Source organism: Rana temporaria, chromosome 7, assembly GCF_905171775.1.
Source record: "Rana temporaria chromosome 7, aRanTem1.1, whole genome shotgun sequence".
In the NCBI taxonomy this organism is placed as follows: Eukaryota; Metazoa; Chordata; class Amphibia; order Anura; family Ranidae; genus Rana; species Rana temporaria.
This window is the reverse complement of record NC_053495.1, coordinates 158,014,799-158,086,887: the sequence shown is the minus strand read 5'-3', so window position 1 is coordinate 158,086,887 and position 72,089 is coordinate 158,014,799. Positions and strand designations below refer to the sequence as shown.

The following is a 72,089-nucleotide window of genomic DNA, read 5'->3' as shown; positions in this document are numbered from 1 at the left end:
TTATACAATTTGCTGTTAAATGTACCAAAACCATATAATAGGAGGTCAAACCTAAACCCTTTCAATTTGGATGCAATCAGGCAGGCCCTTACACTACATAGTTGAAGGTAAATTTAAAGGTAATTGAAAAAGAAGATTGTATAATTTATGGCTAGCTAAAGACCCCTTTCACACTGAGGAGTTTTTCAGGCGGTACATCGCTAAAAATAGCACTGCTATACCGCCTGAAAAACTCCTGCCCTACATACTCAATGTGAAAGCCCGAGGGCTTTCACACTGAGGCGATGCGCTGGCGGGAGAGAAAAAAATCTCCTGCCAGCAGCATCTTTGGAGCGGTGAGTGGAGCGGCGTGTATGTCGCTCCTTCCCATTTAAAACAATGGGAAACCGCGGTAATACCGCCCGCAATGCGCCTCTGCAGAGGCGCATTGCGGGTGGTATTAACCCTTTATCGGCCGCTGGCGGGGGTTAATACCGCACCGCTAGTGACCGAATCCCGCGGGCAATTCCGACAGTATAGCGCCGCTATTTTTAGTGGCGCTATACCGCCACCGCGCCTCCCGCCCCATTGTGAAAAGGGGCCTTAGCTTCAGCCTTGCACAATTGTACTTCCTCCTCTCGTTACCGAAATTGCTAAAGCCGGCCATACTTGGATAGAACATCAACCATTTCAGCAGGGACCGGGCAAACTTTCTATCCCCCTCTTAAGAGAAAAAAAAAAAGGGGAAAAAAAGGAAGACATAAAAGGGAGTGTTATATACTTTACATACATATGTTGCTTTAAGAAGGCTTCCCACTCCAAGCCTATTTGTGTTAGGGTAAAAGAAAATAATAAAAAAAATAAAATAATGAATTCGTAGTGCTAATGAACAAATCTAACTTCTTGTGTCCAAAAAAAGGGGGAGTGGGGAGAAGAGGATATAAGACACCCCACTCCCTCCTTCTCCTATCCCCATAGGGATTCCTAATGCCAGTGTGCAATTCTAGTTCCTATTAATTAATATAAATTTATGTGAAAAAAAAAAAAAAGGGAGGGGAGGAAGAAAGGAGGGGAAGGAAAAGGAGGGAAAATATAATCCCTTTGGGGGGGGTTCATAGTGCGAATGTGCCTGTATGTGATTTCTAGTTCAAGGGCACGCACGCGCGCTGCCGACGACCCACTCCCGATGTGATTGGATGCCGCGTGAACCAATCAGCGGGTCTGGTGTACCCAACGTTCGCCAGCACCTCATGATCGTACCCCAGAGAGGCAGAATGAAGGTCTGGCTATGTAAACAAGGCAGATCGCCGTTGTGTGAGAGGGGAAGATTGAGATCGCGTTTCTGTTAAGCAGGAACACTGATTTCTGTCTTCCCCTAGTTAAAGCACCTCCCCTGCACAGTTAGCAAGCACTCCCAGGGAACACATTTAGCCCGTTGATCGTCCCTGATGTTAACCCCTTTCCTGCCAGTGTCATTAACCGTGCATATTTTTTAGAACTGATCACTGGAGTAATGTCACTGGTCCCCAAAAAGTGTCAGTTAGGTGTCCAGTTTGTCCGCCACCATATCGTATTCCCGCTAGAAGTCGCTGATCACCGCCATACTAGTAAAAGAAAATAAATAAAGAAAAAATAGAGAAAAATTTCCCATAGTTTGTAGACGCTATACATTTTGCACAAACCAACCAATAAACGCTTATTGGGATTTTTGTTTTTTACCAAATATATGTAGCAGAATACATATTGGCCTAAATGTATTTATCATATTCATTTTTTGCGTATATTACTTTATGGCACATTATTGAATAAGCGCACCATTACCATCTTTTTCTTCTAAATTTATGAAGAAATTCAATTTTTCATTTTTTTTATTGCATATGTTTTATAGCAGAAAGTAAAAAATATTGTTGTTTTTTTTCACAATTGTCAGTCTTTTTTTATTTATAGCGCAAAAAATAAAAACCACAGAGGTGATCAAATACCACTAAAAAAAATTATTTTATTATTTTGGAAAAAAAAGACATCAATTTTATTTGCATACAGCGTGACACGACCGCAAAATTGTCAGTTAAATTAACGCAGTGCCGTATCACAAAAAATGGCCTGGTCATGAAGGGGTTAAAACCTTCCGGGGCTGAAGAGGTTAACCAACTCCTGAAACTTTATTTATCGCTAGACTGTCAAACTGTTTTCTGAACTCCATATGGCTCTAACAGTCACTTTGAAAAATTCAAATGTTCAACTTTCTTGTTTGGCTTACACTCTTCCTTTGTATGTTACGGCAGGTGGACCTGGGTCATAAAACAAAGGATGGAGCTCTCTATCCCCTGCTTGTCCATAAACATGAATTTCTCCTTCAGCCGCTTAATGGTTCAATTTATATAACAGGCATATGCTTAGAAGCACCAAGATAAAGCTAACACTAAGGACATTGGGGCAACCATGTCCCATATGCAACAAATTATTATTTTTGTCGGGTCTGCCAAGAGATCTCATTTTCAAATTGAGGACATCAACAACGGAATAACTGTAAGTATCAAGGCTATGTTATCCCTCTTTTGGGACATAATTTGTCCTTTTTTTAAAGTTATCCCTTATTTTTGTAATCATGCCAGGTCCTCGTCTGCCCCCAGCAGCCAAATTGTTGTGGTGCTGAATTGCGGCCTTGGGGCGTTCCCGGTGACGGCTTAGTCTTATGGAGGCACCTGGGTAGGTAGTGGGCTGTTTACTGGAGGGGGTCGTTTCGGGTTGGGAAACATTATGAGCCATGTCGTGCTACCAGTTTGATATACTTAAATATGTAGATGATTAAATTTACAATGTATGTCCTTCAAGATTATTTAACATGTTGTATTTCTGTTTTTCTAGAGCCATTTATACAATACTGGTTACTATTATTTACCCTGAAGAAGCAAATGTTTGGCGAAACATGTAGGGATTATTGACTTGTAACCTTAGTAGGCCGTTAATACCTTGGCAGGCATTAAATAGTTTATTACTGCTCTGCTGTTTTTATGCACCGATGAATGTACTGTATGTCATAAATATTTTTGTAATAAAATAATATTAATTTTTAAGTACTACCGCATATACTCGAGTATAAGCCGAGTTTTTCAGCACATTTTTTTGTGCTGAAAATGCCCCCCTTGGCTTATATTTGAGTCTCTCCCGGGACTGTACCCATCTGCAGCTTAATCCCCCGACGCTGTAATACATCTTCAGTCTTGTATCTCCCAGCGCTGTGCCCATCTTCAGTCTTATTATCTCCCGGGGTTGTGCCCATCTTTAATCTTATTATGTCCCGGCACTGTGATACATTCAGTGTAAGCCGTGTAGTGTAACCAAGCGCCGCCTCCTCCTCCTTCTAGTCCGTGATAGGCTGACTCACTGCTGGAAAACCGAGTCAAGCCTCGTACACGCGATCAGTCCATCCGATGAGAACGGTCTGAAGGACCGTTGTCATCAGTTAACCGATGAAGCTGACTAATGGTCCGTCGCGCCCACACACCATCTGTTAAATAACCGATCGTGTCAGAACGCGGTGACGTAAAACACAACGACGTGCAGAAAAAAATGAAGTTCAATGCTTCCAAGCATGCGTCGACTTGATTCTGAGCATGCGTGGATTTTTAACCGATGGTCGTGCATACTAACGATCGGTTTTGACCTATCGGTTAGGAATCCATCAGTTAAATTTAAAGCAAGTTGGCTTTTTTTAACCGATGGTTAAATAACCTATGGGGCCCACACGATCGGTTTTGACCGATGAAAATGGTGCATCAGACCGTTGTCCTCGTGTGTACGAGGAGGCCTAAGTGTTCCGTCACGGAGGAGGAAGAGGGGGAGGCAGCACTTGGTTACACCTCACGGCTTACACTCAGGGCTGCTGATAGAAATCATGGGGCCCCGTACAGCCTACCTGACGGGGCCCCATGTAGCCCCACCCATGTTCCCGCCCCTGATCCCTCCTTCAGCCCCACCCCTGTTCCCGCCCCTGATCCCTCCTTCAGCCCCACCCCTATACCAAGGGGCTAAGGTATACCAAGAGGCTAGGTTATGTAGACAGGCTAGTGTATACAGGGAGCACCCCCCACCAATTTAATATAATTAGAGGATGATTTAATGAAATGGAATCAGTATACACAGGTTTACTTCTTCTGAGAGATATAAAAGTAACACTCTAACCACCATGACCACTTCAGTGATTTGAAGTGGTCAAGGTGGTAGGAGTCAGTATGTGGGATGGCATGAATATACTAAGGTGGTCTAATGATTGGCTTCTAACAGAGAGGGATACACAGAGATCAAAATTGGGACGATTCCTGCTAAATTGAAACTTGATGTGTGTGTGTACCCAACTTTACCTAATTCCCTGCTTCAGCTGGCTTCTTTCAGTGCTGACTGGTTCCCCACAGTGCCTGTGTATGTTTTACGCTGCTTACACACTGGAGTGGGCGGGTGTTGACAGTAAAATGCCACTAATTTTAGCGCCGCTTTACTGTCATTTTAGTGCTGCTATTTGGTCGCTAGCGGGGCACTTTTAACCCCACTAGCGGCCGATGAAGGGTTAAATGCACCGTGTAGCACTGCTGCCGGAGCGCTTTGCAGGTGCTTTGGCAGCGGTGTCCATTGATTTCAATGGGCGGGAGCGGTGTATACAGCGCTCCTTCACCTCTCCAATGATGCTGCTTGCAGGAGTTTTTTAACGTTGTGCCAGTGCATCACCTCAGTGTGAGAGTGCTCAGGCTCTCACCCTGAGGCTGCAGGGGAGACATTTTTCAGGCGCTTTACAGGTGCTATTTTTAGCCCAAATGCACCTGAAAAATGCCTCCAGTGTGAAAGCGGTCTAACTGACCATGCTCAGTTTCTCACACTCCAGCCCCCTTATACCATACAGGGTAAATGTTCCTGTATGGTATGTGATGAGGCTGAGGTTTTGGTGGAGGAAGAGAACACTGCAGCTGGTTGTAGTATTGAAACAGGTAAGTGAAAGAGTCTATTCTCCCCTCCCCCACACACTGCAACATTGGACTTTAATTTCCTGGAGATAGGCTGTATTCATATAATATATATATATATATATATATATATATATATATATATATACATACATATACACACACACACACACACACACACACACATTCTTTGCTGTTAATGAACTTTTATGAATATGTTAGAAATACACTGGGACTTTAATTTCCTGGAGATAGGCTGTATTCATATAATATATATATATACACACACATTCTTTGCTGTTAATGAACTTTTATGAATATGTTAGAAATACACTGGGACTTTTCAGGTACTACATAAATATATTCTACATACACATATATTAAAAATAATGATTTTGAGAAATATATTTGTGTGTAGTACCTGAAAAGTCCCATTATATATATTCCTTACATATTCAGGCATTTTACTTTCACTTTCACCAGACCTGTCCTGCTGAGGTACAGGACAAGTTTACAGCACACACTTGTACATAGACAGAACAATTGTGACTCACAGGAGAAGAATGCAATCTATCCTCTGTTATCTTGCCTTGAGGAGAGCTCCGTGTGTTGTCCTGCTTGCTCTGTCCTTCCTGAGGGGGGGGGGGGGGGGGGGGGCTCGGGTGCTGACAGGAATACAAGTCTGCTCTTCTCTTATCTGAGCAGTGGCGATGTCCATGCTCCTGGGTGACGCTCTCCTCCTCCCTCGGTCAGTCCTGTGCAGTCACAGACTTTTTTATTTATTCTGAACTCTGTTCAGATTGCCGGGCCCCCCTGCTGGCCGGGGCCCAGTACAACAGGGCTGCCTGTACTGGCTTATCAGCGGCCCTGCTTACACTGAATGTATCACAGCGCCGGGACATAATACGATTAAAGATGGGCACAATGGCGGGAGATAATAAGACTGAAGATGGGCACAGAGCTGGGACATAATAAGACTAAATATGTGCACATCGCCGGGAGATAATAAGACTGAAGATGGGCACAGTGCCAGGAGATAACGATCAATGTACCGTACTTGAGGCACAGTGAGGCATGGGCACAGTGAGGCACAGTGAGGCATGGGCACAGTGAGGTATGGGCACAGTGAGGCAAAGTGAGGCATGCACATGGACACAATGAGGCACGGTGAGGCATGCAGATGGATACCCTAGGCTTATACTCAAGTCAATACGTTTTCCCATTTTTCCCATTTTTTTGTGGTAAAATTAGGTGCCTCGGCTTATATTCGGGTGAGCTTATACTCAAGTATAAACGGTATTTGTAATTTCTATTGTTTAGGCACCGTTATAATCCCAATTCCCTATCCCCCTTCTTGTTCTAACAATTATTCGGGATGAGGTCTATTGAGGACACCCGAGCCACATACCATTACATGACATAGGCAAATGTCAGCAGGCACAATTTTTACTACTATATATATTTGCACATATTTACAGCATTGACATCAAAAGTATACTGCATTTTTGGCTGAAGATCATGTCCCCCATTAAAACAAATTAGAGACAAATGTCCTATTGTGGCCATACAGAAACCTCTGGCAAGCGTCTGAATCTCATTTCTTTATACTACAATCCCAGTGGCAGCGCATATGCACTGGTCGCTGTTCCAAGCTCACAGCTGGTGAAATACAATTACTAGATGCAGATCTGTAGGAAACAAAAAATAAATTACAAGGTAATCATCCGCTTTAGGATGTGTCAAACCAACAAAAAGAGACATCACTCTGCTCTGCAGCATTCATTTGGTAAATAACTTTTTTTTCCACAAAAGAGTTTTGTACATGTCGGATATGAGCGCATAATTTGCACATGTGTACCATTAATTTCATTATTTTGTGTCAATTGATTATTAACAGTCATGCCATCTTTAATCAACTCTATTCAAGAACTGTAGCTAGGGGCCAATTAGTGCGTAGATTGCACTGCCAAGTATTAAAGCTGTGTTGGTACAGTCATCTGGTTAGAGTCATCTATGACCTAAGCATGATATGATATTGTCAGTGATGCAGCTTTATCAAGCAAGTGACAGCAACTATAGATGGTATGATCCTCTTACCCTACACATGGTTCTGGTGTCAGAATGGATGGTTGATAGCTGGGTATTCCTCCCAACAAAATTCAAACTTGGGGCATACAGTATTTTAAACATACATGGAACTGGGTTTGGGACTTTGAATGGGGCATGTGGATGACACATGCCTCCATCCCTGAAAATTGAAAAAAAGAAAGGGTTGGGACTTTAAATGAGATGCGTGTTGATGCAAACAGTATGTATAAGTAAATAAATAAAGTAGTATAGCGTAATAACCAGGCTCAAACTTACCAACCAAATTGCAAGCCAAATTCAACTGTCTAACTTAGTATGTTAAAAGCAGAGTATTTTAAACATACGAACGCAATCACTAAAATCCCATATAATCTTTAACATATTATTGCCATTTGAAAAGTCACTTTAACCACTTCAGCCCCAGAGGATTTGGCTGCCAAATGACCGACCACATTTTGCGAATCGGCACTTTGTCGTACGACGTGGCTCTCAAACGAAAGTGACGTCCTTTTTTCCCCACAAATAGAGCTTTCTTTTGGTGGTATTTAATAACCTCTGCGGTTTCTATTTTTTACGCTATAAGCAAAAATAGAGCAACAATCTTGAAAAAAAAGCAACATTTTTTACTTTTTGCTATAATAAATATCCCCCAAAAATATATAAAAAAAAAAAATTTTCCTCAGTTTAGGCTGATATGTATTATTTTACATATTTTTGGTAAAAAAAAATGCAATAAGCGTTTATTAATTGGTTTGCGCAAAAGTTATAGCGTCTACAAAATATAAGGGATAGTTTTATGCCATTTTTATGATTAATTTTTTTAAATTATTAATGGCGGCGATCAGCGATTTTTATAATGATTGCAACATTATGGCGGACACATCGGACACTTGACGCTATATTAGGACCATTGTCATTTATATAGCGATCAGTGCTATAAAAATGCACTGATTACTGTGTAAATGAACACTAGCAGTGAAGGGGTTAACCAGTAGGGGGCGGGGAAGGGGTTAAGTGTGTCCTAGGGAGTGATTCTAACTGTGTGGGGGCTGGGCTTACTGTGACACGACACTGATCGCTGTTCCCGATGAGAGGGAGCAGACAATCAGTGTCATGTTACAAGGCAAAACAGGGGGATGCCTTGTTTACAATGGCATCCCCCCATTCTGCTGCTCCGTGACACGATCGCGGGCACCTGGCGGATAGAAGTGGCAATTTCAACACACATTATGCAAATATGCTGTACTACTATCCCCATCCAAAGAAATGCCATTTAGCCATAGCTGAAGCACTTGCATGTAGACAGGATCTAATGCCGCGGTACACACGGTCGTTTTTCGGCATGAAAAAAAAATACGTTTTTAAAAACATCATTTAAAATCATCGTGTGTGGGCTTCACATCGTTTTTCGGCTTCTGAAAAATGACAAAAAAAAAATTTGAACATGCTGCATTTTTTAACGTTGTTTTTTAAAATGACGTTTTTCGGGTTGTAAAAAATGATCGTGTGTGGGCTAAAACGACGTTTAAACCCACGCATGCCCAGAAGCGAGTTATGAGACGGGAGCGCTCGTTCTGGTAAAACTACCATTCATAATAGAGTAAGCACATTCATCACGCTGTAGCAGACAAAAAAGCGCAAATCATCTGTTACTAACAAGGAATCAGCTAAAAGCAGCCCAAAGGCAAATAGAACTTCCCCTTCAGAGTGCCGTTGTACGTGTTGTACGTCACCGCGCTTTGTTCATCATTTTTTTTAAAATGATGGTGTGTGGGCAACGTCGTTTTTAATGATGAAGTTGGAAAAACTTCGTTTTTTGGACATGCTGAAAAACGACCGTGTGTACGCGGCATAACTTCAAGAGGCTGCAGGAGATCAACAGAACTGAAATATAAGAAAGAATGAAAAAACAGGTTAAACAATTGCTTTATTTATTTATACAATGACAATTGCTTATAATATACATGGTTTTAGCAAGCTGTTGTCATTCAGGGGGTATATATACAGTTCACACATAATCCCTACTCTAATTCACCAAAACATTTATATATTTTTATGTAGCAAGGGCCCGACCCCTAGAGGCCTAATGGTGACCTCCAGAGTCAGGGACAGCTGACATCATTCTGTGTAGAGTGGGTTACAAGGCATGGTGGGTGTAATACAAGCTGAAGTGATGGGCGCCAGACACTTTTTGAATGCAAAAAGATTTATTGTCTCTTGAAAAAGACACCCTTAAGTAGATGCAATGACAATTGGCAGACTCTGAGACTTCTATAGGTAGACAGCTATACAATGGAAGGCCTCCAGCTGGACACCACTTCTGTATAGGTAGGACCGCTGTCTCCTATGGCAACAAATCTTGTAACAGTCACTAACGGTAGTTGTACTTAACTATTGGTAACACAATAGTTCTCCTCGCACTGTCGGTCTTCACTCACCGATCTCCCAGTCTCTCACTGGATAACAAGCCCCTCTTAGGCTAGCCATATATGCAGGCTGAACGAGAGAAATCAGTTGATTTCATCATCCATGCAGTGGATGGAGGTATCTCCACTACCAGTTATTGTATTCAGACAGTACAGTAGTGACACCCACAGCTGCCTGAATACCTGAGCATTGACTTCATCCACAGTCACTGTTTGGCTGATAATTCTTCATCTGGCTCAGTCAATTTTTAAATCAACCTTTATTAAACCAGGTTGTGCTGTTAGAGCCACCAACCAGGGCTGTCTTAATGAGAGGGCACACCTGGGCACTGCCCAGGGGCCCTAGCTGTATGGGGGGGGCCCTGCACTTTCCCCAAAGCAGCTGGTCCTTGAGCCCACGCTTCCTCAAAATTGGGGGCCCCATGACGGCACTGAGTGATAGATGCAAAGGGGAGACAGTCTGTCTCCCACCTACTTAAAGAGGGGGTTCACCCTATAAAAATAAAAAAAATTCTAGCATTAAATTAAAGCGGGGGTTCACCCTTAGAGGGCACTTTTCCCCCTTAGATTCCTGCTCGTTATTACTAGGGGAATCGGCTATTTATTTTAAAATATGTGCAGTACTTACCCGTTTACGAGACGCATCCTCTCCGTCGCTTCCGGGTATGGGCTTCGGGAATGGGCGTTCCTTCTTGATTGACAGGTTTCCGAGAGGCTTCCGACGGTCGCATCCATCGCGTCACGATTTTCCGAAAGAAGCCGAACGTCGGTGCGCAGGCGCAGTATAGAGCCGCACCGACGTTCGGCTTCTTTCGGCTACAAGTGACGCGATGGATGCGACCGTCGGAAGCCTCTCGGAAGAATGTCAATCAAGAAGGAACGCCCGCTCCCGAAGACCCATACCCGGAAGCGACGGAAGAAGATGCATCTCGAAAACGGTAAGTACTGCTCATATTTTAATATAAATAGCCGATTCCCCTAGACCGAACGAGCAGGAAGCTAAGGGGAGATTTTTTTTTTTTTTTTAAATGGGTGAACTCCCGCTTTAAGCATAGTAGCGCAAGCTACAGTATGCCTTTATTTATTTTTTTTGCCCCGTACTCACTGTTTAATCCTATAGTGAAGATTCCGACTCCCCACGGTGAATGGGCGTTCCTATCCAGAGGGAAGATGATTGACGGCCGGCTCTGGCGCGTCACGCTTCTCCGGAAATAGCCGAAATAGGACTTGGCTCTTCACGGCGCCTGCGCATAGTCTGTGCGCAGGCGCCGTATAGCGCCGTGAAGAGCCGAGACCTACTCCGGCTATCTTCGGGGAGCGTGACGTGCCATAGCCGGCCGTCAATCATCTTCCCTCTGGATAGGAACGCCCATTCCCCGCGGGGAGTCGGAATCTTCCCTGTAGGATTAAACAGCGCGCTACTATGCTTAATTTAATGCTAGAATGTTGTTATTGAGGGTGAACCACCGCTTTAATGTCTGTTTACCTGCACTGTCATCATTGTATGGGCCCCAGAGCATTACTTTGCCCAGGGGCCCATGATGCTATTAAGGCTGCCCTGCCACCAATGGCTCATAATTTGAGTATGGCTAGCTTAACTCAAGTACACATTGCTAGTTTTATTTCGTTCAACCCAGCGGGCTGAACGAAAAAAACCTGACAGCTCAGGCCGGAGCTGCTGTACTAACAAGTACTGCAGCTCCGACCTGAGCTGTCAGTTTTTTTAGTTCAATGTTAAAGGGGTGTTCCAGCCAATATTTATGTTTAATAAAAGTCAGCAGCTACAAAAAGTGTAGCTGCTGGCTTTTAATAAACAGACACTTACCTGCTCCAGCGTTCCAGTGACGCGCCGGCCGGGGGCTCCGCTCCTCTCCCCCCCTCCCCGGCCGGTGTCTTCATTGTCACTGTGGGCACCCGGCCGTGACAGCTTTCGGCTTCACGGCCGAGCACCCACTGCTCATGCGCGAGCGGCACTGCGCATGCGTGCGCGGCGCGGCCCGGCGCTGTGCTGTTTGATTGGACAGGCGATCGCCTAGGACCTGTCACGTGTCCTAGGTGATCGCCTACAGGGAGGGGCTGCCAAAAGGCGATTAAGCTTAATCGCCTTTGCAGCCCCTCGGCAGAAGGAGGAAGTGGGACAGGAAGTCCCCTTCTCCTGAAGCCCCCACTCCCCCCCAAAAAAAAATTACATGCCAAATGTGGCATGTAAGGGGGTGAGGAGTGGGATAAGCGGAAGTTCCATTTTTGGGTGGAACTCCGCTTTAATACAATGATCTCCACTGCTGTTCTATTGTGTTCTGACAGAGGGACGCCCCCCCCCCCCCCCCACACACACACACACACATGAACACTCCACTCAGCGCTCACAGCTGTTGGCTGAGAACGCTGATCGGGAGCCGGTCAGCCGACCTTTTTCGATTATGCCTTCTCAACAGAAGCTAGCCAAATGGCTGGCTTCTGTTAGATCGGCTGCAGTACATAGCAGAACGGCCAAATGTTGGCTGGTTCCAATTGAACCCGGCAAATGCTGCACAACATTCGGCCTGTGTGTACGGGGCTTTATCCTGTGGTGCAACATCTGTACATGAGCTCAGGTTAAGAGATTTCCAATGGGTGGTCTCAAAAGAGGCCCAATTTGAGCAAGAGTGCTCAGATTAAGGCCCCTTTCACACTTGCGGACCATGGCCCGGATTCAGATACAATGGTGTATCTGTCGGCGGGCGTAACGTATCTCAGATACGTTGCGCCGCCATAAATTAGGGCGCAAGTTCCGTATTCAGAAAGAACTTGCGCCCTAAGTTACGGCGGCGTAACGTATGTGGTCCGGCGTAAGCCCGCCTAATTCAAATGTGGATGATGTGGGCGTGTTTTATTAAAATTAATGGTGACCCCGCGTATTTCAATTTTTTTACGAATGGCGCATGCGCCATTCGTGAAAGAATCCCAGTGCGCATGCTCGCAATTACACTGCAAATCGTCAATGCTTTAGACGTGAACGTAACTTACATACAGCCCTATTCGCGAACGACTTACGCAAACAACGTAAAATTTTCAAAATTCTATGCGGGAACGACATCCATACTTAACATAGGATACACCTCATATAGCGGGGGTAACGTTATGCCGGAAAAAGCCTAACATAAACAACGTAAAAAAATGCGCCGGGCGGACGTACGTTTCTGAATCGGTGTATCTACCTAATTTACATATTCCTTGCGTAAATCTACGGAAGCGCCACCTAGCGGCCAGCGTAAATATGCAGCCTAAGATACGATGGTGTAAGACACTTACGCCGGTCGGATCTTAGGGAAATCTATGCGTAACTGATTCTATGAATCAGTTGCATAGATACGACCCCGCAACTCAAAGTTACGACGGCGTATCCGGAGATTCGCCGTCGTAACTGCTCTCTGAATCCGGGCCCGTATGTCCGCTTTTTTATCCGTCCGCTTGCGGATGAAAAAGGGACATACATTGGTCCCTATGAGATCGCGGGTGTGAGCGGATGAACATCCGCTAACACCTGATCTCGCCCGCCTCTTCATTCCACCGATTCTGCAGACGGAGGAAAACCCAATTTTTCCTTCCGTCTGCGGATCGATCCGCCCTGTCATCCGCCGGCTCAGCGGGGATCAACGGAGCGATCCCCGCTGAACAAACAGAGGTTCACGGGGCGGATCATTACTGATCTGCCCCGTGTGAAAGGGCCCTTATCCTATCTTTTTCTGTACATGGATATGGCCAATTTGGCTTAGTCATGTTCCACATCTCTGCCATACATTCAAACTGTTTAAGGAAAAAACATCGATCCTTGCTGATTTAGTTAAAGTGCAACTAATATTCACCTTCTATCCAGTGCTGGGGTCTCCTGGAGCTCCCTGCTGGCTGCTGCCATCTTTGGCCAGATCTGTTTCCGGGAATCGATCTTCAGCCATTTTCACTGGCACAATCAAGATGATGTCAGGGCATACAGGCAGGTAATGGAATTTTAATGCAGGGTGACGGCGTGTCTTTTCTGATTTAAGATCCTACGTGTTTGCCAAATAGTCTTTTCTTACATAAAGTTCCACTTTAAAATACCATCAGATTTATCATGCAAATGATGGAGCACTGTGTCAGTTTTTAAGCCTTTACATGACTTTGGATTTCTAAATGTAGCACCCTGATATTTAGGCAGGGTTGCTAATAAATTCAGTTTACCAAGCAGTAGTTGCCCTGGTTAATTGTTAGTAGATCCACTGCAAATATTAAAGCTGGACATACACTTAAAGGGGTGGTTCCCCTAAAAATAAACTTTTAACATTGCATTTCCCACATCAATGACAATTAGAATCGGCTGGTTTTATAAAAAAAAAACGTCCGTACGTACCGTTTGCTATATACGTTCTCACCGCCACTTCCGGGTACGATGGTGGGGCAGGGCGTTCCTAATTGATGGACAGGCATCCGACCGACGCATTTTCATTAATGTGGGAAATGCAATGTTAAAAGTTTATTTTTAGGGGAACCACCCCTTTAAGCCCTGTACACGCGATCGGTTTGTCTGATGAAAACGGACAGTTTTCATCGGACAAACCGATCGCGTGTGGGCCCCATCGGTTTGTTATCCATCGGTGAAAAAAAATAGAACATGTTTTAAAATTTTCCAATGGATAAAAAACCGATAGAAAAAAACGTTCGTCTGTGTAGAAGACCATCGGTCAAAAATCCACGCATGCTCAGAATCAAGTTGACGCATGCTCGGAAGCATTGAACTTCATTTTTCTCAGCACGTCGTAGCGTTTTACGTCACCGCATTTGGACACAGTCGGATTTTTGACCGATGGTGTGTAGGCAAGACTGATGAAAGTCAGCTTCATCGGATATCTGACGAAAAAATCCATCGGATTAGATTCCATCAGATATCTGATCGTGCGTACAGGGCTTTAGATTTCTTTATCCACACAGCACTGAACTGTCATTCCTACTGGCACTTCCATATTTGCCTGGTCTTCCTTCTGGGTTAGTGACCTCTGGATGCTTGAATGGCCAGGCCAGAGTGATGTCAATCCCACACATGCATACAGGACTCACCATCACGTCACGCCGCTCTCTGAAGTCCAGGCACAGTGCCATGAATTTCCGATTGAACTGCATGTACACAAGTGATGTCATCAGCCGGAGCCAACAGGAATATCTCCAAAATTGTGCAGATATCAAATCATTCAAAGGTAGTCACAAGTCATACATTTTATAAGCTTTAATTAATGCAAAAGTTGGGTTTATTATCACTTTAAGCCATTAATAGCTGCTCTTAAACTGTATCTAAAGCCAGTATTTTTTCTTGTTCATTTTGGATAAAGTAGAGAACACTAAAGCCCCGTACACACGATCGGATATCTGATGGAATCTAATCCGATGGATTTTTTCGTCAGATATCTGATGAAGCTGACTTTCATCAGTCTTGCCTATACACTATCAGTCAAAAATCCAATCGTGCCAAAACGCAGTAACATGCAACACTACAACGAGCCAAAAAAAATGAAGTTCAATGCTTCCGAGCATGCGTAGACTTGATTTTGAGCATGCATGGATTTTTGGCCGATGGAGTTCCACACAGACGATCAAATATTTCTATCGTTTTTTTATCCATAAGAAAAATTTAAAACAGATAGAAAAAAAAACTATGGGGCTCACACACGATCGGTTTGTCCGATAAAAACAGTCCATTGGTCTGTTTTCATCGGACAAACCGATCGTGTGTACACGGTTTAAGATCCCTTTCACACTGATGAGTTTTTCAGGTGGTTTAGCGCTAAAATTAGTGCCTAAATACCACCTGAAAAACTCCTGCCCTGCAGTCTCAGTGTGAAAGCCTGAGTGCTTTCACACTGAAGCGATGCGCTGGCAGGACCGCTCTAAAAGTCCTGCTAGCAGCATCTTTGGAGCGGTGAGAGGAGCGCTGTGTTTACCGCTCCTCCATCGCTCCTTCCCATTAAAAACAATGGGACACCGTGGCTACTGCCGGCAATGCGCTTCTGCAGAGGCGCAATGCGGGCGGTATTAACCCTTTTTCGTCCGCTAGCGGGGGGTTAAAACCGCACCGCTAGCAGCCGAATACCGCGGCAATTCCGGCGGTATAGCGACGCTAAAAATATCGGCGATGTACCGCCACCACACCTCCTGCCACAGTGTGAAAGGGGCCTCAGTCATGTTTCTATTTCTGTTTGTGTCCTCAAGGGGAGATTGACTCTCTCACTAAAAGTGGAAAATTCTAATTTTTTATTTTGAGTTGTCACCGGAATGGGAATAAATGGGGCCACTTTTTCTGGTGAAAATTCTAGAGGACCCCATCAGGCATCAGGGAAGACCTAAATACATATACAAGTTCCCCCAGAGGCAATCTGCCACCTTTCTCCATGCCCCGGGTGGCAATGGCGGGTGCGTGAAGGGGTCCTCCCACACAGCCCGCCCTACCTGCTCCGCTTTGAAGCCCAACGGGGCAGAGGGACTCCCTATAAGGGAGTGAGAGGATCTAGCCCGCTCAACCAGCCCCGTTAGTCCTTCGCCTCTCTTTTTAGAGACCGCGTGGTCAAAGTGCGTGCATGTTAACACAATTTCGAGTGCGTGTAAGTTTGGTGGTTTTTGTGGGAGGGGGGTGGGCGTACTAAGCGCAGGCTTACCTCGCATAGCACACCCACCGGGAGCCGGGCTGAGAACACCAAACTCAATTCACATGTAGCCAAGACCAGGATCCGAACCCCTAGCTGCAGAGGTGAATGGCTTGTCAGCGCAGTGCCAATCGCGTTGAGCCACCGCAGCTCCTTAAAAAAAAAAAAAAAGACATTTTTAAAAATGTCATTTAAAATGATGGTGTGTGGGGAAAAAGTTGTTTTATGTCTTCTGAAAAACGACAAAAAAAAAAATCGAACATGCTTCAATTTTTTGTGTCGTTTTTCAAAACGTCGTTTTTTGTGTCATTTAAAATGATAGTGTGTGGGCAAAACGACGTTTAAAACGATGTTTTTAAACCCGCGCATGCTCAGAAGCAAGTTATGAAGCGACCTTGAATGTAACAGAGTGCCGTCGTACGTGCTGAACGTAACCGCGCTTTGTTAGAGCATTTTGAAAAAACAATGGTGTGTATGCTACGTCGTTTTTTAAAATGACGTTTCAAAAACGTAGTTTTTTTTCATCACATAAAACGCGGCATTAGTTGGGACTATGGTTTTAATAACAACAATATATAATGTGACCCTAGCAAGGCTTCATAGTAAAACACAATGATCACTTCTGAACACATGCTGGGTAGGGTGACCACGTGTCCCGGTTTGCCCGGGATCGTCCCGTAATATACATTTTTGTCCCGTGTCCCGGGAGCCTGCAAACCGGGACAACAGAGAGTCCCGGAATCAACTGCCTGCCAGTCTGCCACACTCACTGCCGCTGCTGACACAGTGCCGCTGTAATTAAATCATTCCTAAATCACTGGTTGCTAGGGACCCGCTTGGCGTGTAGCAACCAGTGACGTCACCGTGTCCCGCTCTCTCTGCGGCTCCGACTCCACCCCCATCTTCTCCTCCTCCAGCGGCCAGCCGCAGCAGAGAGAGCAGCAGCGTCACCTACCGCGGCCAGGGCCGTCTTACCGAGTGGGCACAGCCTGTAATCCGCCGCTCACAGGCATCGGCACTTTTTTTATGCAGCGGGAGCGTGCCAGGCCAGCAGGAATTCGGAGAAGGTGGCCAGAGAGGGGGGGAGTTGGATGTAAAAGCTCCCTGACCACCGAAGAGATGAGGTCTGCCTCCCCCCCCCTCATCCCAGAACTTGAATCGTGCGCCGCGCGGCCCGGGCCTGAGGAGTGGAGAACAGGCTGGCTGGGAAGTGGGAACCCGGAAGAAAGACCACCCCCGGATCTAGAGGGAGACTCGGCGCTGCCACACTGCTGGCCATCAGGTACCGTACCAGGCATCCTGATTCCTGTACATACATGCCAGCACACTGAGAGGGGGCAGGGTGAGCAGAGGAGGGACAGCGCTATGTGGTCTGTCTCAGCCCCCTATTCTGCCTATCAGACCCCCATCCTCTGCCTCTCAGACCCCCATCCTCTGCCTCTCAGACCCCCATCCTCTGCCTCTCAGACCCCCATCCTCTTCCTCTCAGACCCCCATCCTCTTCCTCTCAGACCCCCATCCTCTGCCTCTCAGACCCCCATCCTCTGCCTCTCAGACCCCCATCCTCTTCCTCTCAGACCCCCATCCTCTGCCTCTCAGACCCCCATCCTCTTCCTCTCAGACCCCCATCCTCTTCCTCTCAGACCCCCATCCTCTGCCTCTCAGACCCCCATCCTCTGCCTCTCAGACCCCCATCCTCTTCCTCTCAGACCCCCATCCTCTGCCTCTCAGACCCCCATCCTCTGCCTCTCAGACCCCCATCCTCTGCCTCTCAGACCCCCATCCTCTGCCTCTCAGACCCCCATCCTCTGCCTCTCAGACCCCCATCCTCTTCCTCTCAGACCCCCATCCTCTTCCTCTCAGACCCCCATCCTCTGCCTCTCAGACCCCCATCCTCTGCCTCTCAGACCCCCATCCTCTTCCTCTCAGACCCCCATCCTCTGCCTCTCAGACCCCCATCCTCTGCCTCTCAGACCCCCATCCTCTTCCTCTCAGACCCCCATCCTCTTCCTCTCAGACCCCCATCCTCTGCCTCTCAGACCCCCATCCTCTGCCTCTCAGACCCCCATCCTCTGCCTCTCAGACCCCCATCCTCTGCCTCTCAGACCCCCATCCTCTTCCTCTCAGACCCCCATCCTCTTCCTCTCAGACCCCCATCCTCTGCCTCTCAGACCCCCATCCTCTGCCTCTCAGACCCCCATCCTCTGCCTCTCAGACCCCCATCCTCTTCCTCTCAGACCCCCATCCTCTTCCTCTCAGACCCCCATCCTCTGCCTCTCAGACCCCCATCCTCTGCCTCTCAGACCCCCATCCTCTGCCTCTCAGACCCCCATCCTCTGCCTCTCAGACCCCCATCCTCTGCCTCTAAGACCCCCATCCTCTGCCTCTCAGACCCCCATCCTCTGCCTCTCAGACCCCCATCCTCTGCCTCTCAGACCCCCATCCTCTGCCTCTAAGACCCCCATCCTCTGCCTCTCAGACCCCCATCCTCTGCCTCTCAGACCCCCATCCTCTGCCTCTCAGACCCCCATCCTCTGCCTCTCAGACCCCCATCCTCTTCCTCTCAGACCCCCATCCTCTGCCTCTCAGACCCCCATCCTCTGCCTCTAAGACCCCCATCCTCTGCCTCTCAGACCCCCATCCTCTGCCTCTAAGACCCCCATCCTCTGCCTCTAAGACCCCCATCCTCTGCCTCTCAGACCCCCATCCTCTGCCTCTCAGACCCCCATCCTATGCCTCTAAGACCACCATCCTCTGCCTCTCAGACCCCCATCCTCTGCCTCTCAGACCCCCATCCTCTGCCTCTCAGACCCCCATCCTCTTCCTCTCAGACCCCCATCCTCTGCCTCTCAGACCCCCATCCTCTTCCTCTCAGACCCCCATCCTCTGCCTCTCAGACCCCCATCCTCTGCCTCTCAGACCCCCATCCTCTGCCTCTCAGACCCCCATCCTCTTCCTCTCAGACCCCCATCCTCTGCCTCTAAGACCCCCATCCTCTGCCTCTAAGACCCCCATCCTCTGCCTCTCAGACCCCCATCCTCTGCCTCTCAGACCCCCATCCTCTGCCTCTCAGACCCCCATCCTCTTCCTCTCAGACCCCCATCCTCTGCCTCTCAGACCCCCATCCTCTTCCTCTCAGACCCCCATCCTCTGCCTCTAAGACCCCCATCCTCTTCCTCTCAGACCCCCATCCTCTGCCTCTCAGACCCCCATCCTCTGCCTCTAAGACCCCCATCCTCTGCCTCTCAGACCCCCATCCTCTGCCTCTCAGACCCCCATCCTCTGCCTCTCAGACCCCCATCCTCTGCCTCTCAGACCCCCATCCTCTGCCTCTCAGACCCCCATCCTCTGCCTCTCAGACCCCCATCCTCTGCCTCTCAGACCCCCATCCTCTGCCTCTCAGACCCCCATCCTCTGCCTCTAAGACCCCCATCCTCTGCCTCTCAGACCCCCATCCTCTGCCTCTAAGACCCCCATCCTCTGCCTCTCAGACCCCCATCCTCTGCCTCTCAGACCCCCATCCTCTGCCTCTCAGACCCCCATCCTCTGCCTCTCAGACCCCCATCCTCTGCCTCTCAGACCCCCATCCTCTGCCTCTCAGACCCCCATCCTCTGCCTCTCAGACCCCCATCCTCTGCCTCTCAGACCCCCATCCTCTGCCTCTAAGACCCCCATCCTCTGCCTGTCAGACCCCCATCCTCTGCCTGTCAGACCCCCATCCTCTGCCTGTCAGACCCCCATCCTCTGCCTGTCAGACCCCCATCCTCTGCCTGTCAGACCCCCATCCTCTGCCTGTCAGACCCCCATCCTCTGCCTGTCAGACCCCCATCCTCTGCCTGTCAGACCCCCATCCTCTGCCTCTCAGACCCCCATCCTCTGCCTCTAAGACCCCCATCCTCTGCCTCTAAGACCCCCATCCTCTGCCTGTCAGACCCCCATCCTCTGCCTGTCAGACCCCCATCCTCTGCCTGTCAGACCCCCATCCTCTGCCTGTCAGACCCCCATCCTCTGCCTCCAAGACCCCCATCCTCTGCCTCCAAGACCCCCATCCTCTGCCTCCAAGACCCCCATCCTCTGCCTGTCAGACCCCCATCCTCTGCCTGTCAGACCCCCATCCTCTGCCTCTCAGACCCCCATCCTCTGCCTCTCAGACCCCCATCCTCTGCCTCTCAGACCCCCATCCTCTGCCTCCAAGACCCCCATCCTCTGCCTGTCAGACCCCCATCCTCTGCCTCCAAGACCCCCATCCTCTGCCTGTCAGACCCCCATCCTCTGCCTGTCAGACCCCCATCCTCTGCCTGTCAGACCCCCATCCTCTGCCTGTCAGACCCCCATCCTCTGCCTGTCAGACCCCCATCCTCTGCCTGTCAGACCCCCATCCTCTGCCTGTCAGACCCCCATCCTCTGCCTGTCAGACCCCCATCCTCTGCCTGTCAGACCCCCATCCTCTGCCTCTAAGACCCCCATCCTCTGCCTCTCAGACCCCCATCCTCTGCCTGTCAGACCCCCATCCTCTGCCTCCAAGACCCCCATCCTCTGCCTCCAAGACCCCCATCCTCTGCCTCCAAGACCCCCATCCTCTGCCTGTCAGACCCCCATCCTCTGCCTGTCAGACCCCCATCCTCTGCCTCTCAGACCCCCATCCTCTGCCTCCAAGACCCCCATCCTCTGCCTGTCAGACCCCCATCCTCTGCCTCCAAGACCCCCATCCTCTGCCTGTCAGACCCCCATCCTCTGCCTGTCAGACCCCCATCCTCTGCCTGTCAGACCCCCATCCTCTGCCTGTCAGACCCCCATCCTCTGCCTCTCAGACCCCCATCCTCTGCCTGTCAGACCCCCATCCTCTGCCTGTCAGACCCCCATCCTCTGCCTGTCAGACCCCCATCCTCTGCCTGTCAGACCCCCATCCTCTGCCTGTCAGACCCCCATCCTCTGCCTCCAAGACCCCCATCCTCTGCCTCCAAGACCCCCATCCTCTGCCTCCAAGACCCCCATCCTCTGCCTCCAAGACCCCCATCCTCTGCCTCCAAGACCCCCATCCTCTGCCTCCAAGACCCCCATCCTCTGCCTCTCAGACCCCCATCCTCTGCCTCTCAGACCCCCATCCTCTGCCTCTCAGACCCCCATCCTCTGCCTCTCAGACCCCCATCCTCTGCCTCTCTGACCCCTCTCTCAGACCCCCCTCCTCTGCCTCTCAGACCCCCCACCACCACCAGTGACCAGACGAGGAGTCAGTCAGACAGCCACTCCATCTCCATTATATGACTTCATATCAAAAGGTGAGCAAATAGGGGCAATTGACACTGGGTGGCAGCATCTGATGGGGCACAGTAGCGACAATTTATGGGCACACTGGCATTTGATGGGGCACAGTAGCGACAATTTATGGGCACACTGGCATTTGATGGGGCAAAATAGCGACAATTTATGGGCACACTGGCCCGCTGATTTCATGATACGCCCTTGCCCCCAAAACTGGCAAAAAAAATGTAAAAAAAAACGTATTTTTTTTTGGGGGGGGGGGGGGGGTGTCCCTGAATGGCAGTTTGGAAATGTGGTCACCCTAATGCTGGGCGTTCAAATCATTCATCTCCTTCTGTTGATGCCGGAAAACGATGCACCCCCACCCCCTCCAGGGACTTTTCAGTTATTCAAATAGACTGCTGACCAGGAAGTGACAGCTAGTTTCGAGAGTGGGTGTCATAATCACGATGCTTCTGAGGAAAAAGAAAATAGCAATGTCAGCACAACAGAAAAGAAGTTTGTCTGTTATCGTTGTCTGAATATTTTCTCGTTACAGTTTATTCATTGTGCTCTGTCTTACATTAAACTGAAATCAAATAATGTCCCTCTGTGTAGACTCAGTTTTGAGTTACTGGCTTGCTCACAAAGGGCTGCCTTTTACAAATCTGAAAAGAATGGGGTTCTAGAGAGGGGGCTGTATACTCAGACAAAGAAAGGAATGTGTAAAGAAAAGAAGCAGTGGGGGGTAGCCATGACACCTGGAGGGTCGTTGGCCACAAAAGGCACCGAGGTTACGTGACGGGGCAGAGGTCACGCTAAGCCATGACCAGCAGCCAACAATACGCTCGGCCCCCACTATTTGGGCTTTTTTTTTTGTGTTTTGAATGTAATCATCTGCTTCCATTGCTATCAAGGGACATTTTACTTTTTATTGTATGTTTTTAGGGCTCTTGTGGGAAATTGTAGGCAAGAGTAATCATAGATGGATCAGCATCTCCCCAGGACAGGTAGTGAAATATTTACTCATCCTTAATTGGATCATAAGCCCAGGTTCACACTGGGTACGATTTCCTTCGATTTGAGATGCGATTTCACATGTGAAATCGCATCTCAAATCGGCGCCATTTGCCGGCAATTGTCGGCAATGACACTGTCCTAATCGGTGCTACGCCGCATCTGCGATTTCGATTTCGGGCCGCGATTTACATAGACATCTGTGCAAAAACCTGCACAGATGTCTCTTAAATCGCGGCCGAAATTGGGACTGCCAGCGGGAGTGAAGCCGTGCGAGTTCAGCTGAACCAGGGCTAAAACCCACTTCAGTCTTAAGCTGGCCATACACTGTAAGGCCCCGTTCACACGAGGGGATCTCCGCTCCTCCTCCGGATTTGGATCCGATGGCTTGTACTCACCATCGGATCAAAATCCGCGTGGAATTCATCCGCGGTGACGTGTCGCGCCGTCGCCGCGATGATGACACAGCGACGTGGGCGACGCTGGAAGGTAAGTACTTCCATGCATGCGTCGAATCATTACGACGCATGCGAGGGAGGGGAGCGGACGGATTGATCCGGTGAGTCTGTACAGACCACCGGATCAATCCGCTGGACCCGATTAAAGCGGATAGATTTCTTAGCATGCTAAGAAATTTATATCCGCTTGAAATCGATCTGGCCGAGAAATCTTTGCGGATAAATATCCGCTAGGCCGTACAGACGACCGGATTTGTCCGCTGGAACTGATCCGCGGATCAATTCCAGCGGATAGATCCGGTCGTGTGTACGAGGCCTTAGGCCCCATATACACGATAGAATCCATCCGCTGAAAAATCCCAGCGAATGGGTTTCAGCGGATAGATCCTATGGTGTGTACACTCCAGCGGATCTGTTTCCGCGGATATTTATCCCTTGGGATGGATTTCCAAGGATAAATATTTGATGACATGCTATCAAATCTATCCGCTGGAATCCATCCCAACGGATGGATCCGCTGGTCTGTACAGACTCACCGGATCCATCCGTCCGAAGGGATCCCCCGCATGCGTCGTAATGATTCGACGCATGCGTGGAATTCCTTATATGACAGCGTCGCGCACGTCGCCGCGTCGCCGCGTCCAGCTCCATTCACGATTCACTTACGCAAATGATGTAAAATTCGAACGTCGCGACGCGAGAACGCCGGGTATCCTTTAGCATTGGCTGCCCCTGCTTTTAGCAGGGGCAGCCTTACGCTAAAGATGCCGTACGCAACCGACGTAACTTGCGTACGCAGGGGGCGCGCAACATTGTGAATCGGCGTAAGTATGCAATTTGCATACTATACGCTGACCACAATGGGAGCGCCCCCTAGCGGTCAACGCAAGAATGCAGCCTAAAATCTGCGTGGCATTAGAGCCTTATGCCACGCAGATTTTAGGCTGCAGTCGGCGTAACGAGTTCTCTGAATCAGGAGAACTCGTTACGCCGACGCAAGTCAGCAATTGCGCTGCGTAACTATGGTTACGCAGGCGCAATTGCTACCTGAATCTGGGCCAAAATTAGCAGAAGGGGCCTAAAGGGTGGCGCTCAAGAGCTGAATTTTCTCGTAGTACATCACTACGTTCGTGTTTGTGGCACGACAATTGTGTACCATTAGTATGCAAGACCAGATTTTGACACACGCCCTTTTGACAAAAATCAGACGCTCGGTTTGTCAACAATTGTACCGTGTGTATGAGGCATTACAGTGTATGGCCAGCTTAAAGCCTAATACACAGAATGAGATTATCGGACGAATGATCGTCCTTTTTTTTTTTTTTGCATGCTAGTCTCCATATTGAAAACAAATAGGTTACTAAAGTATGAAAATTCTCATACAAAAGAATAAAAATTTGGACGTATTGTATTGTATTTTCGGACGAAAACTGTACCGATTAAATCGTACAATCTGGTATCGTATGAGAAAAATGTTTGTGTTTGTCTTTTCCGAAAATTTCAGACGAAAGCTGTGCACTAACGATCAGATTATCGTACGATCACTTTAAAAAAAAGTGTTTGATATTCTGATTGTATTTACTAGGCTTAACAATGGGTGGCCCTGTCAGCACAACAAGTCAATTACGTAATCAACTGCTGTTAAAGGAACTGGGTAGAAATTGTTGGCCAAACAGCACCGCAGCCAATCAGCAAATCAATAAAAAGTTATTGTAAAATTCTTTAAAAAAAACATTTTAAAAAACATATATATATATTGTATACCATATATGTAAATGAATCAACCCTGATGTACTGTTGGCCTATCTAATTTCTTGAGGCCCAAAAAACGATAAGGTCGGGTACACGCGATCGTTTGCATTTACGTTACACCGCCGCAAGTTTTATGGGCAAGTGCTTGATTCACAAAGCACTTGCCTGTAAACTTGCGGCGGCGTAGTGTAAATCCGTCCGGCGCAAGCCCGCCTAATTCAAATGGGGCGTGTATCATTTAAATTAGGCGCGTTTCCGCGACGAACGTACTGTGCATGCGCCGTCCCTAAAATTTCCCGACATGCATTGCGTAAATGACGTCGCAAGGACGTCATTGGTTTCGACGTTAACGTAAATGGCGTCCAGCGCCATTCACGGACGACTTACGCAAACGACATGAAATTTTAAATTTAGACGCGGGAACGACGGCCATACTTAACATTGGCTAGACCACCTAGGGCCTAGCTTTATCTTTACGCCGCGTATCTCTATGGAAACGGCGTACATTTACAGCGACGGGCAAAGCGTAGGTTCGTGAATCGGCGAAACAAGTAATTTGCATATTCTACGACGACCGCAATGGAATCGCCACCTAGCGGCCGGCCTAGAATTGCAGCCTAAGATCCGACAGTGTAAGTCACTTACACCTGTCGGATCTTAGGGAGATCTATGCGTAACCTGATTCTATGAATCAGGCGCATAGATACGACCGGCCGGATTCAAAGATACGACGGCGTATCAGGAGATACGCCATCGTATCTTCTTTGTGAATCTGGCCCCAAGTTTTTTGAAGCTGTAATTTTTTGTCACAATTTTTTGGAAAATTTTAAAAACAATAGAAATTTATTCAGCAGGTATTGTTGTTGGCCGCAGCTAATCACATGGTACAAATGGGCTGTGATTGGCCCTGTCTGTACCATGTGATCACTGTGACAAATCACAGCTTTCAAGCAACACAATTGTACACAATGAATGGCATGAATCAAAGCCATTCATTGTTTACAATTGTTATGTGATCTGTTGTGAATGGTCACAGCAATCACATGGTACCGACAGTGGGCTGATACACTGATCAGTCATTGGCTGTGTCTGGTGTACACAGCCAGTGACAAGTCGCTCTGCAACACGGCCCCACGGCTGCGCGCAAGACGTGTTCCGGAAGGACGTCAAAAGACATCCACCCGGAACAACCAAGGGCTCTCCCAGCTGTCATTTGACAATAGACCGGGCAGGAAGTGGTTATGGCTAATGGCCCCTCCCCACACCTCCCTACATAAACTTTTATGTAGCAGCTGGGAGAGGAGTGGAGGAGAATACTAGGAAGTGTCATCTGACTGATAACTTTGAGTTTGCTGGGGTACTGACATCACATTCAAGATGGTGACACCCAGCAGTCTCCAGTCTTTCGGATGTCTACACAAGGGAAGCTTTTACATGTTAATAACATGCATAAATACCTTAAACTGGAGCACCACCCAAAAGGGGAAGCTCTGCTTGTTTGCCTCCCCCCTCCACTGACAGATTTGGCACCTTTCGGGGGGGGGGGAGCGGGTACCTGGTTTTGACAGCTATCTGTCCCCACTTCCGAGAGATCTCACTGCGGCGAGATCACTCTGAAGTTCGGCCCCCCTTCAGCTTTCTCCATCGCCGGGCCATTCAAAAAGCGCAGAGCGCTTCACGCATTTGCAGTAGGGATCTGGCTGTTATGCCGAAAGGCTTCACTGCCGGTTTCCCTTACCACAAATTGCAGGGCAGCCCCTGAGAGCCGAGGGATGGGGGTGCCGACATCACTGGATTCCAGGACAGATAAGTGTCCTAATATTAAAAGTATATTAAAACTCACCCCTCCTACTTCCCTCACAAAGCGCAGTTCAGAACACAAAGCCAGAAGTTTGGCCCCCCTACATTCACAAAGTGCAGCGTGTTCTGCACATGCACAGTAGGGAACTGGCTGTAAGGCCGCACAGCTTCATTGCCGGTTTTCCTTAGCCGAGATGGCGGCGGCAGCACCCAAGAGCCGATTGAAAAATCGGTTCAGGTGAAGACACTGCTGGATTCGTGGACAGGTAAGTGTCTTAATATTCCAGTATTTGTACAGTAGCTGCTGACTTTTTTTGAAGGAGCCAGGAATTTCATTTTAAATGTTCATAAACTCATTTTGGAAGATTGCTGTCAAAATAAATTTTCTGGTTACATTTCATTATTTCAGCGCAACACAAAATTGACACTCATGCCGCGTACACAACGATCGGTCCATCCGATGAGAACGGTCTGATGGACCATTTTCATTGGTTAACCGATGAAGCTGACTGATGGTCCGTCGCGCCTACACACCATCGGTTAAATAACCGATCGTGTCAGAACGCGGTGACGTAAAACACAACCACGTGTTGAAAAAAACGAAGTTCAATGCTTCCAAGCATGCGTCGTCTTGATTCTGAGCATGCTTGGTAAATTTAAAGCGGGAGTTCACCCGAATTTTTTTCTATCTCTAAAACGGTAAGTACTGCTTTGATTTTTAAAAAAACACCCGATTCCCCTTGACAAAACGAGCCTCAATCTAATGTTAAAAATTAAGGGCCAGATCCACAAAAGGGATACGACGGCGTATCTACTGATACGCCGTCGTATCCCTGTTTCTATCTTTGTAACTGATCCACAGAATCAGTTTCCAATAGATGGGGAGAAGATCCGACATGCGTAAGGGACTTACACTGTCGGATCTTAGGATGCAGTACCTCGGCCGCCGCTGGGGGCATTTCTCGTCAAAATGCCGCTTCGGGTATGCAAATTAGCACTTACGGAGATCCACAAAGCTTTTACGCTTCTTTTTTTCTCCGTAACGATTAGTTTGCAAACGCCAAATTAGGGCTGCTTTTACAAGGCCTAAACTGTTTAGGCCTTGTAAAAGTAGACCCTTCTATCCCGCGTCGCCCTCTTTTTTTTCAATTTTTTTTTTCCCGTCGCAACTCGTATTTTTTTTTTACGCCCGTCGCGATTCTCAAAACCCGGCGCAACGTAAAACCACGCAAAGCACGTCGGGAAAATTACGTCGTGAGCATGCGCAGTACGTCCGGCGCGGGAGCGGGCCTAATTTAAATGGGACTCGCCCCATTTAAATAGGAACGCCTTGCGCCGGACGGATTTAAGTTACACAGCCGAAAATTTCTAGGTAAGTGCTTTGTGGATCGGGCACTTAGATAGAAATTTTGCGGCAGTGTAACTTAAATGGGACTATTTAAAGCAGGAGTTCACCCATTTATTAATTTTGTGACCTTTTCCCCTTAGATTCCTGCTCGTTTTGTCTAGGGGAATCGGCTATTTGTTTTAAAATATGATCCGTACTTACCCGTTTTCGAGATGCATCTTCTCCGTCGGCTTCCGGGTATGGGTCTTCGGGAGCGGGCATTCCTTCTTGATTGACAGTCTTCCGAGAGGCTTCCGACGGTCGCATCCATCGCGTCACTAGTAGCCGAAAGAAGCCGAACGTCGGTGCGGCTCTATACTGCGCCTGCGCACCGACGTTCGGCTTCTTTCGGAAAATCGTGACGCGATGGATGCGACCGTCGGAAGCCTCTCGGAAGACTGTCAATCAAAATAGGAACGCCCAGTCCCGCAGCCCATACCCGGAAGCGACGGAGAGGATGCATCTCGTAAACCGTAAGTACGGATCATATTTTAAAACAACTAGCCGATTCCCCTAGACAAAACGAGCATCCATCTAAAGGAAAAAAGTATATTGTAGGGGTGAACCTCCGCTTTAAGTTACGGCGGCTGGCTGTGGATCTGGCCCTAACTTTTTGGGTGAACCTCCACTTTAAAACAAGATTGCTTTTTTTTAACCTATGGATAAATAACCAATGGGGCCCACACACGATCGGTTTTGTCCGATGAAAACGGTCCATCAGACCGTTCTCATCGGTTTGACCGATCGTGTGTACGCGTCATTAGGCAAAACAGGCACTCTTGTACATTGAGCCATTTAGTTTAATAAATACCATCAACTCTAGGTGTCGGGGTTACATGGAGGATGTTAAGAATACAAAGGCCCGCTTTGATGTCATATGTAAAGAGCCTAACTGCTGTCCAGACATTTAAAGCATTTAAAGCAACATGACACCGTTAGGCAAATTTGGCCTTGCTACATTTGAGCCACACAACAAATGGCAATGCTCACAAATGTCTGTGCTATTCAAGGAGAAGTTGTGGTCTATTTGTGTACACAACAGTGTGTGTGTGACATTCCTCTGTGACTCAATGGCTGGGTTAGCCCGGTACACATTACTCTAGTAATTCCTTTGTGGTGGTTATGTTCAAACAGCTTCTAAATAAACACCCTGCCAAACGTATGCAGAAATTGTACACCTTGGTAAAATAACTCATTAACTGAAATGTGAATGACTTGTTGTTTACTATCACTCTATAGCTACAAGCTGTGATCCTGGAAACTGACAGTTGAGCCTGAAGGGGCAAAATCGTTGCACGGTTACATAGTGTTTGTTTTTCTACTTAGACGTTAATAACCTCCACGTTGTAATGTTGCCCAGAGAAGGGAAGCTAAACTGCAACCATCAGATATAAAGGCGCCCCATCATGCCCGCTGATTTGGATAGGGCCACCCCTTGCCACTGTCAGTATTTGGTGACCATCACTCATTTTTTCTGTATTTGTGGATCTATGCAATGGCCCATATGTAGAAACAATGGAATGTTTAACCTCCACAATGTGGGTGCCCACACATCTAAAAACGCAGCAAGTTTGCCAGTGCAGAAACTGTAGGGTAAATTTCAAGGTGCAAAAGCAAAATAGATTCCAAGGCCACTGTATTTTTAAAATGTTGCATGCACCTTTTTTTGGCGAAAATGCGGCAAAACGTTTTTTTAAGCTGCTTGGTATCGCTGTGTGTACAATGGTCACATGCCAGCTGTACAAATGAAGCTTTAATATCCAGCCATTTTGCCTCCATCTTCAATTTTTGGACCTCAGCAGTTTCATGACACATATGGTCAGTATGTCTAAAATCTGGCCCATGCTTAATCAGATTTTTACAAAAGTCAGATATGATGTATTCTTACATTTTTGTCTGAAAACATTGTACATCAAAATCTGAAGGTAGTCTCATAGCTCCCAACTGTCCCTAAATTCGAGGGACTGTCCCTGATTTGGAACAACGTCCCTCTGTCACTCTTTCCTCCTCATTTGTCCCTCATTTTAGTCTGATCTATATAGATGTATATAAAATGCACTTTTTATCTATCAAAAAGTGTTTCCCAGTGCTAAACCTTTCATCCAATTTCTAAATTGCTGCATTTATAAATTTCAAAAGCTAGTATAAAGGAAAAGTAGTGGTAAAAAAAGCCCTTGTGGGTTTAACCAATCTTGTTTTTTTTTTTAACAACTCTCCTTTAACCTTTTCGCGCCCACGCTATAGATAAAAGACGTCTACAGCGCGGCGCTCAATTGCCATGTGGACGTCCATGGACGTCCTCTTGTTTACTTCCACAATGCGCGCCACCGCTGGTGCCGATGCACGTCCCTGGCGGCGCTTTACAACATGGCGGCAGACAGTACAGTTACAGTACAATTCAATACAGGAGGGATCAGAGGGCCCTGCTCGTTAGAGCTTACAATCTAGACGGCTTGCCTTGCACTAGTGGGTGGGTGCCCCTGTAGTGTCACATTCTGCTCCCCATCACAGATTGCTCCAGAAGTGACGTTCCGTCGCCGCCATCTTGCTACACCCCCACACCATTGCACAGTAATGAGAGTGTGAAGGGGAAAAGCGGACATCTTGTTACACCCATCGGAGTTTTAGATTTCACAGTTATTTTCAACACAAAACGGAGCTTATATGCTTAAATACAGTGGGGCAGATCCACAGAGAGAGTACGCCGGCGTATCTACTGATACGCCGGCGTATTTTCAAATTTCCCACGTCGTATCTTTAGTTTGAATCCTCAAACCAAGATACAACGGCATCTGGGTTAGATCCGACAGGCGTACGGCTTAGTACGCCTTCGGATCTTAGATGCAATACTTCGGCGTCCGCTGGGTGGAGTTCGCGTTGTTTACCGCGTCGGGTATGCAAATTAGCTATTTCCGACGATCCACAAACAGACGCGCGGCCGTTGCATTCTTTTACGTCGTCTCTAGTCGGCTTTTTGCGGCGTATAGTTAAAGCTGGTGTTTTGCTGCGTATAGTTAGACTTGCCATGTTAAGTATGGCCGTCGTTCCCGCATTTAATTTGAATTTTTTTTTTTTTTGCGTAAGTCATCTGTGAATCGGGATGGACGTAATTTACGACTATGTTAAAAAAAATTACGTCCTAGCGACATCAGTTAGCGCAATGCACGGCGGGAAATTTAGGGACGACGCATGAGCAGTTCATTCGGCGCGGGGACGCGCTTCATTTAAATGAAACACGCCCCCTCCAAACACTGTATTTAAAGCGGATGTCCGCTGAAAAAAAAATATTAAAAGCCAGCAGCTACAAATACTGCAGCTGCTGACTTTTAATATTAGGACACTTACCTGTCCTGGAGTCCAGCGGCGTCCGCAGCAGAGGATGAGCGATCGCTCGTCACTCTGCTTCCCCCCCGGGAACCTCGGTGAGGGAGCCAGGAAGTGAAGCGCTCCAGCTTCACTGCCCGGTTCCCTACGGTACATGCACGAGTCGCGCTACCCCTGCCGATTGGCTCCCGCTGTGTACTGGGAGCCGAGTGTTCCCAGAACACAACAGGGGGGGGGGGGACGGGAGGTGACGTCATGCCCGCAGTCTGCCCGAGACTGTGTGACAGGTATCTGCACCCCCCTCCCCCCTGAAAGGTGTCAAATGTGACACCGGAGGGGGGGAGGGTTCCGATCAGCGGGAGTTCCACTTTAGGGTGGGGCTCCACTTTAAGCCATGTGTTGAAAATAACTGTGAAATCTAAAACTCCGGTGGGTGTAACAAGATGTCCGCTTGCCCCCTTCCTCACTCTATCATTACTGTGCAATGGTGTGGGGGTGTAGCAAGATGGCGGCAACAGAACGTCACTTCTGGAGCAATCTGTGATGGGGAGCCGAATGTGTCTGCCCCCCACCCACCTGACATCCTTTGTTTAAAAAAATCAATGAGCTGGACGGAAACTTGTTTGACAAACAGCTGCTGCATCCAATCAGAAGCTGCTTGGGTATTCTGACAACCGCCAATGCCAGCTGTTACATACCAAAGTCATAGCTCCCAACTGTCCCCGATTTCAAGGGACTGCCCCTTATTCAGAACAAAGTCCATCTGTCCTTCTTTCCTCCTCATTTGTTCCTCATTTTGGTTTTATCTCTATAGTTGTATATAAAATGCACTTTTTATCTTTCAAACAGTGTTTCCCAGTGCTAAACCTTTCATCCAAATTCTAAATTGCTGCATTTGTAAATTTCAAACGTTTGTATAAAGGAATAGTAGTGGTGAAAAAAAAAAACTTGTGGGTTTAAAGGGGTTGTAAAGGTTTGTTTATTTTTTAAATAGGTTCCTTTAAAGCGGGAGTTCACCCAAAAACAATTTTTTAACATTAGATTGAGGCTAATTAAGGGGAGCAGAAACGGGTATTTTTTTTAAAATCAATGCCGTACTTACCGTTTTAGGCTGCATTCACATCTAGGCGGACGAAATCGCGGCGTTTTGTCGCCGCAAATCGCGGTAAAAATAGCGGCGTTTTGTACCGCGATTTGCGGCGACAAAACGCGGGTATTGTCCGCCTAGATGTGTCCCAAGATGACCCCCTCTATGGAGATGATTGCCATCTCCTAGCCGAACGCTCGAAGACGCCTGAAAAAAAGGTCCGGGACCTTTTTTCACGCTGCAGGCGACAGGCGTCCGGCGTTCGGCGTGGAGATGTGAACCATCTCCATAGAGGGACATGTATTTCCAGCCCTCTGGCGGCAGAGGCGTAGCGCTACAGGCGTAAAAACGCCTAGATGTGAATGGGGTCTTAGAGATAGATGTTCTCCCGCCGCTTCCGGGTATGATCTTCGGGACTGGGCGTTTCTATTTGATTGACAGCCTTCCGACGGTCGCATACAGCGCGTCACCAGTTGCCGAAAGAAGCCGAACGTCGGTGCGGCTCTATACGGCGCCTGCGCACGGACGTTCGGCTACTTTCGGAAACTCGTGATGCGCTGTATGCGACGGTCGGAAGGCTGTCAATCAAATAGAAACGCCCAGTCCCGAAGATCATACCCGGAAGCGGCGGGAGAACATCTATCTCTACAACGGTAAGTACGGCATTGATTTAAAAAGAAATACCCGTTTCTGCTCCCCTTAATTAGCCTAAATCTAATGTTAAAAATTTATATTTTGGGTGAACCTCCACTTTAAGCTCGTTCCTGCCAGGAGAAGATAGTGATTAGCGATAGCGGCTATATCAGCCGCTTGCGATAATCGGAAGCAAATCCGTCAGGCTGGTTGTTCCTAAGTTGATTGATCGAACCGGCCGAGATTCGAACCATGTATGGCCGGCCTTAGTCTGAATGAAAAAAATCGAATGGTATATGACCAACTTTTATTTACATAAACACCATCAACAAATTGGAATGGAGGGCTACAAATTGTGTACTACCCTCAGTTTATGTTCCTAATGTCGATGACAGGAGTCAACTTTATTTTTAGTGTGACACTTGCTGTTCCTGGTAAACATAAAGTAACAGTGAAACATGATAAGAGGAGATGGGAGGAAAGCACGCACAATAACGTAAGTAAACTATAAAAAGAGTAGACCGTGCCTAAAATGACCAGCATCTGTAGGTAGCTGTTATGTTCTTGTATGTGCCAAATCAAGTGCAAGTTCCATTGACAAGAGAGTAAAAGAACATTTCTTGTTGCCTCGGATCAAAATAAATTCTAGCCTAGCACTTGTGACTTCAAAACTAGCTTGTACACCTAATTGCTGCAAGAGGTTATAAGATTGTTGTGTCAGGGCACCGTGTCTGGAACACTCTGTATAAGCGCCTTTCTGAAAGCAAAACTTTGTGTTGTGTTCTGCATCATATCCATCCACAGGAACGCCATCAGGAATTTTGGGGCCCCCTACACAGCTTCAGGCATGGGCCCCCTTACACAGCAGAGAACCGGGGGGGGGGGTGCTACAGCTGCAAATTGAGAAGCGGGGGGGGGTGATGCAAGTTGAGAAGCAGGGGGGGCACCGCAAATTGAGAAGCTGGGGGGGGGGGGGTGCAGCCGCTGCGAATTGGGGTCGGGGGGCTCTGGGTGCTGACGAACATAAAAAAAAATGAAAAATCTGGAAAAAAAAAGGGGGGATGCCATCGGGCGCCTTAGAAAGCAGGGGGGCTTTGGGTGCTGACAAAAAAAAAAAGAGGATGGGTGCTGACAAATTTAAAAAGAGGGATGCCATCTGGCCCCTGGGGACTACCAGGCCCCTTACAGGTGTACTGCCTGTACCCCATGATGGCGGCCCTGCATATCCATGGCTGTCTACAGCAGGGGTAGGCAACCTGGAGCCCTCCAGCTGTTGCAGAACTACAAGTCTCATCATGCCTTTGGGAGTAATTGTAACTGCCAGCCTTGCAATGCCTCATGGGAAATGTAGTTTCACAGCTGAAGGGCCCCAGGTTGCCTACCCCTGGTCTACGGGAATCCATCATTAGCTGAAAGACAAAGGACAGCCAAATCTAGATGGCCCCGGATTCTACAATCAGTGTCAATATGCTTCAGGTCCTGAAGATTTGCCCCCCCCCCCCCCTTCATGACCAGGCCATTTTTTGTGAAACAGCACCGCGTTAGTTTAACTTAAAATTGTGCGGCGGTGCGACACTGTACCCAAATAACATTTATGCCCTATGAGCTTTCTTTTGGTGGTATTTGATCACCTCTGCGGTTTTTATTTTTTGTGCTATAAACAAACAAATCTGACAACATTTTTTATTTTCTGCTATAAAACATTTTCAATAAAAAAAAATCTAATTTCTTCATCAATTTATACCAATAGTTACTCTGCCACATATTTTTGGTAAAAAAAAAAAAATACCAAAAAGCGTACATTGATTGGTTTGCGTAAAAGTTATAGCATCTACAAACTAAGGGATATATTGATGGAATGTTTATTTATTTATTTTTACCAGTAATGACGGCGATCAGCGACTTTTAGCGAAATGTGATTTTGCGGCGGACAAATCGGACACTAACTGACACTTTTTGGGGACCAGTGACGCTAATACAGTGATCAGTGCTAAAAATATGCACTGTTACTGTACTAATGACACTGGCTGGGAAGGGGTTTACATCAGGGGTGAGCAAAGGGTTAACTGTATGCCTAGCCTGTGTTTTTGTACAGTGTGGGAGGTGCTTTTATACTAGGGGAAGACATTGATCTTTGTCCCTGCTTTGCGGGAACACAGGATCCATGCCTTCCCCGCTGACGGAACGGCAATCTGCCTTGTTTACATAGGCAGACTGCCGTTCTGCCTCTGTACTGAATGATCGGTGCGTGCCGGTGGACGTCGAGTCCGCGGTACCCGCTGATCAGCTCCCCCTGTGTATAATTACAGCGGGAGCGAGCTGGCGGCGGCGTGCATTCACACCCGCTACCTGGATGTCCAGGATCACGTATATATTCCTACAGTATACACTCTGCATGAGTGCACTGTCCTGCACTCCCGCTGGCTCCTAGAGTGGACGTGGAGCCAGGGGCGGACTGACAACTCATGGGGCCCCCGGGCAATAGAAGATTATGGGGCCCCTCTGGCTTACAGATGGCCACCACGCCAGGAGGCAGTGCAGAGGCAGGGCAGCTAAAATCTTGGGATATTCACATTAAAAGCATGTCAGTTTCGGACATATCAGGGACAGATCTAAAAAAAACACAGATTTTTACATACTGTCCCTGGTTTTACTGAGCCTGGCAACCTTGATGGGGCCCCCTAGTGGCATGGGGCCCTCGGGCAGTGCCAGAGTGACTCAATGGTCAGTCCGCCCCTGCGTGGAGCTGCTGGGGTCCTTATGGCCAGCTCCCCTGACAGCTTCTCAAATTGATGCACACTTGGCTCTAGCTTCCCTACTAGCACAGCAGCTGGAGCAGGGAGCCTTGCAACTTTGCTCTTGTTTCGGGGGGCCAGCCAGATCTTGGGGTCATGGAGGATCTTGGCATAAATGCTGCTGATTCATGTGTGTGTGAAAGCCTGAGCTTGTGACACTGCAGTGGAGCTCCAGATGGAGGCAGGAGTCCCATCTGAAGCTGGAGGGGGAACAAGGAGCTTTTTGATCAGCACAGAACTGTGCCAAAAATACACACTGACGCTGAACTGCCAGCTGGAAGGTTGGCAAGGAAGCATGCAATCTACTGCTGCGGCTGTCATGTGTGCAAATGCAGCTCTGGGAGCAGGGGCGGACTGACAACTCATGGGGCCCCCGGGCAATAGAAGATTATGGGGCTCCCGGGCTTACAGATGGCCACCACGCCAGGAGGCAGTGCAGAGGCGGGGCAGCTAAAATCTCGGGATTTTCACATCAAAAGCATGTCGGTTTTGGACATATCAGGGACAGATGTAAAAAAAATACAGATTTTTACATACTATCCCTGGTTTTACTGAGCCTGGCAACCCTAAGGGGCCCCCTAGTGGCATGGGGCCCTCGGGCAGTGCCCGAGTGACTCAACGTTCAGTCCGCCCCTGTCTGGGAGTGACTAGCTTGGTGTGTGCCCTCACGTTCTTATTCTCCTCCTGGGCTCTTAAAGAGGAACTGTAGTCTGCTCACAATTTGTAATAAAAACATCTTTGCCATTCTGAAGCTTCCTCCCAACCGCTTTGCATAGTATTTTATATATACAGTGGGGTAGATTCAGGTAGCAATTACGCCTGCGTATCCATAGATACGCAGCGTAATTGCTAAGTAGTGCCGGCGTATCGACTTTCTGTATTCAGAAAGCTCGATACGCTGACTGTAGCCTAAGATACCACTGGCATAAGGCTCTTATGCCGTCGTATCTTAGGCTGCATTCTGACGCTGGCCGCTAGGTGGCGTTCCCGTAGTTGTCAGCGTAGAGTATGCAAATTGCATACTCACGCCGATTCACAAACGTACGCGCGCCCGGCGGTCGTGTTTTACGTCGTTTGCATTCGTCGCTTTCGTCGTAAGGCTGCTCCTGCTATTAGGAGGCGCAGCCAATGGTAAGTATACACGTCGTTCCCGCGTCGCGATTTTCGAAATTTACGTTGTTTGCGTAAGTGAATCGCGAATGGCGCTGGACGCCATTTACGTTCACGTCGAAGCAAATGACGTCCTTGCGACGTCATTTACCGCAATGCACGTCAGGAAATTTTCCCGACGGAGCATGCGCAGTACTTTCGGCGCGGGAACGCGCCTAAATTAAATTATCCACGCCCCCTACGGGATCATTTAAATTACGCGCGCTTAAGCCGGCCCCTTTTACCAAACGCCGCCGCAAATTACGGAGCAAATGCTTCGTGAATGAAGCGTAGCTCCAGTAATTTACGGAGGCGTAGCGTAAAAACGGTACGCTGCGCCGCCGAAGCAGTGCGCTCCCCTACCTGAATCTACCCCTGTGATTCTGTACTTGCCAAATATTTTATGTTGCAGAAATCTCCCTCCACGAAGTCTGGCTGCAGCCATGTTAACTGTGGGCAGCTGAAGCTGCTGCCTGTTCACTTCCTGGATGTACACAGAGGCACACCTCCAGCACTGTAGTCCTGCAGCTCTCATTGGCCCTCTTATGACTCATCCCCCCTCGCTTCCTGGCAAACTCTCACGAAAGTGAGAGAGAGCTGTGCATGATGTCATAAGCCTAGGTTAATGACCAGACAAGAAACAGGAAGTGGGATGTATAAGGTATTTAATGGCAGAATTTTTTTTTTATATACTATTAAGTTAAAACAACAAGGGCAGAAGATTTGATAGATGGAAAGATGAAAAAATGACTGAAGGTCCGCTTTAATATCTGTTCCTGGAGCCACACACCACCCTCAGCCTGAAAATTGGTCTCCCAGGGTCAGTGCTGCCCATGTGATCGCTCTTCTTTCATTGATACCCAGTTGGAAATTGCTTGTTGCAAGTTTGTATCCATTGTGACTGGTGTTTGAATCCATGTGACAACAAGTTGCTGTGGAATAATGTCTGCTCCAGGACTTTATTATAATAAAAATGAGAGTTGAAAATATGCAGAGAACTTGAATTGTAACTAAAGCGTACCAATTAGATGTTGCCATTTATTTTCGGGTTAAATATGAGACGATAATTTTGATTGGTTGCTGTGGGATACAACTGCAACCATGCTATTTTTTTCTCTTCGGGTTTAATGGATCAGCCCTATTGCTTCTAAGTTGCTTTAACCACTTAAGACCCAGGCCATTATGCAGGTTAAGGACCTGGCCCCTTTTTGCGATTCGGCACTGCGTCGCTTTAACTGACAATTGCTCGTGTGACGTGGCTCCCAAACAAAATTTTTTTCCACAAATAGAGCTTTCTTTTGGTGGTATTTGATCACCTCTGCGGTTTTAATTTTTTGCGCTATAAACAAAAATAGAGCGACAATTTTGAAAAAAAAAAAAACAATGGGCCAGATTCACGTAGGTGAGCGGCGGCATAACGTATCGTAGATACGTTACACCGCCGCAAGTTTTCATCGCAAGTGCCTGATTCACAAAGCACTTGCGATGAAAACTACGCTGGCAGCCTCCGGCGCAAGGCGGGCCAATTCAAATGGGCGTGTGCCATTTAAATTAGGCGCGCTCCCGCTCCGGACCTACTGCGCATGCTCAGTTTCGCAATTCCCGTTGTGCTTTGCGCGCCGTGACGTAATTTTTTCGAACGGCGACGCGCGTAGCGTACTTCCGTATTCCCGGACGTGTTACGCAAATGACGTTAAATTTTTAATTTCGACGCGGGAACGGACGGCCATACTTTAAACAGCAATACGATTGCTGAGTAAAGTTAGGGCAGGTCAAACGACGACTAACTTTGCGACGGGAAACTAGCAGCGACGTAGCGAACGCGAAAATCCGTCGGGAATCGCCGTAACTCCTAATTTGCATACCCGACGCTGGTTTACGACGCAAACTCCCCCCAGCGGCGGCCGCGGTACTGCATCCTAAGATCCGACAGTGTAAAACAATTACACCTGTCGGATCTTATGGATATCTATGCGTAACTGATTCTATGAATCAGCCGCATAGATATCCGTCGTATCTCTTTGGTGAATCTGGCCCAATATTTTTTACTTTTTGCTATAATAAATATCCCCAACAAATATATATAAAAAATTGTTTTTTTCCTCAGTTTAGGCCGATACGTATTCTACTTATTTTTGGTAAAAAAAACGCAATAAGCGTTTATTGATTGGTTTGCACAAAAATTATAGCGTCTACAAAATAGGGGATAGTTTTATGGCATTTTTATTAATATTTATTTTTTTACTAGTAATGGTGGCAAGCAGCGATTTTTTTTTTTTTTGTGACTGCGACATTATGGCGGACACATCGGACACTTTTGACACATTTTTGGGACCATTGTCATTTTCACAGCGAAAAGTGCTATAAAAATTCACTGATTACTGTGAAAATGACAATGGCAGTGACGGGGTCAACCGCTAGGGGGCGCCAAGGGGTTAAGTGTGCCCTAAGGGAGTGATTCTTACTGTAGGGGGGCGTGGCTGGATGTGTGACATCACTGAGCGTCGTTCCCTATAACAGGGAACAGACGATCAGTGACACTGCCACAGAGAAGAATGGGGAAGGTGTGTTTACACTCACCTCTCCCCGTTGTTCAGCTCCTGTGACTGATCGCGAGACACCGGCGGCGATCGGGTCCTGCGGTCGCGGAGCTTTGGACCGGGTTGCGAGCTCCCGCTGGCGACCCACGGCAGGGCTCTTAAAGGCGACGTACCTGTACGTGCCTGTGCCCAGCCATGCCATTCTGCCGGCGTATATCGGGGTTAGGCGGTCCTTAAGTGGTTAAAGTGTATCGATAGCCCAACTTTTTTTTTTATGTTATAGAGAGTGCCAGGACCTGGGCCTGTACCTGCAACCTCTGCTGTGTCTGGTGATGTCTCTTCTTGCGGAGCCACTTTGGATCCTGGACAGTTTCCTCATAATCTTGCCTTGTACCTTGTTTCTTACAACCTTGAACTTATTGCTCCTCCCATGAGCTTCCTACTTAAAGCTCTAGTAAACTACACCTTTAAAAAAAAAATGGCATAATGTGCTAGTATGTATTGCATACTAGCAAATTATGAAATACTTACCTCCAGCAGCACGCTATCACTGCTGACCATGTCGATGGGGACAAATGCCTCCTCCCAACAACCGGGGGTGAGGGTCTGCAGGTCTCCCCCTTGTCTGACCTGCCGGGCTCCATGCTCGGGTAAGGGTCTGGTATGATTTATTAAAAAATAAAAAAAAATTGGTGTCGGGTTTCCCCTCAAAATCCATACCTGGTATGATGTTGGGGGGGGGACCCCACACCCCATTTTTTTTTCAATTCTGGCTTGAGGTTCCCCCAGAAGATCCTCAGAGCATAAGTCTCATGCCACAAGTCAGATCAGTTAAGATGATGATCCCGACTTCCATTCAAATCAATGGGCTGCAATTGAGCCCAAGTCGGGCCAAAGCATTTTCAAAGTCAGACCGACACAAATCGGACCAGTTAAGACGGCTCTCATAGGGAACCATTCATTTTGACATGTCATGCGATTTGTGCTCTGGAAGTCGGAGCGCATGTGGGACCAGTGTGAACTGGCCCTATACCTGCATGGGAATACACTGGTGTTCTGCGCATCCCTGTGCAGGCAGCCCCATTAATGTCAATTGGGATATAGCCTGTGCTCCTGATTTGTCCTTTATGTGGGTGTAGGGTGCACGACCCCAAAACGCACACACCAAGACATTGGGGACGCGCACCCACATGGATGCACACCAGGGGTCAAGTCCTAGGAAAAAAAGTGTGGGAACTCACCCAAGATTCTCCACCTCCAAAAATACAAAAAAAGTGTGCGTGTGTGTGTATATATATATATATCAGGGCCGGCCCAAGACATTGTACTGCCCAGTGCGGTATTAACCCCCACTAGCGGCCGATAAAGGGTTAATACCGCCCGCAATGCACCTCTGCAGAGGCGCACTGCGGGCGGTATTGCCGCGGTTTCCCATTGTTTTAAATGGGAAGGAGCGGTGAAGGAGCGGTGCGCTCCAAAGATGCTGCTTGCAGGAGATTTTTTTCTCTCCTGCCAGCGCATCGCTTCAGTGTGAAAGCCCTCTGGCTTTTACATTAAGAAGGCTGAGCAGGAGTTTTTCAGGCGGTATAGCAGCGCTATTTTTAGCGCTGTAACGCCTGAAAAAACTCCTCAGTGTGAAAGGGTCTTAAAGCGGAGGTTTCTGGCAAATAGTTTTTTTTTTAAAAGCCAGCAGCTACAAATACTGCAGCTGCTGACTTTTAAAAAATGGACACTCACCTGTCCAGTGGGCCTGCAATGTCGTCATCCGAGGATGAACAATCGCTCGTCCCTCGGCTGCACCCACCGCCATCCTCGGTTAGGGAAGTTAAGTGTTGCAGCTTCACTGCCCAGTTCCCTACTGCGCATGCGTGAGTAGCGCACCGCGCCGTGACTGGTCGCCGCTCTCTCCTGGGAACAGTGTATTTCCCAGGAGACCACGGGAAGGGGGGGGGGGAGCGTGTCTGCCAGGTTGCTCCCGGAAGTGGGTGCAAATACCTGTCTTAGACAGGTATCTGCACCCCCCTCCCCCCTGAAAGGTGCCAAATGTGCAAGTTCAGATGTAAAAGGGGAACTCTGTGAACTCTGATGTAAAGGGGGACTCTTGATATTAACTTCATATGATTAAAAATTGTATTTAATATCAAAATATATGTATAGTTTATACTATAAAAAAAAATTAACTAAACTAAAGTGTTCGGGTTTGACTTGAACAAAAGTGGCAACCCTAAGCAGTGCCTGTGTCTGTGGTGGTGCCGCATCGCCATTTACATCAATACGAACACTAACATGGATCACCCGTGCGTCATTGTATGGGTAAACACAGCCTTCCATAGGTGTACACTTCAGTATACCCCTGTGAACAAGGTCTTAGGAGGGTATTTCCAGAAGTGTGGGGAGATTTTCTCTCACTTCCTGTCGTGTTTGCATGACATGACATAAAGGGATATGTTCTCAATGGGACAAAGATGCATTTCATTATATATTTATTTTATTCTTCACGGGGTACAAGCTGGTTATATAATGTATCACTTTTCCCCTCACATCCTTGTCCTGTGTGCCATGATACAATGTGTGGAGGGAATGTATCAATCACACAGGGACAGTCAGTATCAGGGGGAGCTCGACACACAGGCCGGATGCTCGGTCTCAGGCCGGCCTGGAAGTGACGTCAGTCCGGGGCGGCCCGAGCTGTGTGTTGTGTGCGGGTGTGGGATCTGCTCGGGGAATCCCATTGAAGAAGAGGACGCCCGGTGTAGCAGTAAATTCTGTATGCCAGGGGAGAGGCAGCCATGTCTATGGAGGATCCGTTCTTCGTGGTGAAGGGGTGAGGAATGGCGGGGAATGGGGGTGCCATAGACCGGGTGGGCTATACAATGTATGGGGAGATTTATACAGGGCCATGATATCTTGTACAGTGCTGCTTATCTATAACAATGGTGTTATTACCAGGTATGCTCCGATTGGCCGAGCGTACCTGGAGGGGCTCATTCACAAATGTGCGCTGCGTTTAGTCGCACACACACAAAAAAAAACACGACTGCAGATTTTTACGCACAAGTACTTTAGGCACGTATTTTACGCAGGATGTTTTGTTCACGCAGAAAATCTACATCTAACCGCAGCGTTTTTTCCCCTCCGTGTGAATGAGCCCTAACACTGAATCCACACCACTGACTGCGGATAGATTGTTGCGTTTGGTGTCGGCTAAATATCGCCTCTGGACGCAGAACCGCTCCGCGATATAGACGCATACAAACTGGCTGAGAACCTGCGGCCGAAGCGCAGCAGAAACGCCAACCCTGAGCGCACATTGGCTGCATCCAGTAGTTGTATGTCACTGTTCGTGTGATCGGTTACACCGGTGCAGCAGCGGTACCGAGTACAAGTCTGATGGCCATCACCAGTTGCGCACATTGGGAGGGATTTAATAAAGCTGATGAACGGATTTACTGGCGTTGGGGCCTGTTAACCCCGGAATCGCACAGCAAGGCAATCCGCATTCCCCTGCAGTGCTGTTCAATTTGAATGGGCTGCAAATCACACCTGACTGCGCAAAAAGTACTTTTGAAAAATGAGTCCCACCAAATCACGTGGTACTGCGCTACCGTGCCCACAAATGCACTGCGTTTGCGATGCCAATAACAATGTATTTGTAGCTGCAGCAGATGGCAAAAGCAGTGTGTTTTGAACGCCGTGCAGGAAAGGGGAATGAAACATGCCTTTCAGGCACTGAATTCTAGTGTGGACCTGCCCTTGTGCTGGGCGCACATAGATGCCAATTGGATGCGTTTTTAATTGTATCCAAGTTGCGTAAAATTTGAGACAATTGAGCCGTCTGTCTGGAGCAGCCATGGTGTGGTTTTGGAAAGGGTCCTGTGTTTTTGAGGCGGGTTCAGGTGTGAATTCAGGCAAAAGTTCGCACCTGAACCGGTGAACAGAAACGCTCTGGACTGCAAACCGCAGCCAGACATGTGACCCTGGCCTTAAAGTGGTTCTAAAGCCTTGGTGCTTTTTACCTTTTAAAGTAGAACTTTACCCATAACAACTTAAAGCGGTTGTATACCCTGCGTTCACATTTTTACCTACCGGTAAGCCTATAATAAGTCTTACCTGTAGATAAAATTAATATCTCCTAAACTTGTACGGTTTAGGAGATATTCACCTTACATGCAGCTGCTGACGTCGGCTCAGAAAATCAGAGCTCCTTGCCGGAAAGAGGACTCCCGCGTGCATGCACGGGAGTGACGTCATCGTGGCTCTGGCCACTCACAGCGCCAGAGCTGCGAACCTGGAAGAAACGTAGAGGGAGCATGTCCGCTCCCTCAGCGGTGACCAGGAGGAATGCCGGCGCTTCATTTAAGGTAAGTATTTCATAATGAGCTAGCATGCGGTGCATAACAGCTCATTATGCCTTTTGCCTTACAGGTTTTTAAAAAATAATGTTCTTTAACCACTTCAATTCCGGGCTTTTATACCCACCTCCATACCGGGCCTATTCTGGCACTCCTCTCCTACATGTACAAATCATTATTCTTTTGCTAGAAAATTACTCAGAACCCCCAAACGTTGTATATGTTTTTTTTTTTTTTTGCAGAAACCCTAGGGAATAAAATGTCGGTCATTGCAACTCCTTTATTTTGCATGGTATTTGCGCAATAATTTTTCAAACGCCTTTTTTTGGGGGGGAAATGGTTTCATGAATTAAAAAAAAGAACAAAACAGTAAAGTTAGCCCAATTTGTTTGTAAAATATAAAAATTGATGTTACGCCGAGTAAATGGATACCTAAAATGTCGCGCTTTAAAATTGTGCACACTTATGGAATTGCGCCAAACTTCAGTACTTAAAAATCTCCATAGGCGTCGCTTAATTTTTATTTTTTTTTTACAGGTTACCAGTTTAGACTTACAGAGGGGGTCTAGAGCTAGAATTGTTGCTGGCGCTCTAACGCATGCGGCGATACCTCACATGTGTGGTTTGAACGGCGTTTACATATGTGGGTGGGACTTGCGTGTGTTCGCTTCTGAGCGCGAGCTACCGGCGATAGGGGCGTTTAAGAAAAATATATATTTTTTATTTTACTTAATTTATTTTTACACTTTTTTTTTGATCACTTTTATTGCTATTACAAGGAATGTAAACATCCCTTGTAATAGGAATGGTTCGTGACAGGTACTCTTTATGGAGAGATGCGGGGTCAATAAGACCCCACATCTCTCCTCCAGGCTGGAAAGCATGAGATTGTGAAAAAAAATTAATTGCGGCTTTATTTACATTCCGGTACCCGGACGTGATGTCAAAACATTGCGCCGGGGCCTCCGCCGATCATAGAGATGACTGGTGGCCATCTGGTCAGCAGTCATCTCTATGCCTCCCATCCGGCGCCAACAGATCGTTTCTCCGGGTCTCTGATGGCACGGGAGAGCCCGGAGAAGCACCGGATGGCAGCGGGGGGGCGTCCCCTCCCGTTGCCTATAAGAACGATCAAGCGGCGGAACTGCCGCTATGATTGTTCTTATGGTTCAGAGGATCGCCGGCTGAAGAGATGGATATCTGAATGATGCCGGTGACTTGTCCTCAATGTTCCCCTATGGGGGAAGTTCCTCCACTGACTGCGCAGGCGCAAACTTCCAGACGGAAATTCCCGAACCTCGCCCGGCATCCAGGCTCATTCTTTAACATCCCCGTGGATTGGAGGATGTTAAAAAAAGAGCCAGGAGGCCGAGCGAGCGAAGCGAGCCGTCCGAGCGCAGCGAGGACGTGAGGCCGACTGGCCACTTACCTCAAAATCCACGTCGCCCTGGATGCCGGCCGCCGTTCGGGGATTTCCGTCAGCAAGTTTGCACCTGCTCAGTGCTTGAAGGAACTTTCCCGATGGCTGGAACCATCTCAGCGCATGATACATGGAACCAGCACGTCAGATCACCTGTAGCTGCAAGCATCTCTCAGATATCCCCACTGAAAGTCCAGGAGGTCATGTGACGTCCTTGGGCAGGAAGTGGTTAACCACTTAAAGACTAAACCTTTTTTGACACTTGTTGCTTACAAGTTAAAATCAGTATTTTTTGCTAGAAACATTATATGGTTTATTTTTTTTAGCAGAGACCCTAGAGCAGTGGTGTAGAACCTTGGCACCCCAGATGTTTTGGAACTACATTTCCCACGATGCTCATGCACTCTGCAGTATTGTTGAGCATCATGGGAAATATAGTTCCAAAACATCTGGGGTGCCAAGGTTCGCCATCACAGCCCTAGAGAATAAAATGGTGGTTGTTGCAATATTTTATGTCACACTTTATTTGCGCAGTGGTCTTTTAAACACAATTTGTTATGGAAAAAATACACTTTAAATTAGCTCAACTTTTTTTGTATAACGTGAATTTTGATGTTGCTCGAAGAGAATCGTGACTTTCTAAGCAAAAAAAATAGTGTTTCCCATTTTAGCCAGAATAGTGCAGCTGTTGCTGCTTATCCTCTGCTACAGAGATCTAGGTTTCTTTTGTTTGTTACCTTGTGTGAAGTGTACCCCCTGTGATTTTATGGTGTACAGTACATTGTACAAGGAATTTGTGCTAATTTGCCAAGTGGGGGCCAAAGTCATTCTATAACACTACAATGCTATGGAATGTGTGTGGAAATGATGCAGTAAATCTAAATTGGGAGATGTAAGCTGGTGAAATGGCTTAATTTTATTTTGAGTGCAGAGGAAGAGCCGGTTCACACAGGGACGACTTGGGATCCGACTTGAAGTTGCGCGACATGTCAAATTACATTGAAGTGAATGGGAGCCGTCTTAATGTACTGGAGTCGCTCCGACTTCAGAAAAGGTTCCTGTACTACTTCAATCTGACTTGTACCCATTGATTTCAATGGCAGTCGCCTCCAAGTCGGATCCCCGTTCATAGTGAGGCAACTTTACAGGAAGTCGCCCTGAACCGGCTCTAAGGCAAACCCCTCCCTCCCACAGAGCTGGTATTTGGTATAAATCATGGGGGGAACTCCACTCCAAATTTTAAATAAAAAACCGGCATGAGTTCCCCTCCAAGAGCATACCAGGCCCTTAGGTAGTGGGAACCCCCTACTCCAAAAAAACTGCATGGGGGGTCCCCCCAAAATCCATACCAGACCCTTATCCGAGCATGCCGGCCGGTGAGGAAGTGGGGTGGGGACAAGCAAGTGCCCCCCCTCCTGAACCATACCAAGCCGCATGCCCTCAACATGGGGGGTAGGTTCTTTGGGGCAGGGGGGCACCCTGCGGCCCCCCACCCCAAAGCAACTTGTCCCCATGTTGATGGGGACAAGGGCCTCTTCCCGACAACCCTGGTTGTTGGGGTCTGCGGCCGGGGGGCTTATCGGAATCGGGGAGCCACCTTTAATAAGGGGGCCCCCCCAGATCCCGGCCCCCCACCCTATGTGAATGAGTATGGGGTACACCTACCCATTCACCTAGGGGGGGGGGGGGGAGTGTCAAGAAAAAAAAGGACTACACAGGTTTTTAAAGTCATTTATTAGGCAGCTCCGGGGGTCTTCTTCCGACTTCTCCGCTCTCTGGTTCTTTCTGCCGGGCTCCTGCATGATCTTCTTCTAGCTCTTTTACTACTATATGTAGAAGAATACATATCGTCCTAAACTGAGAAAAAATTCACTTAAAAAAATGGGCATATTTATTTTAGCAAAAAGTACAAAATATTGTGTGTGGGTTTTTTTTTTATTATCGCTTATTTTTTGTTTATCACAAAAAAAAAAAATCGCTAATATTTTATCAAATACCACCAAAAAGCTCTATTTGTGTGTGTGTGTGTGTGTGTGTGTGTGTGTGTGTGTGTGTGGAGGGAGGGGGGGACGTCAATTTTGTTTGAATACAGCGTCGCACGACCGCGCAATTGTCAGTTAAAGCAAAGCAGTGCTGAATCGCAAAAAATGGCCCGGTCATTGAGCAGCCAATTCTTCCGGGGCTAAAGTGGTTAAAGACTAAACCTTTTTCTAAGACTTGTTGGTTTCAAGTTAAATAACTATTTTTTGCTAGAAAACTACTTGGAACCAGCAAACGTTATATATATTTTTTAGCAGAGCCCCCAGAGAATAAAATAGTGGTTGCAATATTTTATGTCGCACTGTATTTGCGCAGCGATCTTTCAAATATAATTTTTTGGGGGAAAAAAATACACTTTAATGAATGAAAACAAAAATGAAACAGTAAAATTATGCCTATTATTTTTTTAAATAATGTGAAAGATGATGTTAGGCGGCGAGAATCGTGATCTTTATTCTAAGCAAAAAAAAATTGTGATTCTCATTTTTCCCAGAATCATGCAGCTCTACCATTACGACACGCTGGATTCAACCCAGCCTCAAGTCAGGCTTTCTATGTCATTTCTTCCAGGATGCATCATAAATCCTTGTTCAAGCCGTTGTTTGTTCCCCCAAAGTGCTTTGAGTATTTCTAATTTTCTCCTAACCACATACCCTGGCAAGGTTCATCTGTTCTTGGTCAGAGAGGTAGCAGCTTAGGGCCAGAACCTGATGCCTACCTGGACCACAAACTAAACTCTGGCCGGGGAAACGTACAGTTCATGCTTTTTTTTTTTTGTTTTTTTTGTTTTTCATTGATATCTGCTTACCTCGGTCCAGCACTAATACCCCTCTCAGACTTTCAAATATTTTCAATAACACTGTGTTTGAATGTGACCATGCCAGGTCATTGGTCTAGATTGTAAGCTCTAACGAGCAGGGCCCTCTGATCCCTCCTGTATTGAATTGTATTGTGACTGTACTGTCTTCCCTGATGTAAAGCGCTGCGCAAACTGTTGGCGCTATATAAATCCTGTATAATAATAATAATAAATTGGTGGCAAGATATTTCCCTACTGTGATCATGTGCTGGCACTTATGGTTGATTTTATTTTTCAGGGAGGTCCAGAAAGCAGTGAACACAGCACAGGGTCTGTTTCAGCGATGGACAGATCTTCTTCAGGATCCTTCTATTGCTACCCGGGAGGAGCTGGACTGGACTACTAATGAACTACGTAACAACCTGAGGAGCGTTGAGTGGGACCTTGAGGACCTCGATGAGACAATTAATATCCTTTTATGAGCCTTATGTAAAGGTGTTGGCGATGCAGCCCTGGAATCCCAGCTCATTCTGATCAGAAAAAGCTTCCATGTTGTCTTTGGAATTTTTATGTTTGCCTAGTTATATTCTGTCCTATGCTTATTCAGGCAACCCTTCATATTAATAGGCCAAAGGGAAGGGGGCAGGGGATATTGGTCATACCTAGCCTGCAGGCCTAAAATCATTATCCAAATAAGCTGGATTGGGCAAACATACTTGAATAATTAACAAGGAAAAAAAAAAATGCAGTTGTTGCCCACAGCAACTAGCCAAATCCCAAATACTTTTATACTATTTCCCTTGAACAGGCTAGTGAAAACAGATGTCTGACATTTTACTTTGTCAGCTGGGTTGCCAGCACTTCATGTACTTTTTCCGGACACTGCACAGACCAAGCATAAATCAAGCTGCAATAATGTTCCATTCACTACATGGGAAAATGTGTACAGAAAAAGTGCTGCGTTCAGTAAATCATGCTTTAAGGCCACATAAATGGCATTCACGATCTGTCAAAACATAGTGCAGAGCATTACAGAGAGGTGTAAAGTGTCAAGTTGGCAGGATACCAGTGAATCCAGATATCGGCTTAACCATTAGGTGGTCCATTCCTTTTAAAGTCCAGTTATCGTTTAAATTAAGTCAGGGTGCATCAAAAGGATAAGTGTTTGTGTTAAAAACTCGCCCCCAACCCCAGCAAAAAAAAAGTCAAAAATTTTATAAAATTCCGATTTTATTTATTTTTTTAGCTTAAAGCAGGGCTCGACAAATCCCGGTCGCCATGGCGACTAGAAATAGTGTCCTGGCGTGTGGGCTGTGGGGTCTCGGCTGGGAAGGTGGGCATGGCCCGGGCCTCGTAGGCCTTCCGGACACAGAATACTGCCTGTCACTGTCATCATTTTGGAAGCGATTAGCGGCTTCAGCGGGGATGGAGCAGTAAGAGAGCAGCGCGACATTAGTGGCTGGAGGAGCAAGCGGCTAGAGTGCTGTCCAACTGGGGATCCCTGACGGCTCATCATCCCAGCTGCTGTCGCTCTCACCCAGGGTATTACTGGAGCAGGCCTGGCTGAGGGATCCGGCAACTGGGCTCAGGGACATGGGGGCTCCAGAGTCGGTGGTTTCCCAGCACAAGAGCGCCCTGCTCCTCTGGGTGGAAGAGGTGCTGAGCCGGAAGCAGTTCATTGAAATGCTGGAGAGCCGGGCCAGCGTCTGGGAGGAGTGCAAGGAGGTAATTAGGACTGGGGGAAAAAAATGTTTTTTTTTTAGATAGGACCGGCACTCCGCAGACTAGGCCGAAGCCTCGCCTAAAAAATCCAGCTCGCTGTGTGGGAAAAGATCGCGGCGCACTGTGGGCAGTGTGGGCCTTTTCCCAGGATCGCGGCGGACCAGGCCGAAGCCGCGGCCTCGCCTAAAAACTTAGGACCGTCGCCGGCTTCACAGTGTACACTGTATAGCTGGGTTCTCAGAATGTGAGGTGCTGCCACAGGCTAGTAGTGGAGATGGGCTGTGTATTACCTGCTGTACATGAGAGCTATCCCCTGCAGTGAGACATGACAGCTCCTTCTATATACACACAGAGTGGACTGTGACCGTTTGCTTCTAGATCTTATATCACAGTTACACACACACACCTGCTGCCTGCTCTGTGCATATATCTGGCTCATGCCATTGTGTAGATGAGACTTGCAGGTTGTGTTTTTTTTTTTTTTGTTTTTTTTTATTACTTTATCATATTCTTTATTTTCCCATAGTAGGCTTGCTGAGCCTAGTAGTCCTTAAAACTTTTTATTGCATATTTCACTTTTCTTGTGCAGCATTTAAGTGGATACTGTCAATGTAATTTGAGCCCTGCTGTGCGTATGACAGCATGGCACGCAGCCCTCTGCATAAATTGTCCAATACTGGAGAAATACCTGAAATGTGTCACCACCCGCCCCTATGTGTAGCCTTCTTAACAAGGGCAATATATGACGCAGACGTTGAATCTGACAGATCCCCAGATCAGGCTGCTTTCACACTGGGGCGATTTGCAGGCGCTATTGCGCTATAAATATCGCCTGCAAAGCGCCCTGAAACAGTCGCTGCTGTCTCTCCAGTGTGAAAGGCCCGAAGGCTTTCACACTGGAGCAGTGCGCTGGCAGGACGGTAAAAAAAGTACTGCCAGACGCATCTTTGAATACACCGATCCTAAAGCACCCCTGCCCATTGAAATCAATGGGGCAGCGCGGCATCGCCTGGGACCTGTCACGTGTCCCAGGCGATCGCCTACAGGGAGGGGCTGCCAAAGGCAATATGACTATTCGCCTTAGCAGCCCCTCGGCAGAAGGAGGAAGTGGGACAGGAAGTCCCACTCGTCCTGAAGCCCCCACTCCCCCCCCCCCCCCCCCCCCAAAAAAAAATTACATGCCAAATGTGGCATGTAAGGGGGCGAGGAGTAGATTAAGCGGAAGTTCCACTTTTGGGTGGAACTCCGCTTTATGTATAACAAAATAAACATTCACCAGTAAAGCATGACATCTTTCATATTCTACAAAACAATTGGGGTATAGTGTTTTGTTTATTTTTAATTAATTTAAAATGTATTTTTCCCCAACAAAAAGCATTTGAAAAACGGCAAATACCGTGTGACTAGAGCTCGGCGATTATTTTTATAAAAAATATATATATATATATTTGATTTACGATTCAAATAGTTTTTTTTTTATTTAAACATTTTTTTTTTTTTTTTTTGATGGACCGCACTGTTCCTGCGGAGCTCCAGGCAGGAGATTTTAGGTGAGGCCGTGGCTTCGGCCTAGTCCGTGACGACCGGCCTCGCGGCCCTTTCCCGGGATTGCGGCTGACTGACTTCTCCCCTGCACAGCCCGGAGAGGCTATCAAGACAGGAGAGTTGTTTGTGAGGGTCTACACCCAGTAATAGGAGGATTCTTAGCGCCTGTCCTGGGGGGGAAAAAAAAAATATCTAAAGAAATAAATATATATATATATATATATATATATATATATATATATATATATATATATATATATAATATATTTTTTTTTTTAATATGAATCAATTTGACCTACCAACTCGATTTTTAAATCAAATCGATATTTTTTTCCCCAGCCCTACGTGTGACATAAAAATGTATTCCATAGGGCCTCTGCTAAAAAAAAAATGTGTGTATATATAATGTTTGGGGGTTATATGTAATTTTCTACCAAAAAATACTTATTAAACCTGTAAACAAACTGCCAGAAAAGGATTGGTCTTCAAGAGGGCCGAGATCTTTAGCTGCAAATTATAGCTGGACTTACAAGGCTAGAATTGATGCAGTCAGTATTGCCGGTCATGGAGTTCTCTGCTGGGGCTGGGGAGCTTTATTATTAACACAAACAATGGTAACACAATACACATCCTTTTCAAATCAGTGTTCAATGGTGCAGACCCTGGAAGAGATTCTTTTTTGCAGGGACAGTTTTTATCCTTTTATTGATTTTCTCTTTTTTTTTTTATTTATTGTTGCCGTATTTATAACTACAATTAGGATTTAACAAAAGTGATGAAGGTCATGAGTACCTGCCTCTTCCCACTCATGATCACCCTATCAGTGTGGATGGGGAAATCTAACCAAGGGATTCAAGGATTGCCATTTTTCATAAGAATGGGAAACATTTTCCTCTTTCTTCCCCTTCTTATTGGCATGTTCTTTTCATACTTGCTTCCTGACACCTTGCTGAAGGTATTTGGTATTTAGAAAGGATGATTGGGGCTAGTTGCATTGAATACCGTGCTTTTTATGAGCAACATAACCTGGAATCCTTTTTGTTCCAGAGGTTTTATGACGGAAGGACAGTCCTGCTTGTCCTTGCAGCTTCAGTCAGCTCTTGTGCTTCAATAGAGCTGAAGCCAAACAGGAGACTCAATTGTTGCCGCTATTTACAAATGTGTTTTCCTTTATTCTGCTCACGTATTGTTGAATCCAATCCTCGTAAGTTCAGTCTGGATCCAGCAGAGATGAAGCAGAGAAAAGCTTTTATCGGCGAAACCCGGCAGTGTGTCAAGGTGAGAATCACAGCAGGGATCTGAGTGAATGTATAGCATTGGCTTGTGTGAAGGCTCAGGGAGAAGGTTACGTGAAGTGTAGCCATTTCCCACAGGTATTTGGTGTCTGCTTAGATCCTTCCTGCAAGGTGAATTACAGTGGCCTTTCAAATTTGTGCGTGTATGTCCCTGGAAAAATAAGCATTAGGGGTTGATTTACTGGAGAGTGAAAAATCTGGTGCAGCTCTGCATAGAAATCAATCGGCTTCCAGGCCAAGTTCACCTTTTCACAGAAATTAATAAATGCATATTTTTTTGGAGGTACAAAAATGTGCACTTATTTTTTGTTGCAGGAGCATGTAATGTAAAGCATTGCACCACCAGATCACTAGTGCTATGCAGGTCTCCTGCAGATCTGTAAGGCCCCTTTCAGACTGGGGCGGGAGCCGCGGTGGCGGTATAGCGGCGCTATACCGCTGGTATTGCCGCGGGTATCATTAACCCCCGCTAGCGGCCGATAAAGGGTTAATACCGCCCGCAATGCGCCTCTATAGAGGCGCATTGCGGGCGGTATTGCCGCGGTTTCCCATTATTTTCAATGGGAAGGAGCGGTATACATGCCGCTCCTCTCACCGCTCCAAAGATGCTGCTGACAGGAGATTTTTTTGTCTCCCGCCAGTGCATCACCTCAGTGTGAAAGCCCTCGGGCTTTGACATTGAGTATGCAGTGAAGGAGTTTTTCAGGCGGGATAGCAGCGCTATTTTTAGCGCTTTACCGCCTGAAAAACTCCTCAATGTGAAAGGAGTCTAAGTGTATCAGGCTTTAACCACTTGCCGACCGAGTAACATAAATGTACTGTGGCAAAGTGGCTCTATTGCGTGAAATCACATCATTTTATGCAATACCCTCTAGGGGACGCACGCTGGTTGGACAGAGGGGGAGCCAATCAGCAGGTTAGGCTGACCCTATGTCCACTGGCCACCCACGGTCGTTCCCAAGAGAATGGCGATCTGCCTATGTAATCAAGACAGATCGCTGTTCTGGCAGGGATGAAGATGGAGATCTTGTGTTTCTGCTAAGCAAGAACACGGATCTCTGTCTTCCCCCAGTCGGAGCATCCCCCACACAGCAAGCACTCCCAGGGAACCAATTTAACCCTGTCATCGCCACTGATGTTAACCCCTTCCCTGCCAGTGTCAGTACAGTGACTGCATTTTTTTTTTTTTTTAGCACTGATCACTCTAAGGCCCTGTACACACGACCGGTTCATCCCATGAGATTGGTCCGACGAACCGTTTTCATCGGTCCACCGCTGAAGTGGCCTGATGGTCTGATGTGCATACACACCATCAGTTCAAAAACCGATCGGGTCAGAACGCGGTGACGTAAAACACACGACGTGCTAAAAAAACGAAGTTCAATGCTTCCAAGCATGCGTCGACTTGATTCTGAGCATGCGCCTGTTTTTAACCTGATGCTTTTGTGTACTAACCATTGGTTTGGCCCGATCGGTCAGCGGTCCATCAGTTCGATTTTAAAGCAAGTTTTAAAATTTTGGTCCGAATGACGAAAGACAGATGGGCCGTACACACGGTCGGTTTGGACCGATGAAACTGAACCTCGGTCCATTCTCATCGGTTTTGACCGTTCGTGTGTACACGGCCTAATAGCGTCACTGGTCTCAAAGTGTCACTTAGTGTCAGATTTGTCCGCCACAATGTCGCAGCCACACTAAAAATCACTGATCACCGCCATTACTAGTAAAAAAACAAAAAATTGACAAAAATATGTAACGGGATACATATTGACCTAAGTTGATGAAGAAACTAGATTTAAAAAAATATATATATATATTAATTTAATTGTTGCTTTTATGTTTATCGCTCAAAAATTAAAAACCACAGACGTGATCAAAAGAAGGCTCTAATTGTGCTGAAAAAAAGGACAGCAGTTTTATTTGGGTACTGCGTGGCAGGATTGCGCAATTGTCAGTTAAAGTAATGCTGTGCAGTATCGCAAAAAATGACCTTGTCATTAATGGGGTAAAAGCTTCCGGGGCTGAAGTGGTTAATTGTCATTCGCCTGCTCAGCGGGTATCAGCGGAGCAATCCCCTCGCTGAGCAAGCAGAGTCTGTCCAATAGAGGCCCCTGTGTGAATGGGGGCTTAATAAATCATCACCCCCATGCAGCAGCAGTAAGGTTATCCTTCTGTTCTTTTGTTGTATGCTCACTATTTATTAATCATTTTAAAGTTAAAACTATGCTATGTCTCTAATTAGTAGTCACCTCTGAGTAAATATAGTTTATAACATATTTTAAGTTGTACCATATTTCTTTGTGTTTGTGTGTAGATTATATATATATATATATATATATATATATATATATATATATATATATATATATATATATATATATATATATATATTAGTGTACATTTTTTGATTCTCGTCATGGTTTTGTGCATATCTTACAGTATAAATTACCTTGATTAAAGTGGAATTTTGGGCCCTGTTCACACATACTGCAATGACCTGCGTTTTACTGCACTTGAAGAATACAGGTCATATAAGGTCCAAAACTGCCCTTTACTGTTGCGTTGTGTGAGCAATGGATGCACTCAATCGCTCCAATTGAATTGTCCCAATCTCATCCCATCTCCCCCTCCACAATATGGCTAGTGTGGTGATTAGTGCTGTTATGCTAGACATCTAATTTGCCAATGCCTCTCCAAAACAAAAATCTCCCCCTCTACCTCCCTCCATTTTTTTTTTTCTCCCCCTGGTCCAAAGACTTCGGGGTCCACCATTGGTCTCCCACAGCATATGTAACTTCCTTGCATTGTGCTGGAGTGGCATCATCCTGGCACCCAGCTGCATTCTTGGCACACCAGGAGTGTACACTGCATGGACATGTGCAAAAATGAACTGCTGGGAGCAAGAGCAAGACTTTTTTTTTGGCATCAACAACTGTGCACAAAACTTTGCCTCTTAGCAATTTTTTATTAAGGAATCTTTGCTTTAACCACTGATTAAAATGAAGTGAGGAATTACGTTTTTCAATCAGTCAGACCTGACAGGTAGCTGGTAGACTTACAAAAGACACCCCTACCTGACAACACCCCTCCCCTCCATGGACACCACCCTCCTACCTCTCATTTACCGACTCTCCATCCGCCCCCTGTGCAGGTCCCGCACACCCACAACAGGGCCGATCCTGGGCGTCGCTGTGTGTGCGCCATAGAAACTTAAAGCGGGGCCAGGCCCAGGGAGGCAGCGAGCAGCCAGTGCCACTTGATCTGCGGTGCCCTCCTCCCCCTCTCTGCCTCAGCTTGCGGTGCCTCGGAGCTGTGCACCTGCCCAGGATCGGTCCTGTTCGGGAGGCACAGTATAATGTTGGGCTCTCCGCCTGACCCCCCCAGTGATACCGCAAGTACCGCGGACTCATTGTCTGCGGTACCTGCTGATTATTCAGTACACAGGCAGAAAGGCAGATTGCCGTTCTGTGAGGTGGGAAGGTATTGATCCTGTGTTCTTACAAAGCAGGGACAGAGGGATCTTTGCCTTCCCTTTGTAAAAACCCCACCCCCCTCAATACACAAGCATGGGCTAGAAACACATTTAGCCCTTTGATTAATCCTGATGATAACCCCTCCCCAGTTAGTGTCATTAGTACAGTGACAGTGCATATTTTTTAGCACTGTATTGGTGTCTCTGGTCCCCAAAAAGTGTCAGTGTCCATTATGTCTGCCGCAATAACGCAGTCACTGATCGCTGCCATTACTAGTAAAACAAATAAATAAAAATATCCCAGTTTGTGGACGCTATAACTTGTGCGCAAACAAATCGATATACGCTTATTGGGATTTTTTTACCAAAAATATGTAGCAAAATAAATATTGGCCTACATTTATGTAGAAATTTAGATTATTTTTTATTTTATTTTTTTACATCTTTTTATTGGATACATTTTATAGCAGAAAGTAAACAATTTTTTTTTTGTTTATAGCCCAAAAAATAAAAACCGCAGAGTTGATCAAATACCACCAAAGAAAGCTCTGTGCTTATGTTTTAAAAGGAGTTACATTTTTGCCTGGAACTTCACTTTTAAAGTGGATGTAAACCCACTCTCATTCTTTCTAAACTACTGCCATAGTGCTGATCTATAAGGATATAGATGTTTCCTGCATGTATCCTTACCTGTCAAATGTCTCCCCTCTGTCTGTTCTAAGAACTGAAAAACTGCAGATTCTGTGGGTGGGCCCGTTGTCTGGAGCTCGGTGGGTGGAGTCGTGATGTCAGTAGACTCCCTGCCCACCTCAACACTTCCCTTGTCAACATACATTTTCTCCTGTGTATTTCTTACACTGAATTCTGCTATGATCACTAACATCCAGTCAAAATCCAGAAAGGTAACCACATGACTTCAGAAAAGGAGTGGGGTGGGAATTAAAAAATAATGCCTGTCTCCAGGCTAGTGCATGATATGTAAATAACCTGTCACTCACAGCAAGGGGGCGGAACGGACTAAGGTTTTTCTCTGTTGGTCCATTTTATCTCACTGAACAATAAAAGAGGATTGCTCAGAGCTGGATTAACTCTTTGTGCCAAGACTGGGCACAGATGATAGGAAATGTTTTACTCTACATTGTGACAGCAAAAAAAAAAAAAAAAAAAAAAAAATTCGGGTTTACATCCAGGATAAGTTCACCCTTTTAACATATTACATGTTGCACCCATATTCGGCCCCCACTCCCCCGTTCTAACAGCTAGCGGGGAATCTCTCTAAACCCCCCCTCTTTGATTTATAATGAACAAAGGTTTTGGTTGGAGTTGGCCTTCAGCCGGAAATGAGAAAGTAAAGCGTTTGCTTTTATGGCTGTCCAGTTACTTTGCATTGTCATGTGAATGCCATGCAGAGTGCCTACATTTTCCTGTCCGATTTGATTACCTAAGGTGAAAATCTATGTGAAATACGTTGCTAAAATTTGCAGAGTGTCTTTTTTTTGTTATTATACATAAAAAAATCAATGCCATTTGTTGTCATGAGCAGAATTGGCTTTAGATTTTCAGTTCCCAGAAGCTGATGGGCTGTTGATTTAGATTTCAAACTGTAACTGATAAAGGTATTTTTGTCTTCCCACACAGGAAATGAAGGATCAGATGACCAGTCCATCTGTTCAGGCCTTAGCTGAAAAGAAAAACCGGCAGGTGAGCTCGCTCGCGCTTTCTCGCAGCTGTTTGAGTCTGTGACGTGTGGTCTCCTTGGTGAACAGTACAGGTCATACTGTGGAGAGAGAGAGTGTGTGTGTGTGTGTGTGTGTGTGTGTGTGTGCATCACTTGCTCTGCTCTCAGGTTACTAGACTTATTGTCTGTGCTGCGCGGCCAAATAATATCCTGGATCTGCTTTGCTTTAGAACTCTGTATAGACGTTGAGCTTTCACCACGTCTATAGGTCTTCTCATTCATCACCTCATTGTGAAAAGGTCCAGCAAGATGTAAGGGCAATTAACAATGATTCTATCCAAGTATGAAAAACACCCTTTCGAGTGCATTCACACTTGTAAATGCACCTTGTGTGCGATCAGCCTAGAGAACCCCTGTGGGGGTTCCTGTGATTAGCTGCAAGTAGGCAGCCCCCGAACCATTAATGGGCAGGCTGAATGTACCAAGTTGAACGATCAATCAACTTCAGTGCAACCAGCCTGCTGGATTTTTTGCGATTATCACCAACGACTTCTACAGCTGCTAGCGATAATCACTGTCCGGCAGGGATAGCTTCCCACAGGCCCCGTCCAGCCGGGAGAAAACAATGGCCTGGCAAGAGGAACTACCGCATGAACCTGTCTAATTGATGGAGGGAATCCGTGCAAATTTTGTTTCCTGCAACCCGTAGTTGCAGGAAAGCAATTCGCACTGTGTATGGCCTACCTAAGGCCTCGTGAACAATGAACGTTTTTATCACTGCTGTTGGCATCTGGAGATTTTTTTTGTTTCAAGGCATAAAAATAAGCATCCAAGAGCACCTAAAAAGCATGACGCATGTAAATGCGTCTAAACTCACGTTAAATTGATTGTTAATTTTATAGGAACAAAAACGAGACTTTACAAACATGTTATCCTTGCCTGCTCTGTTGCAGTGGATTTTCATAGAGCAGCCCAGATCCTCCTCTTCTCAGGTCCCTCTTCTGTGATCATGGCCCTTCAGTGCCCCCACAGCAAGCAGCTTGCTATGGGGCACCCAGGCCGAGTCAAAGCTCCCTGTGTCCATTCAGACAGAGAGCCCTGCCCCCTCTCTCCTGATTGGCTAGCTGACCTTGATTGACAGCAGCGGCAGCCAATGGCGCCGCTGCTGTGTCTCAGCCAATCAGGAGGGAGAATCTCAGATGGCTGAGGCAGTAGTGGACAGGGGTACCTCAGGTAAGTGTTGAAGGAAGGAAATCACCGCTCCAGGTGGGTCAACTATGCAATCACAGGCTGACTCAGGATACCGAGGGTGCTGGCAGTGCACTAGGCATGCATAAGAATTGAAGAGAAATGGATAGCCGCACTCCAATAACCGTTGAGGTTGTCTTTATTAAACGAACAGCAGGTACATCACAGGGTTACAGCAATGGGAACAAGGGAATTGCCGACGCGTTTCGCACTGGATTAGTGCTTATTCATGGCTTAGGTAAGTGTTGGGGAGTGGGGTGGGCTGCTGCACACAGAAGGCTTTTTATCTTAACGCTTTAAGATAAAATAAAAAACTTTTGACTTTACAATTCCTTTATCGCTAGACACGCTTAACACTTGCGCATTCGTTTCAATGGCTGGAATAAATTATTATGGCCAATAAATGAATTAATGCTTAAGTTCTTGACGCTCCTAAACGCAATTGCATGCATTTACAAGCATCAAGAGTTTTTACAGACAAAGCGCCAGGAGGAAAGGCATGTAGGAGAGATGGCCAAATGTCCAGTGTGCATGAGGGCCTAATGCTCAGGCAGCAATCGCATGCGAGTGATAGTCCCTGGACACAGACTGCCTGCATTCATGGCTAATCACTTACATGTGATCGCAACCAATTAAATGCGAGTTGGCGCAAATAAGCTGCAAGAGCCAGCAGCCTCCCATTGCTTTCAGTGGGGCTGCCTAGTTGCAGCTGATCGTGGGAAACTCCTACTGGGGTTCTCACAGCTGCTTGTGCATAGGGATGCATGGGTGTGAATGGACCTTTTAGTCCAGTGACAAATTCAGTCTAAAATCGCTCTCCCATACCGTGCGGATATCTTTGGTGCACTTCTAGTCTTGAAACCTGACTTTATTTTTATTTTTTTTCTGTGGCCTTACTCGTCAAATGCATAAAATGGCTGCAATAGCCACTCAATGTATTTTTACTAGGGGCTGGATTTTTACACTCGCACCCATCCGTTCGGTGATATTGTCTGCACTGAATGACGCTAGAAGGGACGAGCTTCCAGTTTCAGAGTTGTCATTTCCTGGCCTCTGTGGTCGAAAAAGAAACCGATCAAGCACAATATGTGCTTGACTAGCTTTAATGGGGTACAAAGGTCACATTGGGGATCTAATAGACCCCTAATGTCACCCTAAAGAGGATCTGTTGTGTCCATTGTGCTATCACATAGAGGGCACACATGGCCCAGTCTCTGAAAGATCTATCCATGCTTGTATTTAGTCTAATCTACCAGTTCTTTATATATGCTGGCGATAGTAGAAAGAGTTGTATGTTACAAAACTATTTAGTAAAGAGGACCAGCAAAAAAAGTTCACGTAGTTCAACCTATTCTAATAGCATTGTGATACTGGTCATCCAGGAGAAGGCAAAGCTAAACAGCTACCAATATATGCCCAAAATAGGGGTACAAATTGCTCCCTGAACTTATTGATTTTTATATTATAACTTTCTCACTGATTTTACATATGGCGGTTTTTGTCAAAATTATGGATTAACCTTTTACGTTAAGATCTAGATCAGGGGTCTCCAAACTTTCTAAACAAAGGGCCAGTTTACTGTCCTTCAGACTTTAAGGAGGCTGGACTGTGGCCAGAGAGAGCAGATAATGCCCTGGTGTCAATGGGAGTAAACCATGTCCCATCGTTGGTATAAGTGGGAGGAATGTTTCCCCTATGTTTGTATCAGTAGAAGGTAATAGTGTCTCATCAGTGGGAGGAACAGTGCCCCATTATTGGTAGGAATTATGCCCGGTTGTTGGTGGCAGTGGGAGGAATAATGACTTGTATCGGTGGGAGCAATTGTGCCTCAAGGGCCAGATAAAAGCAAGCAAAGGGCCACATCTGGCCCTCGGGCCGTAGTTTGGAGATTACCGTTCTAGATGCTAACCATTTCTAATGTGATTTTTTTTTTTTGCAGGCACTTTTAGGTGAAGGGACAAGACGGGGCTGGAACAGTGAGCCAGACAAGTACAAAGGACTGGACCAGGAGATCCAGTCGGCAAACTCACAATTTCTAGACGGGCAGGCCTCACAGCAACAGGTGAGATGTCCATAATACAGACAGAGTGTGGCAGGTATAGTGTCCAAGGGTGTCAAAGTGTATGTCGGCAAAACAAAAAACATGCAGTACATCTCTGGAACACATGCACATGTTCCTAAGCCTTGTGCCTTTTAACTAGGGTTGTCCCGATACCACTTTTTTAGGACTGAGTACAAGTACCGATACTTTTTTTCATGTAGTCGCCGATACCGAATACCGATACTTTTTTTAAATGTCATGTGACAGTTTTCAAACCACAATACAGACTAAGGATATTTTCTTTAGAATTATGAAGAACTCTAACTCAAGACATTATAAAAGAATAAAAATGAGTAAAAATGAATAAAAATGTTTTATTTGCTTGTCACGCAGTAGTAAAAAACTCAAAGAATTTTCATAGAACATGTTGATAAATACAAAAAAAGTATTCTATTTAGGTATCGGGAGCATTTGCGCGAGTACGAGTACTCCCGCAAATACTCGGTATCGGTCCCGATACCGATACTAGTATCGGTATCTGGACAACCCTACTTTTAACCCTTTCACTGTCAGCTGTTTGTGTGTTTTTTGCACACATACTTGAATTAGTTATTTCAGATTAGTGAAAACTCCAAACGGTGTGTTTTTTTCCCCTACCTTTAAGGCAAAAGGCATAATGAGCTAGTATGCACCGCATACTAGCTCATTATGAAATACTTGCCTTAGAACGAGGCATCGGTAACTTACCTGGTCCACGCCGAGGGAGATGACATGTTGCCTCGGTGTGTCTTCCAGATATCGCGGCTCCAGCTCTGTGAGTGGCTGGAGTCGCGATGTCATCACTCCCGCGCGCATGGGTGGGAGACTTCTTTCCGGCAAAGTCCGGCGTCTGCCGGACTTTCAGAATCCCAGATGCGCCGCTGAAGTCAGCGGTGCATTGCAAGGGGTATTCGTTTTACCTACAGGCAAGCCTTATTATAGGCTTACCTGTAGGTAAAAGTCAAAATTTTGACTATACAACCACTTGAAGGTAAAAAAACACGAAGCTTTACAACCCCTTTAACTGTTCGGCCGCCGTCCACTGTAACAAAGCCCCGCCTCCGCCTCATCTGTAGGATAGACGGAACACTGATACAATGCTGGGAAACTAAATCAGTGTTCTGTCTATCATGGACTAGGAGGCGGCGGGGCTTTGTTACAGTGGATGGCCGCCGAACAGTTAATACTGCATGACACAGCGGGAGACCGTAATCAAAAGGTACATGAGGCTGCAGATGGGCACAGTGAGGCTGCAGATGGGCACAGTGAGGCTGCAGATGGGCACAGTGAGGCTGCAAATCGGCATTGTTTACCAGTAGCTGCTGCATTTCCCACCCTAGACTTATACTCGAGTCCAATACGTGTGTATGTATGTATATGAGGTAAAACATTTCTGTTGCATGGTAAGTTGTAACTAATGGGTTCTGTATACCTCTTTTTGCTCCTGTCATGATTTATTTTAATGTGTTCTGTTTAAAAGCTTGGTGGTGGAATATGCTGTGACTTAATAAGTATAAAAAAAGAGGTAGGTTGAATAAACAATGAGAAATCAAATGTACACCTGTAAGATATTTAAAGGGGTTGTCGGCTTTCTAGAAAATGGTAGCTTCTTATTCAGATTCCCCCCCACCCACAAACACACATCTGGCATCACATCAGTGGCAATATAAACAACACTTTTGAGATCACTCCGTCTTCCTAAATAATTGGATCACAAAGAAACAAAGACCATGTAAACTTTGCTATGACAGGAAAAAGATCCAAGGAGACAAGAGCTCACAGTTAATACCTCGTTATCACTGGACATGTGGCTTTAAGTCTGTGCTGCCCAGCACCAGGACATCCTCTGTGCTTTTTCTATAGAAAGTGAGCGGGAAGGACATAAGTCTTTTGCACCGCTGGGTTAATGAATGCCTAAAAGAATGATGTTGGGAAGAGTGAATGGCTTTGTATCACGCAGTGTAAATCCACCTCTATTCTGCAGATTACCTCTCCTGTGGAGTGCCTGTGATGAATGCATTGTGAAATGGGCACTGGGCTAAATACACAACTCCATCCAGATCATAATGATCATATTCGGATTGCCAGCCTGTGGCCTATAATTCCATAGTTCCAGATGTCCGTAGTGCTACAGTCAGGATTACATTTAATTTTTTTTCTTTTGTAATATTTCAAGCTCTGCAGATGAAGCCAAGCTGTGTATTTTTAATACTTGAGCAGCCCATAGATGAGTCCTTTTTTTTTTTTTTCGTTCAACCAGCGGGTTGAATGAAAAAGATGGACTCGATTCCCCCATCCACGCACTTAATGTGGATGGATTTATTCCCCCCCCGCTGAGCTATTGTACTCTAACATCAGGGAGACTTACCCACCATCAGAATACTCTGATCAGCGTTTGTAGGCTATAGCCCGATGCTCTGATCGAGCGGGAAAAATTTGTCAGGGCAGCTGTAGAGAAGTCGATTGGTATATTAACTTCTTTACAACCACAGTGCCAATACATGGCTCGAAATTCTGCATTTTTTTTTGGTTCCTTCTACAAACAACAAAGCAAATCATACATGCCTGGAGTACCTGTTTTTTTCTTAAAGGGAATCGTCCGATTTCTAATTGCACAAAAAAGCATCCCAAATTCAAGCATGTTTAGTAACCAAATTATTTTTTTTGCGTGCCAAGCAAGTACTAACTCCTATAGCACTATATATATATATATATATATATACATACATACATACATACATACATACATACATACATACATACATACATACATACATACATACCCCCCCCACGAATCCCTCTATTCGTTAGACTGTGACACCACTGCTAGCCAGACCTAGCTCTAAGGTGGATGGAGCTTTAGGTGGTGCAAACATGGTCAGTGGGAAGATACAACTACACCACTCACTCTCCCCCCCCCCCCCCCCACCCCCTTTCATCTTCAACCTAAGGCCTGTACACACTGGCCGAATATCAGGCGGCATCGGCCGGTTCAGGCGGCATCGGCCGGTTCAAAAGAAACCAGCCGACATTCAGCTAATGCGTACGGCAGCCAGTCTTACATAAGCCGGACGTTCAGCTGGCTTCTCTCGAAAGGGGCATGACCAAAAAAAGGTCTGCCGATCGTCATCTGATCAGCGTTCTCAAGACAATGTGTGAGAGCGCTGACTGGTGTGTTCTGGTGGCGGGAGGGGAGTGCCTCCCTGTCAGAATACAATAGCTCAGCTGGGGATATCACTGTACTAACATTGCATAGTTAGTACAGTGGCGCCTCCTGAGCGCTTGTTTTTTTTTTTTTCGTTCACCCTGCTGGGTTAAATAGAAAAAAAAAACAAATAGCATGTACCAAGGTTTAGGGTAGTGGTCAGAATGCCACCTTTACAGATGGCTAAAAATGATCTGTGTGATTGTGCAATTGGCCCCACAACTTGTGTTTGTTGTTCTGAGGTGTGTACAGTAAGGAATTATTTCTGAACCGCAAACTTTTTCCACCTTGGGAAATCTAGGTTTATATTAGGACGCATCTCCAAGGCTTTCAAATGCTCTTTTTGGATTTTTTTTATTGCCCTGGTTGTTTCTAAGTATATGTGGTGTGACACTGCTGATTTGTCATCTCTTTATTCATATTAGATGATCATGGAGCAGCAGGACGAGGAATTGGGGCTGGTATCTCAGAGTATCGGAGTGCTGAAGAATATGTCACAACGCATTGGAAATGAGCTGGATGAACAAGCTGTGTGAGTGTCCAAATAACTAGAAGCTTAAGTTGGTGTAGAGGGAGTGAAAAAAAAATATAGGAATCATTTATTACATTTTTCTTCAAAAAAATAGAAATAATTTTCATATATATATATATATATATATATATATATATATATATATATATATATATATATATATATATATATATATATATATATATATATATATCTCTCTATCTATCTCTCTATTTCATTCAATTAAAGAATATACTCCTTAATTAATCAAGTGAGAGATAGATATATATATATATATATATATATATATCTATCTCTCACTTGATTAATTAAGGAGTATATTCTTTAATTGAATGAAATAGAGAGATAGATAGAGAGATATATATATATATATATATATATATATATCTATCTATCTATCATTTTATTCTTTAATTAATGAGTTTAAACGAATATGAATTATCAGTACTTTTTGAAGCAGTGTTAAAAAAAATAGCTTGGTGCATATTTGGCAAACCTCACCAACCCCCCCACTGAAATGCATTGCAAACACAGCAGGAAAGCAACAAGAATGCATCCGTGTTGCTTTTTTGATGCATTTTTTTGGAGTCACATGACCTATGAAAAACATACCATAATCAAGGTAAAAATGCAGCAAAATCACTGGCGTTTTTTAGCAGCCGTTATCAGCACAACGCTAATCACACTATTTTTGGCGCATCAATGATGTATTATATTTTTAAACTCTTTTGACTAAACCTGCTATTTTTTCCTTTAAATGCGCTATTGGAACCCGCCAAGTATTATACATTAACAGGCACTTGGTTACATTTATGCTTCTACACGTTCCCGTCTTTTTCACTTTGTAGTTAATGTACAGTGGAGGGCAACATACAGTTTTTCAGTTATCAGCCATTTTTAGGTTGAGAAAAGGTAACTTTTAATATAGTTGTATAGAACTATGGTAGTTGTATGTAGCAAAGGGCAGCACAATATTTGAGTATAGTGCAACTGAAATATATTAAAATCTTCAGATAAAAACGTTTGCCGTTTTTCTTCACTTAAGGATGCTTGATGACTTTTCACATGAATTGGACACAACACAATCTCGAATGGACAATGTTTTAAAGAAGCTGGCAAAGGTGTCTCATATGACTAGTGGTGAGTTAGAAATGCGTCAACCAAACATGGTTCTATTAATAGGATTGTTTCTAGAAATGCCATTTTTAAATAGTACTTCTAAATGTAAAGCTGTGTAGCTTGATCAAAATATTCTATTTGGGCTTCATGCACATGGGCGTGTTTGCCTGTGCATTTTAAAGTGGTATTAATGGTTTGTGCTTTTTTTTTTTTTTTATGACAAACAAACCGTTGCACAGAGCAGCCCTGATCCTCTTCTACTTGGGTCCCCCACTGGTGCTCCTGGCTCTTCCACCTTGACCAGTGCCCTCAATAGCAAGCCGCTTGCTATGGGGGCCATAAGACACCTAGAGCTGCGGCTCAGCCCGACCCCTGCTCTCTCCTCATTGGCTCTCTGGCTGTGATTGCCAGTGGTGGGAGCCAATGGCACTCACTACTGTCTTGGCCAATGAGGAGAGAAAGACCCAGGACATCACTGGGTCCAGAGGGGGGCTCATGTGAGTATGGGGGAGGGGGGAAGCAGCACACACGATTTTTTTATCTTCATGCATAGAATGCATGAAGGTAAAAACTTTCAGCCTTTACAACTACTTTAAATATGTTGCATATTTCTGGTGCTCGTGTTGTCCTGGAGCTGCATACGGCCATCCATAGGCATGAACCAGTAAAGGTGGCTGTATGCAGCCAAGCGCTGCTGTGAAGGTAAAGTAGCACAGGCGTAATATTCTGAACGCAGGTACTGTGCATTTAAGGCTCATGCACTACTTTTCTTTTTGTCACTCAATCTCACTCTTATCCATTCTCATACATAGCATTGTGGGAATGTAATGTAGAGACATTGCTATTTAATAATACCACCTTTAAACAGAAGTATGGGAATTTATTTATTTAAATTTTTTTCCCATAATCCTACTTGGGTGGATGCACAGGAGTCCTGTGTGTCTTTTGGTCCGTTTCAGGTACAAATTCAGCCCAAAATTTGGTCTGAAATGGGACTTCAAATGGTAAATGGGGGGTGGACCAGACCCCTGCTGTGAGCCGCTGCAATCTCTAGTGTGAACTCAATGCAGCCTTATTGGTGCATTGGATACCGTGGATATTTTCTATAGGAGTTGTCTTAAATATGGTCATCTCTGTATGTATGATAATGTTTATCCGATTTGCTGTATGAACATGTTTTCATTGCTAGTGTGAGCTTCCATTAAACATTAGCTCCGAATGAAGATGAGTGGATATTTATCTGTGTTTCTTTTTATTATTATATACCCGAAAGTACAAATTTTCTATTTAGATGAGATTTGGTAATATTACTATTATTCTGCTCACTGTTTTCCTTGCTGCAGGAATGCCACCCGCTGTGCTATTGTGTTCTGTTTGCAGGATGGGTTCATCCTGGCCGGCAGAACGCAATGAATGCTGCTAGCGGCTATAGCGGGCAGTATTCTCATGTAAAAAAAAAATTCCGACAGGCTGGTTGTACCCAAGTCGATCCATCAATCGACTTGGGTACAATCAGCCTTGCCCCCATACATGCATCTAATCTGTACTGGTCCCTGTTGAACCAAACAAATTTTCGATCCATGTATGGCTGGCATTACTGTTGGTTAGTCAGACATCTCATGACATTAAGAGGTGTGTGTGTGTTTTTTTTTTTTTTTACATCCTTCTTTCTTAGGTGGATGCAGAATTAGTCCGATGCGGCATCTGTCCCCTGCCGAATCTAAAACTGAGAACCGAGCGATCAAACACTGCTGATTGCTCAGCTCTCGGAGCTCCCTGAGCAGAAAGCTGGTGACTGTCAGTCCCTGCTCTCTGTTGTGCCCCCCCCCCCAATGCTCTCTGGAGTTTGGTGCCAGTCAAGGCATGTGGGTGGATCCCAATGGACCAGCTCTGTGGCATCAGCCGACAGCTGGCTTCAGCTCGCTGTCTGCTAAAAACGGGTCACGGTTATGCAGAATGAACTGCCCTCCTGTGATCCATAGGTGAAGTACAGATCAATGAGCTTTGGCTATACCTCTCCTTTAAGGAACCAATGAAAAGGTGTCAGGGGAAGGACCAAGCTGTACCTTCAGACCTGGGTTCCCTTTTTGGATAAGTGAATGCCATAGCTGCCAAAAAGTAAGTACCCACTGTTAGGTCTTCAAACTGTTCAGAGACCTTAAGTTTAAAAACGGGGGGAGAGCTTTAGTGTGGTTGAAGCCATAGGTATTTATTGGGCTTATTCATCTATAGCCATTGTATAGAAGGTGTAAGGATGTAATGTTCACACCATTCAGTGGCCTGATGGGTAAAGATCAGCCCTTTAAAAACAGCACCTGTAATGATTGAAAATGCTTGTTGTTGAGATTTTAATTCCTCTGTGGGAACCTACCGATCTTTAAATTTTCTCAGTAAGAAATGGGGAAAAAACTCCCCTACTGAGGCACCGTAGCACAAATTGTAGAAGGATGTATGATGGGTCCCGGGGCTTTTGAGGATGGCCAGATGTCTTCCCACCTGTTCTCAGGAAGACATCTGCCTGCCCATGGCAAGCCTAAGGCAAAAACTGGATAACACACAGTCAGCCATGTTTAGCAGCTCTATTTTGCATTATGTACCGCTAGTGTGTGTTTGTAGGTATATGTGTGGTACAGTCCAGTTCTTTTTCTCATTAAAGTGTACCTGTCATAACATAATGTAAGAGTTGGATACCGTGCAAAGTTGGCATCATTCTTACCGTTCGTAATAAAAGGAGGTAATAACTTCTCTTATTCTTCAGTGTTGTGGTTAGGTGTTCATGATAACATTTGGGGCATTGGGGTCAGGATAAAGGCAAGTTCTAGAATCAGAGGCGCAGATCTGCCATTTAGTTAGGGGGACACTTATATATATTTTTTTTTTTGGATAGAGTTGAAAGGGATTTGACCGCTTGCCAGGTATTTATTGTCCAGTTTACCATTATCATTGAAAGTAAAAGAAAATCCCAAATTTTGGGTTATTCCCAGAAAAGTAATAGAGGGGTAATTGTCCAATTGGGACACTAGTTCTGCTGACTATGGGGTCAGTGATTTATCTGACCAGCATTCTAACCCTCCCTTAGGCCCTTTTCACACTGGGGCGTCCGGCGGAAAAGCGCCGCTATTTTTTGCGGCGCTTTACTGTCGTATTTGCGGGGGTATTTGGCCGCTAGTTGGGTGCTTTTATCCCCCATTAGCACCCGAAAAAGTTAAAACTACCTGCAAAAAACAGCAGCGCTTTTTGCCGGCGGTGTAGCCGCGGTGCCCATTTCAATGGGCAAGAGCGGTGGAGGAGCTGTATACACACCGCTTCTTCACAGCTCCAAAGATGCTGCTAGCAGGACTTTTTTTTTTTTTTACCGTCCTGCTAGCACACCGTCATCTGGGCTTTTACACTGGAGAGACAGCAGCGGCTGTTTCAGGGCGCTATTTTTAACGTTATAGCGCCTGAAAAATGCGAAAGCGGGTCTTTCTCTCCAAAATGAAAAACATAAGTTTTGCCTATTGCCCTATTTTAAAGAATTGTGTCACTATACTCATTTAGGGAAAGTGGTAGGTTCTCTTGAAACTGACACCATTTGATTCTTAGGTTCACCATGCTCTGCCACTGCTTCATTGCTTTGTTGGGGCCCTCGATAAATAGTAGCCAGTCTCCAGGGCCTAACATTACCATGACATGGAGCTTACACAGGATGAGGACTCCTGGCTCCAGGGTAGTGCAGAGAAGATGGATATCACTGGGTCTGAGGTTCTTCTTTCTAGAGAACATTTGCTTTGGAGAGCGATCTGTCATTTCAGTTTTGTATGTTGTACCTTGGGAGTTTCCTCTCAAGACCTTCTGCTCTCTAGTTCCCTTGTTCAACTCCAGGACTTTTCCAGAGCCTCTCCCATCCTATGGAACTTCCTACCCCAATCCGTTTATCTCCTACTCTGTCCATTTTTAGTCAATCCCCGAAAACCCACCTCTTCAGAGAAGCCTACTCTGCCCCCACCTAACAACCATACTTTTTTTTTTTTTTTTTCTCCATCAGCTCATCCCCCACAGTTATTTCCTTTTGTATTACTTGACACTCCTTCCTAGATTGTAAGCTCCTAATGAGCAGGGCCCTCTGGTTCCTCCCTGTATTGATTTGTATTATAACTGTACTGTCTGCCCTCATGTTGTAAAGCGCTGCACAAAATGTTGGCGCTATATAAATCATGTATAATAATTAACACTTGTGTTCTGTCTGCAGATCGCCGCCAGTGGTGCGCCATCGTTGTGCTCCTTGCTCTGCTGCTCGTGGTGCTGATCCTTTTCTTTGCACTGTGACTTACAAGCTTACTCCTTCCATGGAATTCCAACAATACATTTTACAGTATCACAACAAACTAAGGTGTATTAATGTGTGAATTGGCATTGCCGTGACAAAAGGGCATTTGTGATTTTTGGCAATCAAGTGACTACAAGCCGCAGCACCATCTTCAGGAGGTGCAGGACTATGGCGTCCCCTATTTTTCAGAAACTTGCTACAACACGCAGAGAGCCCGACAATTTTTCTGCTTTTGTCCTAAGCAGTTTACACACTGGATTACTGCTGTCTGTATTCTGTGTTCCTGCCTCATCTTCCTTTCCAAAGGAAACACGCCTGAGCTTGCCTGTCTGCCGGAACATAAGCAAAGGAGAAACCTTGGGCCTGTGGCTCCGGGGTGTACTGTTTTGAAAAGGGGAGATTTAAACCACATGTGACGTGACGTTACTGCAGAGCTGCTTGGCTAGGAACCATTAGCATCTGGAATAAATTACAGGCCTGCTTCAGCTTCCGGCAGAATGGAACTTGGACGTGGCCACAAGATCTGTTTAACGCTAGTACCATTGCGGTTCAGGGCTTTATTTTTGTAAGACCGTGTGCTACGTTATATAACAATGCCTGCATTGATTCTGCCATTACACATCTGTGGCCAGAGGTCCTCATCTGCTCAACAAGATGCCTTTCTGAGAGCGGGGGATGCAGAAACAAAGGCCCTGTCTACAGTACGGGAACATGGATACCATGACATTAGAAATCCAGGAGATTTGATCATGAAGATTGAATTAGTATGACAAGGATGCTTCACATCTGGAATGATCTAGCCGGATAGGGAGTGCCGTTGAGTGAGATTACGGTTTATACAACTGTATTATTAAGATTTGATGATAGGACTGAATCTGTGTGCACTCTACTGATTTTATTTTTATATCCGTTTTATTGATAGGCAGGCTGTGTTGTCTTACAATTGCTAATGCCACTTTACACCCCTCCCCCCCACCTCAAGCTTTTGTCCGTTGCCTGCCTCGTAGCGTCTTTACTGAATGTGTTTTTGTCCCTGTCTGTTTGTACCATATGTGTTGTAATTAACCACATTCTGTCGAACCAAACACTACATCTATTCCAAACTCTGGGAACTGTCATGGAAAGTTGGCAGCATCCGTTATGTAAATCTGTTTTTGAGCCGTTGGACACGGCCGGCTGTTGTGAATGAATCGTCACCTGAGACTTTATTGGCTGACATCCATCACGCTATTTATTTAACGAAATAGTGCTAGTTCTGACAAATCCCCAGACTTCAGGAGGAACTTTTATTGCTTGGTGCTAGATATGAAGGATATTTTGATGACTTTGTAGATTTATTTAAGGTAAAATTGAATATCTTAAGAAGTATGGCTGTTTGAGCTGTGGGAAAATGATCTGTCAGTTGAGAGAGGGTTCAAGAGCTGACCTTTGTCACAATAATCACCACGGCTACAATTAGTCTTTACTTGGACACGTCTCCATTAAAGCCCCATTTGTTGTTTTTTTGTTATGCCTTATGTCCCATTGGGAACATTTACCCTTATTTCCTGTCCCAGACACGGATAAGGCCTCCTGCCAGAGATCGGTGCTGTCAATCAGACCTCATTAGGTATTTGTCTACTTGAGAGCAGTGTGCTCAGACAGCAGTGGGAGAGGAGGGGGCGCTATCAATCGTGTGAGATCATCAACCGAACCAAATGATCCATGCACATGGTCCCTTTTTAAAATGTGGTGATGGTTCAAGTTCATCTCCATGCAAACAACATACACAGATTACGTGTATGTGTATATATATATATATATATATATATATATATATATATATATATATATATATATATATATATATATATATATATATATATATATATATTCTGTGAAAATTAAAGATTAATTCCTCAATTAATCGTAAATTTTTTTGATCGATCAAAATTCTTTTGATTGGTACTAGTGGTGCAACGGATCGTAAATGATGCGTGATCCGAACGG

General features: G+C 46.0%; 1 protein-coding gene across 1 annotated transcript; it reads left to right on the top strand.

The window, feature by feature from the left end:
- The first annotated feature begins 41,911 nt into the window (after positions 1-41,911).
- STX6 (syntaxin 6) lies at positions 41,912-71,885 on the top strand. Its single transcript, XM_040360243.1, has 8 exons — positions 41,912-42,108; positions 48,194-48,363; positions 52,346-52,440; positions 57,568-57,630; positions 60,795-60,917; positions 64,566-64,672; positions 65,718-65,812; positions 70,023-71,885. The coding sequence occupies exons 1-8, from the start codon at positions 42,074-42,076 to the stop codon at positions 70,097-70,099; spliced, it is 765 nt and encodes a 254-aa protein (XP_040216177.1). The 5' UTR covers positions 41,912-42,073; the 3' UTR covers positions 70,100-71,885.
- Positions 71,886-72,089: the final 204 nt, after the last annotated feature.

Bases quoted from the DNA above. Each gene is read 5' to 3' on its own strand.
- STX6 (XM_040360243.1), top strand. From the start codon at position 42,074: ATGTCTATGGAGGATCCGTTCTTCGTGGTGAAGGG. The intron at 42,109-48,193 runs GTGAGGAATGGC...TTTATTTTTCAG, and splicing joins CCGTTCTTCGTGGTGAAGGG to GGAGGTCCAGAAAGCAGTGA. The intron at 52,441-57,567 runs GTGAGAATCACA...CTTCCCACACAG, and splicing joins AAACCCGGCAGTGTGTCAAG to GAAATGAAGGATCAGATGAC.